Raw genomic sequence first — 72,089 nt, forward strand, 5'->3', positions numbered from 1 at the left:
CACACACAATAGCGTATTGTGATAAGTGCAGCAAAAGATAAGTGATGAGAGTGATGTGTGAAGAATAAGGAACTGAACTGATAAAGAGGTAGAAGTAAAGTGTTTGAGATGCGACACAGCATCTGGAAAGGAAATTTATCATGGAAAAATGGAAGGCAGGCAGTTTCATGTAGCTAGTATAGATGAAAACAAAGCAAAAGCTGAGTGAGGCGAGTGATGGTCTGGTCCTGCGGGTCGGTTGAACAGTCTGAATTCTGTTCTCAGCATAAAGTAGAATTACTAAATGGTTTAAGGGAGAGCTAACATAATTAAAAAAAAATTATTGAAGTGTATGTTCTATTCAAGTGAAGACATGCAGTGTTAAGTTAGTTTCAGGTATGGAAACTAGTGACTGGACAACTCTGTTGCTCTTTGCTTGCGACGTGGATAGCTAGCATCTGAGAGGTGACACTTTTTCTTTAAGGAGGTAGAGACTAGTATGAGGAAGGTCAGAAGGATTCCTTAGAGATCAGTAAGGTACCAAGTCAACAATGCTGTTGTGAGGTAATCCTGGTTGGTTAGAGAATTGGAAAGCTTTCAAGTATATCTTGATGTTTAAGAATATTGGTGATAAATGAGGTGTAGGGGATATGGATAAATCGCTCAGCTTGGCTCCTTTGGTGTAGCTGTCTATCCTATCCTTTGCCTATAGGCAAAGCCATAGAATAATTCATCACACTCTCCTCCACACCAGTCAAGTGGCAGGTGGCAGGTAGTGACTGGAGGAGGCAGCTCTGTAGTATAGAAAGGAAGATACCTTGTGGGCTAAAGTTAAAAAATGCTGCCAAATTCTTACATGCTCCCCAAAGCCCTAAGGCTGTTATGGCTGGAGGGAATAAAGTGTCGGTGAGTAGCAGAAGATGAGGTCAGAGAGATAACAGGGAACCAGATTGTGTCAGACTTCATAAGTCAAAATAAAGACTTAGAATTTCAGTAGGAGTAAGGTGGGATGAAAAGTTTATATATGGAAAACAGGTATGATCTCATGATGTTTTAATATAATTAGTCTGTGTTGAAGCGAAATTGCAAAAGAGCAGCATCAGACTGAGGGAGACAGATGAGGAGGAAAATGCAATAATTCATGGAAGCAGAGGATCGTAGCTTGTACCAAGATGTTGGTCCTGGAGGTGGAAAGCGGTGGAGAAATTCTAGAAAATCTTCGTAAGCTCTTTGCTTCAAAAATAAAGGCAAATAAAGTAGGTTATACTATTATTGTTTTCAAGGATACACATGATTTGCTATATACATTTTACTATAAAATTTACTGTATATATAATTTTAGTGTATAATTGGAAGGAAATTTTATACCAACTCTATTTGATATAGAAGTGTTCTAGATACAGTCATAACTTTCATATTCATCTCCAGTTCCCCTTTCTATTTCACTTTTATTATAAACTCAGTCTATGACCAAGCATATTACTATCAACCACCTCACATAGAATAAAAGGCACATTTAAGAAATGATACCAAGTCTACCTAGCATATGGTATGTGTGTATCATCATTATATATGAGTTTAGGAGGGTGGCAAAGTAATACAATGTCTTTATAAAATTAAAGAAATAATAATAATTTAGAAAGAGAACAAACTCTAATTCCAAACCTAGTGATAACCATTATTAAAATTGTGGATGAATTTTTCTGGCTTTCTTTTTTCCTATGAATACATGTTTATATGGAAATATAGTTACATATTTTTGAACAAGGGTGACATTTTTATTTATTGAGATGAAATTCATATGTAAAATTAACCATTGAAGATGAGCAATGTCAGCAATGTCATTTAATACACTCACAGTGTTGTACAAAATCCACTTCTATCTAGTTCTAAAACCTTGGCATTTCCATCATTCCAAAATAAAGCCCTATATGCACATTCTCTCTCTCTCTCCCCACCCCCACCTCCTAGCTATCAGTAATATGCTTTCTATCTCAATGAGTTTGTGTATTTAGGTAATTTATATCAAAAGAATAACATAATACCTAACTTGTGTGTCTGTTTTCTTTCACTTAGCATGTTTTCAAAGTTCCTTCACTATATAGCGTATATTGGTATTTCATTCCCTTTTACAAGGCTGAATAATATTCTATTTCATGTTCATCCATTAGTTGATTGATGGACATTTTGTCTGTTGCTCCTTTTTTGGCTATTGTGAATAGTGCTATTATGAATATATGTACATACATGTCTTTGTTTAGCACCTGCTTTCAGTTCTTTTTGGGTATATAAATTGGAGTAGAATATTCGGAGCATATGGTACTTCTGTGTTTAATTTTCTGTTAAGTAAAACTGAGTTATTTCAAACACATAGTTGTGTAGTATGCTTTATCAACTTAATAAATGCTAAATGTCTTTAATAACACTCTGTGCTTACTTCAAAATAAAATTCCTCAGTTTTGGCCACAAGTGCTATGTAGTTTTTATTATGATTATAGTAAGGGAAAATATTGTTCTTTTTATAAGCCTGTGTTTCAGAGTATACCATATGGAACTTAATTGAAATCTGTCATAGAAAAAGAATCTTTAGAACAAGCCTTCAAAGAAATACAACTGTTACCTATTTGTTTAGATAAAAGAACTATTGAATTCCATTTAATGAATTTTTCAATTTTCATGTACTGAATTAATGAATATCAAGTATTTTTTGATAACTACATCGTTTTCATTTAATTCTTCAAAAAATGGGTCAAAGGTTATAACATTATATAAAAATCTTAACCATTTACAGCAATGTAGATAGAACTGGAGGGGATTATGTTGAGTGAAATAAGTCAGTCAGAAAAAGACAATTATCATATGGTTTCACTCATAAGTAGAATATAAGAAACAGCACAGAAGATCATAGGGGAAGGGAGGGAAAACTGAATGGGAAGAAATCAGAGAGGGAGACAAACCATAAGAAGCTATTAACTATAGGAAACAAACTGAGGGTCCCTGGAAGGGAGGTGGGGGGGTGGAGTAACTGGGTGATGACATGAAGGAAGGCACCTGATGTGATGAGTACTGGGTGTTATATGCAATTGATGAATTACTGAACTCTGCATCAGAAACTAATAATATGCTATATGTTGGCTAATTCAATTTAAATTAAAAAAAATACATTAGTCAGTCAGATGAAAAGTCAGTTGAAAAAACTCAAGCTTGTGCCCACAATTAATGTATTCAGGCAGCACTATAAATCACCTCAAAGAGCGAGAGCACCATGTATATTTGTGTAAGTGAAAGTACCTGTAAAATTCTTACTTATTTAAACCATCCAAACATTATTTATTGTCAGCTCTGTGCCACGTATTTCTTTAGGCAGTTGCGGTTCATCAGTGTTCAAGAGGCAAACATGGTCTCCCTCGGAGACTCTTTAACATGTTTACATTTTCCATTCTTTATATAAATATAATTATAAATATTGATATATGCTAAGGATATGGAGTTGGACTTTTCTTAGAAAACAATTCCCTTGACTAAAGTAAAAATTTTACCTAACTACAAATGCGTTACCTAAGAATCATTCAACATTTTGCTTCATTTGAGCCATCAGTAGTAAATCTGAATAATTTATAGAAATGACCGTTGTTATCATGAGTCCTATTTTGTCCATTATTTCTCGAAACCTTTAGTCTTTCTCTCCCTATTTCAAAGAATGGTTGTCTGTTCAAGTCAGTTTCACTCTTTTTTCAATATTCCTGGACTGTGTTTTTCTGCCTCCCTTGCAGTTAGGTTTGGCCAAGTGAATGAGGAAGTGGAATGTTGGCAAATGTGCTATGTACCAATTCAAGCCATGGCACTTGTAAATCTCCAATGAGAGATCTTCCTTGCTGTCTCCTGTCATGCTGGCTTGATGCAAATGAGCCCAGTAACCTTGGAAGCCATGTTGAATATGGTGAAATCAAAATCTGGAAGGAGCATGAGGGCTGATTTTCCACTTGGAGGAGAGCCACTTGCTTAATAGGGATATCCATGTTAGACTTTTTAAGACATTCTTTGCATTACACAAGCTAGAGGTACCTTCACTATTATACTTCTCTCCATAAATAACAAAGGAAAGCAAAAATGTCAATGCATTAGGAAGAGTTGTTTCATAGTTTAGAACTGAATATAAAAATGGGGTTGGTTTCTCTAATAGTCTCTTCTTTTTTTAAAAATACATATATAAGTAGGGAGCAATCTTGCTTAACTCATTCCCTCAGAATGAAAGTTTAAAGAGAAAAAGAGGCAGAGGAATTTATGAATTTACTTTTTAAATTTTACTTTTTTTTCCCCAAATCTTAGAATTTAATTGAAGTCAATCTCAAGGAAGAGAATGAGGACACAATGAGCAGAAAGTGAGACAAGTAAATTTTCTACTATATTTTCCCTAACTGTGCAAAACTCAGTCAAAAATACCTAGAGAAATACAATATGTGTAATCAGTATGAGCAAGAATTAGACTATGATTTGAACTCAGTGGCAAGCAGATATAAGCAAGTTTTAACATAGTAATTAAAAAAAAAGAATGAAATGATGAGTTTTTAATTTTTTTTTTTAATTTTAGTGTCAGAGATGGTGTGAGTCAGCAGAAGTTTAAAAATTAAGTAGCAAAATAAATGAGTAATAGATCATATTGAGGGAGAAAAGCCCTAAAATTTAATTTTGGAGTTTTGGATTTTGTTAAGTAGTAATTGATAAAAATAGGTAACAGTGTGATTTATAAACAACAACAAAAATATACAGGACTTTCTTTATTATTGTTCTGATTCTTGGATAGATGGGCATTGTATCTATTACTGGAAATGTCGGAAAATGCACCGTAAGAGTAAAGGTAGACAAGTACAAAGATTTTCCAGATGGGATTAAATTAGATTTCAGAAGCTGGGAACTAGAGAGTTTGAGGTTGATTTATGCTAACACTTCAGAATGAATTATTAAGCAAATGGCTTGAGTGTTCTTAGAAAAGAAAATACTAACCATTAGCTAACATCTTCAGTAAGTTCAAGTCTTGCCAAATTAACCTGCTATTCTTTTTTAAAGGGTAATTAGGCTGACAGTTGAGGAAATTGACGGAGTCTTTATACATCTTAATGTAAGCCAGGCATCTCACAAAGATTGCTTATACACAGAAAAGAATCAAATGCTGTATAATATCACCCTTAAGTGAAATTCTGGCCAATTTATAAGTGGATGTGGAAGCAACTATTGCAAAGCTAACTAAAGTTGTGTGTGTGTGTGTGTATGTATGTTTTTCTTAAGCTTACTTAGGAAAAAATTCCACATTCAGTGGAAAAATACCCTTTATTTTTAAGAGAACATGACTATATATATCCATGATTTAATATTATAAAACAATATTTTATAAAATTAGTGATTACTCAGTAATTTGTTTTAATAGTATATTGCAGTTTATTTAAATGCCACAAGCATGGGGTGCCTGGGTGGTTCAGTAGGTTAAAGCCTCTGCCTTCGGCTCCAGTCATGATCCCAGGGTCCTGGGATTGAGCCCCACATCCGGCTCTCTGCTCAGCGGGGCACCTGCTTCCTCCTCTCTCTCTGCCTGCCTCTCTGCCTACTTGTGATCTCTATCTGTCAAATAATAAATAAAATCTTTAAAAAAAATTAAAAAAAATAAATGTCACAAGCAGCATACTACAAATTAAGTGCTGTCCTGGAAGCTAATTTGGTAGAAATGCATACATATGTGTGTGTATACATACACACATACACACACACATACATACCCACATACCAGCTTCAGCAGTAAGAAAATAGATGACTCAAAAGTAAGCCATGATGCCTACGTATCTTATCTAACTGGAAAATCATGGACTAAAATACGTAAAAGATTGTACCACATATTGTAGAGATAGCAAACAATCCCACCCAATAATCTAATAACAATGATGTAAAATTAACTCTGCTTTAAAATGAGAAAGGAAGAATGATAGCAAGTGAAAATCCAGATGATACCTTGGGACAAGAGAGATAATGCATAGTCACCAGTGTTCATTTTGAGCATTTCAGAATTTCCAAATATCTACATGTGAATTGATCTGATAATCTACTGCTGTGTGACAAATCACCTCAAACTTAATGGCATGAAACAGCAGTCATTTTATTATGCTCATGGAGTCTGTGTCAGGAATTTGGACAGGGTCTATATTTGTTTCGTAAGGCTGCTATAACAAGTTATCACAAACATGGCCACTTAAAAGAGCTGAAAGTTATTCTCTTGTAGTCTGGAGGTCAGAGGTCTAACACAGAGGATTGTGTGGAGTGATGGTCTCTCAGAAGACTCCAGAAGGGAATGAATCTGTCCTTTAATTTCCAAATGGAAAGTCTAGAGATGAAAAGCTGAGTAATTGAACTGAAAATTTCACTAGATGAAATCAACAGCAAATGTGAGTTGGCAGACGAAAGAATCTATAACCTTGAAGATAGATCAATAGAAATGATCTAAACTGAAGAACAGAGAGAAAAAGACAAAAGGAAAATGAACAGAGCCTTAGATGTTCAGAAGGCATGTGGTTAAACCTAATCTTCATCTTATGTTAATGAGAGTTCCTGAAAAAGAGGAGAAAGTGAAAGGAAGAGAAACGAAGAAATAATGGCCCCAGAGTTCCCAAGTTTAATGAAAGTCATTAAATTAAAGGATGTTAAATTAACCCCAGGTAGAATAAATGCTAACATAAAATTGTAATAGCTTCTGGACATCAACTCATTCCTTCCTCTATAAAGGCTAGAGAGGTGCTATGGAACATGACCTCATGAGTTTGATCTGTGTGTACCCAGTCTCGATGTACCACAATTTCTTTTTTTAAGATTTTTATTTATTTATTTGACAGAGATCACAAGCAGGCAGAGAGGCAGGCAGAGAGAGAGAGAGGAAGGGAAGCAGGCTCCCTGGTGAGCAGAGAGCCCGATACGGGACTCGATCCCAGGACCCTGGGATCATGACCTGAGCTGAAGGCAGAGGCTTTAACCCACTGAGCCACCCAGGCGCCCCTCAATGTACCACAGTTTTTAAAATTCTTTTATTTAAACCTCAGACCATGATGATAGTTTGTGTTTTCACTTGCAGTAAAATTATTACTTGCCCAAAATGAGTAAAGGGGAGCAGGAGGTACAGGCCTTCAGTTATGGAATGAATAAGCTACAAGGATGAAAGGTACAGCATAGGGAATTTGTTCAATAACATTGTCATAGTCTTACATGTTATCAGATGGTGGCTACGCCTACAGCATAGGGCACAGTGCTGAATCACTGTGTTATAACTGAAATTAACATAACAGTGTGTGTCAACTATACTTTGCTGAAAAAAAGTGAATGTGCAAGAGAGCAATAGTACTTACTCATTAATTCTATTTCTTTTCTTATTTATCTAGTGGCAAACTCTTTCTGTAAGGGGCCGGAGAGTAAATATTTTCAGCTTTGTAGGCTATATGGTCAGTCTCTGTTGTAACTACTTGATCATTTGCATGTGTAAACCACCGCCGCCACCAACATGTAACCGCATGGAGATGGCTTGTTTCAATTCAGCATTGATAAAAATAGAAAGTGGGCTAGATTTGGCATGCAGGCAGGCTGTAGTTTGCTGAACCCTCTCTGTGATAATAAAAGCTGTGCTCATTGGGTGGGAAGAAAAGTAGGAAATTTGAGCCCTGAAATGACATGCCCTTATCAGAAAAAAAGATTGGGAGGCACATAATTTTGAAAATGCTTATGTTACGTTTTTATATCTTTAGGAAAAGCATACTTTCCTCTTCAAAAGAAACATGATCAAATGTGAGAAACACCTAAAGGAAGATCTCTACTGGTGAATTACAAAAATAACTTTTTTTTTCAGCAATTTGTCCTTGTAATTTGGAGAAAGTTAGGAAAACCATCTTTCAAAATGGCAGAAGACACAAAAATAGTAAAGATACCTAATATTCTCGAGAGAACAATAATTCACAACAGTGAAGCTTTTAGAATGATCTCTTAAAAACAATTTAACATGATGAGGTATTTGTATAATATAACATTAAGTGAAAACAATAGGATAAAAAAAGTACAGTAGAATCTCAATTGTGTACAAAATGTATGGGAAAAAACACCAAATTATGAACACTCTAATATTATATCTGGTAATAACATTTAATCTTTGAGAATTTACTATTTGTCTTCCCTTTATTAAGCAATTTATAAAGTTCTCTCATTTAATGCTCATGACTAACATACAGAGGTTTATATCTTTTCTCAAAATGAGAAAGCTTAGACAAATAAATGACTTGCTTAGTGTCCATATGTAGTAATTTATGAATCTGGATTCAAATTCATTTTTTGTTCTGACTATAAAGGCAGTGCTTTAATTTGCTGGGCTTAAAAAGTGGAACTTTGGGGGCGCCTAGGTGGCTCAGTGGGTTAAAGCCTCTGCCTTCGGCTCAGGTCATGATCCCAGGGTCCTGGGATCAAGCCCCGCACTGGGCTCTCTGCTCGCTGCGGAGCTTGCTTCCTCCTCTCTTTCTGTCTGCCTCTTTGCCTACTTGTGATCTCTCTCTGTCAATAAATAAATAAATAAGTAGAACTTTGGCAGGCTTTACTTTTATTCTGTGTATATTTTTGTATCTTTTATGTTACCTGCTTTCAAAGTGTATGATTTTAATAATAAAAATGTATAAGAAAATAAAGATAGGAATTGTTAATAATAGCAAATTGACATTACAGTCACTAATGTATTAAGATTACTGAATGTATATTCTCAAAAGAAATTCAGTAATACAGATCTGGATGGAATAATGTAGCTTAATAGGTAGTAATGTGAATTTGGTTGACAGAGTTCAGGGAAAGCATTTATTTACTTTCAACAGCCACACAGGCATGGGCTATGTCAGCTTAAGTACAGCATCTATTACCTGGAACAGTGCTTTAAGCCCACAATAGTTCCTTACTAGTTTATGGTGAGATAAGGAAAGAAATTGAGAGAAAGCAATTGAGTAATTTTATATGAGATCAATATATTAATAAAAAACTGAGCTTATAGTCTGCATCTTTTTTCACTCCTCTCCCCAAACTTTTTAAAGGAAATTTTGGTCCTTGATAAAGAGAGGGATAAAAGCCTAGTGCTTTTCACTAGAGCCAGTATGAGAATTACTGACCTGGGAGGTACTGTGTGGTACTAGATCTGCATGTCTTTGGTCCTTACTCATAACTGGGGTTCTGGTACTTTCAGAGAGGAGAAATTAGGGTAATGGAGGACCTGGAAAGGACATGGCTTGGTAAGTGGTAGAATATGGAGAAGTAGCAACAGGTGGTCAACAAGTAGCAACAGGTGGTCTGATTTTTTTTGCAATTTGAAGAATTACCATAGGAAAAAAAAGAACGAGTGCTTATGATGTGTAGAGAGAACTAGAACCAAAAAGTAGACGTTAGTAGAAGAAAGATTTTAGCTCAAATCAGGAAGACTAATTTTTAGAATAGTGGAAAAACAAGTGTATCCTCCTATAAGATAAAAATATTCTGCAACATTAGAGCTATTCAAATAATTTCAGGGGATAATTTGAAAAATCTTTTGATTAGTAGTGATTCTTAAAAGTTCTTGGCCGCTTCCAAGAGTCCATGTCTCTCAAAATAGGATAAATAATCTGGTTTGGTAGTTTTTTACTTGCTTATGCTGACCGTGACTCTCACTGGGATCTGAAACCAATAATGCTGCTGTTGTGTAACTCCACGACCGTACTAATTAATTGGGTCATTCTTTCTTTTGTGACATGTTTAGGTCCCTTTAGATGTAGCATTTGGGCTGCCCTCTTTAAAAAAAATCCCTTATTCTGAAATGTTATTGTATAATCTCCATACATTTTATTCCTAAATCTTGACTTTTGTTCAACAATATGCTTTTGGCCTTGAGCTAACCAGATATTTTCCTCCACATTGTATTTCTTACTTTTGCATGTGTATTCTAAAAGAACAAGCCAGTCTTGAAATAGACTCAGGAACGAACCGTGAATTTGACAGCCCTAGGTATAACTAAGATAAAATGAAATATTATTTTGTATCCTGAAATAGCCTCCTCTCTTCTAAACTCTCGTAGGAACTTCTTTTCCTCACTGCATTCTATTCATCATTCTTCTGCCTTAAATACATGCCACAGCTTAGTCTTCTCTCTTCTCGGTCTCTCCTGAAATCAAAAGGCTTGTAACAATTTTCTTTTCACGTAAGAGGTGGAAAGCTCCCCTTGAATGGTAAATGCTGCTTCTCCTGCAATTTTTATTATTTTGGTACTCGTTGTGACCCTAAATAAGCAGGGAGTGTTTACTGAGCCATCACTACCTCGAGGCTTTGTGCTAAGCATAGTAATTGTATTTCACTATTTACCCTTAGTCATGATTTGGCTTTGCCTCTAACATGGATAAACCAGGTGATTAATTAGAATTTACTAAAATGAAATTTATTTTTGGTTTCTGTGTGCCAAAATAGGGAGTTTGATTATTTTGACTTGCCCTTGGAGAACCATGCATATATATCTTACAGCTGTAATGTCCTATAAGGTGGGGATTGTGTTATATTGTTGTATTTTCTTAAAAGAATAAAAATCCCATACACAAGGATGACTCAGTAAACATGTATTTTATGACTTACTAATTTTAGCCTGACATACAGATGGGTTATATAAGATTATCCAAGCCTACTGGAGAGTTGCACTTGATGGAGAAACCACACCTGCATGGGTAACTTATAAAATGGAGCAAGAACTACAGAGCCTCAGTGACCTTTTTTTTTTTTTTTAAAGGTTATTTATTTATTTATTTATTTAAGAGAGAGAGAGAGAGAGATCACAAGTAGGCAGAGAGGCAGGAAGAGGCGGAGGGGGAAGCAGGCTCCCTGATGAGCAGAAAGCCTGATGCTGGACTCGATCCCCGGACCCTGAGATCATGACTTGAGCCGAAGGCAGAAGCTTAACCCACTGAACCACCCAGGCACCCCTCTCAGTGACCATTTCTAAGAGTGGACCATTCATAAACAAACTGTTTGTAAGACTAGGGATGTTTGTAAAGCAATCCTGAAGCTGAGGTGGAAATTGGACTCTGTAATCGGTCTTCTCTTGTCTTACTGCCAGTGCCAAATTTAGAGCACAAGATTGAGACTCACCTGCCTGGGTTTCTGTTCTTTTTATCCTGCTTAATTTAAGGTACTGCAGGCAAGTCATGTAATTCACCTGTTTCTCAGTTGCCTCACTGATAAAATGGAAGCAGTAATACCTCCTTTCAGAATTGTGGTGAGGATTAAATGAGGTAATCTGGGAGAAGCAGAAACATAGTATCTAGCACCTAGCAGGCATTCAGTAAATAACCCCCCCCCCATTTTTTCCTTCTTTCATAGCTGATTCTGGAATATTTATTTGACTCTGGCTCATTGTTCACCTATGATGATATTCCTGCTTATATAAGTCCTAACATTTATGTTTTATTTTTGACCATATTCTAACTTCTGGAATTCATCTCCCCATCTCCACTTCTTGTCTTAGCTCTCTGTGGTGGTGGTGGTGGTGGTGGTGATGGCATTTGGTTTTGGGCATTCAGCTTCATAACTGTCCATTTCTCACCACTTCATCTCACACAGTCCTCTCAAGAATGGAGAAAAAATACACACTAACACAAACATAATAACATAAAAGAGATCTGACTTTTCTTTAGAGAAAGATATTTTATTCAGTTGAGTATCTGATAAAGGCTGTTTTCTCTGTGTATAAATAATATTTTAACAAACCTTATGCTATCTTCATAAAAGTTTCGTTACTTTTTCTTTTTTGCAAGACTGTTTTAGCTGATCCAAAAATGATACTAAATGAATATGTTGTAATATCTTTCTATTTATGCTGTTTTATCTCAATATTTTTCTGTTGCAGAAGAATGATAATGACTCAGTCAGGTAAAATTGCCTGTATGGGAACCTTGGATTTAATATAAATAAATGTTCTAGTTTATGTAGCCTTGTAATCATTGTAACCTGAAGTTATGGTTTTGTAGACTTGAACTCTGCTTTAGATAAATACTGTCTTTTATAAATGAGTAATTGTGTAACATATTCAGTAACATATCAAATTAAGGAACCTGTATGCTAAATAGGTTTTCTTTAAGAAAAAGAGGATTTACAAAGTGCTATAAAAATTGATTAGATAAGCCTAAAAATCATTCTAGGTTTTCATAGATTTCATGCATATCCAAAGGTTATCTGGATTGAGAAATTGCAATTTCTGTTAGTTATTAGTTTGTTTATTCTTATCACAAGGAGAGCCTTAAATGTCAAGAATATTAAGCCTTTAAATGTAGTATGCGTTTAAAACCTGAGAATAAAAAAGTATGGTGAGTAAATTATCAGTGATATACTTCTATACCTCAAACACTCATATAAGAGACCATGGTAAATGAAATATATATCTGTATTTCTAAAGTAAGAAAGTAAGAAATATTTATCAAAGAGCATCATGATAGAAAAATTTTATTTTTAAGAATTTACCCTATTTATAAGTTCAACCTTATTGAAGAACTTATAGGATAAAATTAATATTTTGTAAGGACTTGGACCTTACTAAATGAGTTTAGCCCTTCATCACTTTGCTTAAGTATTCACAATTCACACAATACTGTTAAATTTTATATTTAGGCAAGTGATTTATCAGTAATATAATCAATCTGTCTCTGAAAGAATCCTGTGATTATTCAAAAATAACAATTATCGGGAGATAAAAATACCAGACTAAATTACTCAGGTCTCAGGTTGTAATTTGAGCTGGACTTAGCTGAACACTTGTGCTATTAGCTAGGCTCCATTACACGTCTACAACTGTCTGGGATATGTTGGTCTAAGAGAGCCTTAATTCCATGGCCGACTCCTTTAGGCTAATCCAGACTTTTTTACATGGAGACACATTTGCAGAGCAGCAGTATACTAACATTTTTCAAATCTCTGTCTGTATCATGTTGTATTCCATTATATATTATTCCATCCCGTTGGCCAGAGCAAATCATATGACCAAGCACTTTAGTCAGTATGATAAGTTATCAACCAAAAGTGAGCACACTTGGAGGGGTATGAATGAGTTTGGGACTGTAACTGTAATAAGGCACTGTAATGAGGTCTAATGAGGCCATGTACTGTAAATAATCTCTTCATAATAGAATAAAACACAAAATATAAACATACTTTTTTCAACTTGAATTTCATTTCAACTTGAATTTGCTTGATGCCACAAATATTTGGTTGTTTGGTAATCTACCCCTGTAGTGATAAGCATTTCCTAATGACACATACATCTCCACATTGTTTGTATGTAGGAAACTCAAATCTCCTTCTTTTCTTCCTTCTGTCCCTCTTCACTGAGCCCTCAAAAAATTAAGTCATGTCTAATGTGTTTTTTTTCTGACATAAAATGAACTTCACACAGCAACACACCAAACTAAACAAAAAATTAAAACCTTCAAATTGTTACAAAAATTTGGGTAAGGTATTTCCAGGAAAAGTTACAATATAACATGCATTTTTGCATACCCACATTTCAAAAAAAATTTTTTTTATTAGTTTTAGTGGGGGAGTTTAGTGATCAATCAGTTGCATATAACACCCAGTGCTCATTAATTCAAGTGCCCTCCTTATTGCCCATCACCCAGTTACCCCATTCCCCTACCCAAGAGTCTTTTATGGTTTGTCTCCCTCTCTGATTTTATCTAATTTTTCCCCTCCCTTCTCATATGTTCATCTATTTTGTTTCTTAAATTCCACGTACTAGTGAAATCATATGATATTTGTCTGTCTTTGCCTAATTTTGCTTATCATGAATGGAACTCTAGTTCCATTCACATCACCGCAAATGACAAGATTTCATTCTTTTTGATGGTTGAGTAGTATTTCATTATGTATATGAACCACATCTTCTTTATCCATTCATCTGTCGATGCACATCTGAGCTCTTTCCACAGAGCTCATTGTGGCCATTGTGGACATCGCTGCTATAAATATTGGGGGAGCATGTGCCCCTTCAAATCACTGTATTCGCATCCTTTTATAAATACCTAATATGAACCAGCAATTCACTACCAGGTATGGAGGTTCTCAAAATTAAGATTTCTAACATGAAATTAAGATGTGACAACTATCATATGATCTCCCTGATATGAGGAAGTGGTGATGCAACATGGGGGTTTAAGTGGGTAGGAAAAGAATAAATGAAACAAGATGGGATTGGGAGGGAGACAAACCATAAGTGACTCTTAATCTCACAAAACAAACTGAGGGTTGCTGGGGGGAGGGGGTTTGGGAGAAGGGGGTGGGATTATGGACATTGGGGAGGGTATGTGCTTTGGTGAGTGCTGTGAAGTGTGTAAACCTGGTGATTCACAGACCTGTACCCCTGGGGATAAAAATATATGTTTATAAAAAATAAAAAATTTTAAAAAAAAGATGTGTACCAAACAAATTCCAGAATTTGGTGATTTTAGGTAAATGCTCATGTATGGTAACTGTTGAGTGACAACTCCTTATTGATGTTGGGGGTTTGGTGAGGAAGTAGAGTTCATTAAGTACCTTTCTAGCCTTTATATTAATAGAACATTTTACTACCTTCTACCAGCACATTCCGTCTCTCATACTTGCAAAGCAGCTTCTCAGTATCTTTTTCACTTTCAGATCTTTACAAATAATTTTTATTTTTCCTGACTTGAAGATTTGGGAAAGTCTGTGAGTGAGGAGAGAACAAGAATTATAATTCAAGGGGATAATGTGGTCTCTCAAGAAGATTTTTAGATTAAACTGAGTGTGTTTGTAGGCAAAAGAAATGAATCAGGAGACAAGTGAGGCTTTGTAAGAAAAAAGGGTGTAAATATGGGATGTGTTCCCAGGGAGCATAGAAATTATTCTTAAAAATAGGACAGGCTTCTTCCTCTATTGGAGAAAAAGAAGGTAATACAAGTGTAGACTGAAGAACAAGGCTTTACAAGAGAGCCAAGCGTGATGTAAAAGATGTGTTACATTGGAAGGAAAGACATTTTCCTTCCTCATGCATCTTAGTAAGATCAGAGGTAGGATCACTTACTTAGATTGAAAGTCCAGTTTATTTCAGATTACCTCACATTACTTGAGCTTCTCCTAGGTGACAAGAATCCTAATAGGGACCTGTGATCCAAAGAGAACAATGCACAATCCTTGTTGTGAAGGACATTACAATCTAAGTGGAAAATGGTCACATAAACCCAGTCTAATGTTCATAGGGGCTCTTAGAGAAGATAACATCTAAACTTGTTGGGTTTTTAAAAATATTTATTTATTTGAGAGGGAGGATCAGGGTTAGAAGGAGAGAGAGGAAGAAGGAATACTCGAGCAGGGGATGGGCAGAGGGAGAGGGACAGAGAGAATCTCCAGCAGACTCCCACTGAGCGAGTACCCTGAGGTCAGCCTTGATCCCGTAACCCTGACATCATTACCTGAGTCTAAATCAAGAATCAGAGGCTTAACCCACTGAGCCACTCAAGTGCCCTAAGCTTGGTTTTAAAGGATGTCTAGAGGTTGACTATGAGAAAGTAGAGAAAAAATTCCAAGTGAAGAAGAGTAGTTGCCAAATCAGCCAAAATGGACAGATAAATGTTCATCATTGATAGAAATGTTTCTGTTGTTTTTCACCTATTATCCCATTGATGAACATGAAAAATGTTCACATCCCACTTCCGGAGATACTGAATGGCCTCACACCAATGAAGAGTCAATTTTCCAGCATAAATCCTGGTGTTTCTTATTGGTTAGACTCTGCCTGAGCAGATTGAACTGACAATAGGAATAATGTGATGTCTTTTCATCAGCAGTTCTGCAGGAGGTGAATGCTGAGGGGACTAGAGTACTGGAATATAAGTAGAGACGGGGTAAAACTAAGGCTAGGAAGACCTCCTACTTTTGACTCAGAGGAGTGATAGATGACTAGAAATGGCTCTGAGGCAGTAAACCAAGGTGCTTAAAATTTTCTACCAATTGAATTCTAATATACCTCTAATAAAATACCCATTGATGAGAATAAATGAACACACAGGAACTGCATTATTTGTTACACATGTTTCAGAAAACTGTTTATACCAATATTCTTTTTATCTGCGCATAAGGAAAGCCCAACCAACACAGTTCACTTGTACTGAATTGATTTTTGGCTGTCAGACAAACAAAACCTCAGATTTCCAAGTTCCTGTTAATTAAATGATTTTAGAAGCTATTTGGGTAATCAATTTAGGCTTCTCTAAAAGCTCTCCTTTTCATGACAATCTCAGTAGGGGAATAATGTCCTTAAGCCAGTTTCAGTTAAACACATCTATGCATAATACCATAAAGTCATTCAAAAAGTTATTCAAATATTCCATAGTTTTATATTTTTACATTTAAAACCCATTCTTTATGCCTCTGGGTATATTTTACAGGAGTGAACATCTGGACTAAATGGTTCATGGAGCTTACCTGTCACACCTATTTGAGACCCCAAAGGTTATACAACATTGAAACTGGCAACCTGGTTAGGTTGATAAATTTTCTTTTGGTGGTTTTAATATTAATTTCTTTCACTCTTCTGCTTGTAAAACTATTTTTTAGGATCTATATTGAGTGGAATCATCAAGTCATATTTGAATTTTGATAATCTGTCTTTTCACCTACCCAATATTGCTTTCCTGTCTGGAAGTAATAGAAAATGTAGTTAGGTACTTGAACTTGGAAATCAGACAAATCTGGATTTCAGTTGTGTGAATTTAGGCAAATTTTAAATAATACTTTAAGCCTGGTTTGTTTTCTGCCCTTCCTCTCTCCCTCCCTTCCTTCTTTCCTTTGTTTTTTCCTTTTGTCTTTTTATATATGTCTATCCATCCATTTACCTATCTATCCTTATTTATAAAATTGATATACTAGTACCTACTTGGAGGCTTGCCATCATGATTTATGAGATCAGGCACAAAAAGTGGTTTTGTTTTTTTGGTTTTGTTTGTTTGTTTTGTCTTGGGAAGAATAGACTTTCCATGAATGCTAGCTATGACCATTATGCTATTAATGCTAGCTAATGACCATTAATAAAATAATGCTGAACTTTCTTCCTCTCTTAGTCTTGAAGGTATCATGCTCTCTTGATCCCCACTTCCTTGTGCATGGTTGCTCCTTATTTCTATTTATATTAGAATCCCTTACTTCAGACCAAGCCCAAACCCCACCTGTTCCATGAGGCTTTGTCCCACCAATGCAGAGCACACAAGTTTCTGAACATAGATGTCAATTTTGTATATACTCTTTGGTCTTAACTGGACTCATGGTTCTCTATTGTTTGTTGATTTGCCCTCATAGATACTCTTTTACTGAAGAAATTTTAAATCCTTAGACCATAAATTACATTAACAAAAGACAACACACAAAAATCCTAGATACCAAAATCGCCCTCCCCCACAAGATACTTCCAGAATGTATTTCAAGCTTTCAGACATTGACTGACTAAATATGTGAATGGCTGTCTTAGAATATTAGAAATGACTCTCAAGTCAAAACAGTACTGAATATGCCTGAAATGCAACATATATATTTTTTCCTTTGAGGTTTTGTCAGTTAAACCTTTTATTGGTGTAGAAAGATCGGCTTTCCATCACAGGGTAAAAGCAACTTTAACTTCCCCAAGTTGGGTGCCTCATTTTTGGGGAAAGATTTTATTTATTTGAGAGAGGGAGAGAGAGAGAATGAGAGCACATGCAGGGAGGAAGGGGAGAAGCTCGCAGGGAGCCCGATGTGGGGCTCGATCCCAGGATCCCAGGATGATGATCTGAGCTGAGCACAGACACTTAACTGACTGAGTCACCCAGGCGCTTGTGGGTGCCGCATTTTAATGTGGGGCCTCCTACTAACTTAACTGTGGCAATATGGCTGATAATAAAGAGGGGCAGCGGCTGGTTTTCTTTTGCTGGCTGGCTTCAGACCTCCTTTTATTACCTTCCGTTGCCTGGTAACAGCTAAGGTTGTGCTAAGGCCAGATGATGCCATCAAGGCTCTTCCCTGTGCTATAATTTTGAGTGTTGATTCATTAACCATATTTCTTTGATGTTCACATTAAAGACCCATATTAGTGGAAAATGGGAAAAGAGTGATTTGGCTAATGGAACAGCCACACATTATTTGAATAATACAGAGTAAGTTTGTTTAAAAAATGTGCTGAGTAAACTTCTTTGATAATTTGAAGAAAAATAATTTGGTGGTGACTTCCTATAATTTAAAAAGAAGTGGAAGTGATTTCTCTATAGGTGGCTTCTTTCAAATTGCAGGTTTAAAGGTGTCTGATCACAGTAAGGAACTAATTGCCTGGTCTTAACTAGGCTCACTGCTGTAAAAGATCTTGGAAACATTTCTTCTCCTGGTGTTTGTATCACCTTGAGCTTCATTTTAATGATGTCTTGCTCTTTTTGTATTGAACCTCATTTCAACAGGAAATGTGAGCTATTTTCACTTTTATTTTAAAGGAAAGTTGTATATAAAAAGTTCGAATTGGCAGAAAAGAGTTTCTCATTTGTTCTAAAAATTCTGCTCAGAGAGGTAGATTTGTTTTGTTAATTTTTTAACACTTAATAATACTTTGTGACAGCCACTATTTGTAATAGCTCTGTGATATTTTCCTTTTTTATCTCAGAAATATAATTACCGATGCCATTGGGAGTATTATTATATAACTGTATTGATGGAGAACCATGAGAATCTCAAATTTATGTAATTTAAATTCTAAAATTAAGTTTGAGGCGTTCGTTTTAGAACTAATTCTTCCACCCACCCAAAATTTAAATTTAGAATGAAAAAAAGCAGCTGGCTTCTAATTCAATCCAACACCCCCTACTGTATGTTTGTTATGTTCATATGACTAAGCAAGGTATTTTAGTTCTTGCAAATATGACAAAAACATAGTCTTTGTTTTCAGGCGACTGATGATTTATGGAGGAGATGATAGTCTTACAAGTGAATATAAAGCCATGTAGAATGTAGTTACAAACAGAAACACGTGCAGATGTAGACCTATGTACCAGGTGTCTCTCCAGGAAGCAAAGAGGTTTAAACTTGTCTAGAACAGTGATTCTCAGACTTCTGCACTGGACCAACCAGCAGCACTGGCATTATTTGAGAACTTTTTAGAAATGCAAATTCTTGGGACTCATTCCAGACTACAAACTAAAAAAGTCAGGAGTGGAGTCTGACTGACTGTTTCCACAAGCCTTCTGGGTGAGTCTAATGCATGATAAAATTTGAGAACCAGTGTTGTGCAGTATGGTGGCCACTAGCCACATGTTGCTACATAGTTTAAATTTAAATTAAATAAAATGTGGATTTCAATTCCTCTAGTTGTAATTAGGCTCATTTTAAGTGCTCTGTAAGCATACGGAGCCAGCAGCCAACATATTGGACAGAACAGATACAGAATATTTCTATCATTGTGGAAAATTTTATTGAACAGCATTGCTCTAGAACATGGAGACCTCATGGGAGATTATTGAGAAATGGAATAAAGTAAATTTAGCTCAGACTGTGGAGATTTTTAAATGTACCTACCAGTGAGGAATTTGAGCCATATCCTGTTATCAAGAGAGAATAATGAATTCTTATTTTTTTGAAAAAAGGATGTAAGAAGCTAGGGGTGCCTGGGTGGCTCAGTTGGTTAAGTGTCTGCCTTCAGCTCCGGACATGATCCCCAGGTCCTGGGATCAAGCCCCGCATTGGGAGGGGGGGGGTGGAGGGGCGTTTCCCTCTACCTCTTTCTCTGCCACTCTCCCTGCTTGTACTCTCTTGTTCACTTGCTCTCTGTCAAATAATTAAATAAAATCCAAAAAAAAAAAAAGAAAAGAAAGAAAGAAAAGAGTACTTTGGTTACAGAGCATCACTCCTGCAGTCAGGTTCCTGATGCTTCCTCCTGAGGGAAAATGGAGGAAAGCAAACACCAGCTAGACTTGTACTGAGACTGTAATAGTGGGAAGGGAAAGGAGAAACTGTGTTGATAAAACATTGAGAAGATGGACTCAGTAGGAACTGATTATCTTTGAGTAGGAGTTTGTCAAAAAAATAGAGAACTTGAACAAGATTGGATTTTGAGTGAATAATTGGGATAAGATGAATGATGAATGCCGTTACCAATGACCAGGAAATAGGAACAGCATTAGTTTATCAGATTATGTAAAAAAAAGATCATGGGTTTGCCATGAAATTGTTTTAATCCCACAGTTTTTATATTCATCCAGAAATGCTCTTCATTACTCTTTTTTTTTTTTTAAAGATTTTATTTATTTATTTGAGAGAGAGACAGTGAGAGAGAGCATGAATGAGGAGAAGGTCAGAGAGAGAAGCAGACTCCCCAAGGAGCCAGGAGCCCGATGCGGGACTCGATCCCAGGACTCCGGGATCATGACCTGAGCTGAAGGCAGTTGTCCAACCGAGCCACGCAGGCGTCCTACTTCATTACTCTTTTTTAAGAGGTTTATTTATTTTACAGAGAGCCCGAGCGCAGAAGAAGGGGTGGAGAGAGGGGCAGATGGAGGGGGAAGGGAGAGTCTTGAGCAGACTCCACACTCAATGCACAGCTGGATGAGCTGCATATGGGCTCCATGTCCTGTCGCTGAGGTCAGGATGTGACCTGAAACCAAGAGTCCAACACTTAACCAACTGCCCCACCCAGGTTCTCCCTTTTCATTACTCTTATAACAGTTTCATCCTTTACTTTTCTTTATCTCCTGATTTTTTTGGATAAGCACTTTTAATGACGAAAATAAACATTTTGCCATAGATTATTCTGAATGTCTTTCAAAAATGAAGGGGATGGAAAAAATTTTATATATTGATGCATTTGCTATATTATGTGAGAACAATTTCCCTTCCTTTTTTTTTGGCGGGGAGGGGGCTAGAAAATACTTCTCCTGAGGGAAAGGAAAAAAAAAAAGGAAAAAAACAACAACAACAAAACAAAACAGGTTATAATGTATTCTAGGAAAATTCTAGGTTCCTAAACATTATGGTTGGATTCTGTAGCAAATTGAAGTGATTTTTAATTTTGTGTGAAATGAAATATTTATTTTCAGAACTAAAGTGCTTAGAGTGTCAAGCATTGTTCTAATTCTTTATTATCTTACAAATTTCATAGTAGTATACACCTTTATGCACACTTAACTCCCTGTGGATTAATTTTATTTTTATTTTGAAGATTTAAAAAAATGATGTTAGCTCCCTTCATGTCAGAACATTTTGTTCATTTTAGACCAGTTCTTTACAGAGCTAAATTAATTGGTATGATTTAAGGCATCCTAGTAGGGTAGAAAAGAATAATTCTGTTAAGTGTCTAGCATCATGTGTTCTTACATCTAGAATTTTAGGATGGTAAGTACAAAGTAAAATCTCATGGGCTAAAATTTCCTCATTTATGAAATGAAGGGCTTGAGCTGGATTGTCTTGCTTTTTAGGGCTTTAAATGGGGGCAAAGCATAAAAACATGATTTCTGACAAATTGTTTATTAGCTGTTATTTATCAAAGAGCATGCCTCTTGGGTGACAACAAGGTACAGGGCAGGCAAACTGCTGAGAAGTCAAGGAAAATAATATTTGTGACAAATAATAAAGTTGATTGTGTCAGACTGGACAGTAGCAGCTAAAGACTTAACTCCAAGGACTCTGAGACCTGGGGTAATATTTTAAATAGGGGGTTCTCTTATGTAAATGTGATTCTAGTTGGTAATGGGTGGTATGATGGAAAATAAAGAGAAAAGTTACTTGGATATTGTTGGCAGGAAGTGGAATGAAAGAGTCTTTTGTAAAGATGAACCCTATTCATCAGACTTGCGCTGGGTCTGCCTCTAGCTTCTGTTTATCCTGTTAAATGCATATAACTCTGAATCCGTATGATGTAGAAGTGATTGGGCAGATAGATTCATTTGTGTATGTATCTGATGGGGTGGAAGAGCATTTGGTAGGACATTAGGAGGTCTTGCTCGGGTGCTCGCTCTTCTAAGTAATGCCATTAGTGGCTTGTAGGAGTGCTTATTTTGACACCTAGTTCTATGCAACTACCTTCTCCATAGACTTGACACTTAAGGCATACCCACACATCAGGGAGAGCAATGTAAGCAGCAGGTGGCTAAATTGCTCTAATTTCCAGCCAGCCTACCTAGTTTACAAGTTCATGGAAATTGGCAGCTCCCCAGATCAAAACTTTTTCTGGTAACAAGTAGCCCTAGATGGACCACATGGATTTGTGAGCATTCAAAATGTTGACATTGACTGTTTCCAAACTAGAAGAAACAGTAAGTTATGTGGAGTAGGAAGCAGTGATTGACCATTCAGATCAGCTTAATGCCTTTTATATAACTTAACTGGATTTTTTTTTATCTCATAATCTAGTCCTTCATCTGCAGCACCAACAAGTTATTAAATTTCTCTCCAGGCCTTGCTAATGGGGCTTGCTAATTGCAGTTTCTAAGCCTCTTAATTAGCATTAACTGCATTTATGTAGAGTAATTTTGTGTTGACCCTAAGAAGGACGTCTGTTATCAGGGAACCAGAGGAAGAGACAGGAGCAGTTAAATCTATACTGGAACCTGGTCACACACCACCTGTGTTTTTGCTTTTCCCACTCCTATGGCTCTAGATTGTACAGTGACAATGCATTTGGTCTTGCCCTCTGTATTTCATTGACCAGAAATTTCTCAGTGATTAGCAGTTGTGCATTTTATTATTTCAAGAAAGAACTAGAAGTAGTTTTTAAAAATAATTTACAAGATTTTCCATAAAAAGGAGTTTGATAATTCTTAAAAAATAATAACTATACTGATGTATTTTCCTTAATCTTTATTCTAGTTTTAATCTAACACAAATCCTAATCCTCACTTCTTCCAGGAGCTTAATCTCTAGGCTGTATTTTTTTCCCCCTGCAGACAGAGTAGTTTGGATTTGGTGATCTCGGAGTCCCTACAAACTCCGAGTATAAGTCTGAAACTTAAGGATGATAATAGGATTTTTCCAAGTTTCTCGAGATTGAAGTCATGAAAAGTGTCTACTGCACTGCTCTCTAAAATGTCCCTTAGATTCACTGAAGTGCATAGACCATTGCAATAGTCTGACACTGAATGCTGTTTATCTTCTGATATTCATCAAATCGTTGCCTCTCACTCTTCCATGAAATGATTTTGCAGGCATGCAGTCCTTGAAGCAAGTGGCATTTTTCTAATTTTAACTCAGGTCAGTCATTTGGGCAAGTATTGATGAACAAGCATTTGTAGAAACCATGTCTCAAGTAATGTCAATCGGGATTGAACATGTGCCATGCCTAAGAGGTTTCTTCATTAACCTGCTGACACTGCCAATGAGAGTTCAATGTTGTTTCAAGAAAGAGTCCCAGGGGCACGTGCCCTTTGCTATTTTTACCATCTACTCTGGCAGTCCATGAATATCATATCTTTGATTTTTCTTAGGAAAGCTAAATAATTTATGAAGACCATTTCAATACATGATATTTCAATTCTTTACAATGCTGATGACTCTGTAACATTGAATTGCTGAACTATAGATGTATTGAGATAAAGGAATATGGAGGTCACCATATAGGACTCAATGAGCTGTTTCTATGATTTTAGTTGGTTACTTATTTATTCATTTACTGACTTTAGAAAGGTCTATTTTGAAGCCACTTATCTAAAAAGTATTGCCTGAAAATCCTATCCTGAGACCCTCTCCTAGGGACTAGATAATGTTCATCGTATCCTTTGTTTTTTATTGGCATATAATTGACATGCACTATCCTATTTCCAGTGAACATTGTAGTGATTTGATATTTTTCTGCATTACAGAATGAGCTCCATGATGTCTAGTTACCAAGTGTTGCTCTACAAAGTTATCCAGTATTCTCTACCATATTGCCTATGCTGCACATGACATTTCCACCACTTATTTTCTAACTGGAAGTTTGTGCCTCCTCATCCCCTTCATCTATTTCACCTGCCTTCCAACCCCTCCTCCCTCTGGTAACCAATAGTTTGTTTCTTGTGTTGGTTTCATTTTTGTTTTGTTTGTTCATTTGTTTCATTATTTTGATTCCTTATATAAGCCACATCATGTGGCATTTGTTTTTATCTGTCTGACTTATTTCACTTAGCATAACATCTTCTAGGTCCGTCCATGTTCTCACAAATGGTGGGATTATGTTCTTTTTTATGGCTGAGTACTATTCCACTAAATTTATCTTTACTACATCTTCTTTATCCATTCTTTTATCCCTGGATACTTGGCTTGCTTCCCTAACTAGGGTATTGTAAATAATGCTGCAATGAACATGGGGTGCTTGTATCTCTTCAAGTTGGTGTTTTCATTCTCTTCAGATAAATACCCAAAGGGGAATTGCTAGATCAGACAATAAATTTATTTTTAATTTTTTGAGGCTCCCCCATACTGCTTTCCATAGTGGATGCACCCATTTGCAATCTTACAACATTGTGCAGTGATTCCTTTTTTCCCCCACATCCTTGCAAACATTTATTCCTTTTTGTCTTTCTGATATTAGCCAATCTGACAGGTGTGAGGTAATATCTCATTGTGGTTTTGATATGTATTTTCCTGATGGTTAGTAATGCTGAGCATCTTTTCATGTTCATCTTATCATGACCATCTGTTGGTCATTTGTAAGTCATCGTCTTGCCATTTTTGAAAACACTCCAACTGCTGCTGTGGCTTTCGCTCCAGAAAACCTAGTATGTGCCCATTTCGTTTTCTGTCAAATTTGCTTGAGTTAATCTAAAAAGAAACTTTAATAAAAAATCATATATTCCTCTAAAAAATAAAACAGTGTTTCTCAGATTAATTCAATAGTATCTTTAAAAAGTGAATAATTAAAATACAAAAAAATCCACGAAGTACACTGATCCTAAAGGCACAGCTTGATGATTACTGTATATATACTACAGATCAAGAGTGAGAATATTTTCAAACTCTGTAGGTTTTCCTGGTATCCTTTCCCAGTGTGATCTTCTTTCCTCCCCTATTGAGGTAACAACTGTTGTGATTTTTATCATTGTGACTGATTTTGCAAGAATTTTTTATTCAGATGCAGAGACATAAGATAGAAGCTATTTCTGGCTCACAGTAGGATATGGGGGCAGATAAGAGCCAGGAAGAAATTATGAGTACAAAAGTAATCCCAGAGTGCCATGCATTTGTAAGGATAGTCATGCCATCTCAGATTTTAAAGTATTTGCTTTTTATAAATATGTATATCCTTATAACAGACCCTCACAAACCTTCTGTACTATGAATACCATAATCTCCATTTTACAAATGAGACAACCTGTGGTCATAGAGGTTAACTAACATGCCTGTATTCGTTTTCTGTTGCAGTATAACAAACTAACACAAACTGAGCAGCTTAAAGTGACACAAATGTATTATCTTGCAATTTCTGTAGGTCAGGATCTCAGGCTAGGAGGTGTACAACAGTGGGCAGGAGTCTTTGGGGTGCTGTGTCTACCGCAATGTCAGGAGTGGCACACAGGTGATGAGAAAGAAACTAAACCTGGCTTCAGGTCCTACCTACCTTTACACCATACCTCTCTGTGAATTCAGAGTGAAGTGATATTTAAGGAAAAGAAAAAAAAAAAAAGGCTCTTCTGGCCAGCTAAATCTATCATTTATTGAATTCTTATGTTCCATGACCAGGTTTAAAGATATTGGCAATCTTATGAGATAAAATTTCTGTCTCACTTTAAAGATATGGAAGCAGATGCTTGGAGAATTTAATTAACTTGCTTAAAGTCACAGAGCTTGTCCATGAAGAAGGCAGGATTCTAACCTAGTTCTTTCTCACTCCATATGCTCTGCTCTCACTGACTATATGACATGCCTGGCAGTAATATTTGAGCTAGCCTTTAAGGATATGTAGGTTTTCAGCAGAGATATAATTGGAAATTATCAGCAAGAATCAGAAAGAACAGTAAAAATAGGTAAAGAGTTGGGAAGTGTCAGATACGTTGTTTGGGATGTGATATTTCTGATAAGAGACCTGGACCCTACCAATCAAATTTTCACTTCCCTTACAAGAGCATTTGATTGGCTCATGCTCTATTTTGATACCAATGACATTTATGAATACTGTCAATGTCCCTATAGAAATATGTGGTATTGCATTTAAGGAAAATGTTCATTTCCTATGCAGGATGTTTTTCTTCAGGACTTTTAGGAGAGATTTCTTTCTAGTTTTCAGATGAAGAAAGTTGAGCTCACTGAACTGAGATACAGTTGGTTTTCCTTAGAAACAGTTGACTTGCTTAGAAATCTTGGTGTGGTATTGATGGCCCCTCCTAATGTTTACTCTTTTAATGTATTTCATCTCTGTAAGCTCCCTTAAATTCTTCTTGAAATGAGTCAAGGTATAGATAAACAAGTGTTTGAATACAAGCGGTGTATAGGCACCACTTCTGAATTTGCAGGTAGGCAGAATTCCTGATGCTCAGCTATCAGTCCTCCTAAGCGGAAGTGAACTGAGTGCCCTGGAAAGCTAAGTCATTAGCTAGGCCTTTATGCTATCATCAATAGATCCCAATGGCAGGCCCAGACGTTGCATTACAAAGATTATGATTCGGACCTCCTGATAAAGATTCCACTCTGGTGTCTCTTTCCTTTAACTTAGACAGTAATTGGATTCACAGGATGTAAAATGGGAGTTGTAAGAAATTAAAGTCCTTCTACAATTACCTCAAAAGCTATGTCAGCTCAATTTTGATAAAAGTATGCTGGCATAGCCTCACAGAAAGTGGTACATCAGCAAAGTGGCGATTGTTACAAATAAAAGCTCACACCTCTCTCACATTTTCAGAAATGTAAACTGTATTAGAAAAATGTTGTGGTACAACTCTGTTGCAAATAGGCGGTAGGAACTTGGTGTCATGCTAAGTTATTTGAAAGAGTGCAGAGCAAAAGCTAAACACAAAAAACAACCCTCGTGAGTAATCATCAGCAAACAAGGTGAGCTGAAAAGTGTAGCCCCCCCCCCCCAAAAATATTGAAGGAAACTAGAAGAAGGTAGGTTACAAAGTGGTTAAAGGATCAAATAATATGAAAGCATGGAAAAGATGGGAATTACACAGTACGAGAGTTGAGAAGATGTTAATGTCCTAGAGAGCTTTGAGGACAGAAGCACAATGAGAGGTGAATGGGAGTGACACACAAATCATACGGGTAAGGGAAAAGCAAACAAAATAGTCCAGAAGACACTAGGAGAGAGGTAGCATTCATACATTCCTTTGACAGAAATCATAGAACGAACACTGATGCAGCAGGAAATGGGGTTGGAACAATAGCAATGTCACCTGTTGTTAATGTTCTTTCTTGTGAAATCAAGGGGAAAATAAGAGGCTCTTCTATAAGGAATTCATAGAAATTCTAATGCACTAGATTTCATTGAACTCTTGGGACCTTAGATAGCAAGACACTCGGGGACACCCATGTTCATGTAATCACCATCATGAGGCTAATGAGTCCAGATGTAATAGACATTCAGTTCAGGCTTGAGTGACTTCACTGTGCCTGTGGTTAGAAATTGCCATAAGTGCCATGGCTAAAAGAGCAGAAATTTATTTTCTCAACAGTTCTGGAGGCCAAAACTCCAATTTTCCTGAGCCAAAATCAAGGTGTTGGCTAGGCCACAGTCTGTCTTAAGGCTCTAGGGGAAAATCTGTTTCTTGTGTCTTCCAGCTTCTGGTGGCTGCCAGCATTCCTTGGCTCATAGCTGGAAAAAAAAAACTTCAAATTTCCAAGCCAACACCTTCTAATCCCTGTTTGCTTCTTCGTCACTTTGCCTTTCCTTTGTGTGCATACAATCTCTCTCGTCTCTTTGTCTGTCTTTCTCTCTCTCTCGAGCATACATGTGATGAGAATTTAGGGCCCACCTGTATGGTCCATGATAAATCTCCCCATATCAAGATCCTTGACTTAATCACATTTACAAAGTCCTTTTATCCAAATAAGGTACATTCACATGTTCAAAAAGAGTAGGACATGGTATCACTGGAAACCATTATTTAGCCTATGACAGTGCCGACTTCAAACATAAGGTGGTATCTTGGCATAAAATTAGGACTTTGATGGAAATTTGCTTTTTCTGAGCTTCTCTAGGCCTTGGTTTTATTCATCCATCACCTGAATATGGTGTGACTTGCATTACTATCATTGTGAAAAGCAAATGAGGTCATGTTTGTGGATGTGTTGCCTAAGTGATAAGGCACTATTAAAATATAAAGCAGTGTAAATATTTTACTCTCAGTCTATTATAGTCTAATAAAATATTAGTAATATTTTACTGGATTAATAACTGTGATAACATAAGATAGGATTTGAGGGAATCTCAGAAGACTTATAGAATCAAAAACAATCTCTTCTTTTGTCCTCTGTTGTCTTCCCTTTTAAATGGGAATGATAATGGCACCCACATCCTGGGATTGTTTTCAGGATTTAATGAAATTAGCTGATGTGTATAAAATACTCAGAAAGTTAGGCATATAGTACAATTGATAATAATGATAATTTAAAAGCCCCCCCACCAAAGCCTCTAGGTAGTTGGTCTGGAATTTGGGAAAAAGGATGACCATGGAGATGCAACGGAGACTCTGGAAGACATGAGATTGTAAAAAAAAATATTCTGATATGATATACCCCTCATGTGGCAAATACTGTTTTGGGCTAATCCCTGTCTTTAAAACTTTTTTTTTTTTTGTATTATTTACAATGAGCACATCCTGTTTTTAACATTCAATATTTGTGTTAGTTACTTGCATAAAGAAAGAGAGAAGTGCCTTAAGTAGAACCCAGCGAATACCACTTGGGTTCTGTGCTGTCTATAAAATAGGCCATTGAGGAATTAGGAGGAATTAGGATGAAGAAAGTGTGAGGATTTTTGACCCTCATATATCATGCATGAGCCTATGAATTCCTACATATACTAGAAAAATGTCACATGAAACAAATACATGTAAAAAAAATCGTTAGAGGACTATCAAATGAATGCTATAAAAAAGCATTATGGGAGTCCAAATTTTGGTAGATGGGGCCAGGAAAGTTTTCATAAAATAGATGATATGGAACTGCATCCAGAAAGGAGAGCAGGAGCATACTTCTAAGGCAAAAGCAAAAGAACATGCTTCAGGCTTACTAGGCAAAATGTGGGGGCATGAAAGAACATGGTAGGTTCAGGGCACTATGACTAACTGCGAAAACGAAAGTTCCATGGGGCACCTGGGTGGCTCAGTGGGTTAATAAGCCTCTGCCTTCTGCTCGGGTCATGGTCTCAGGGTCCTGGGATCAAGCCACGCATCAGGCTCTCTGCTCTGCAGGGAGCCTGCTTCCTCCTCTCTTTCTCTCTGCTTGCCTCTCTGCCCACTTGTGATCTCTCTCTGTCAAATAAATAAAATCTTTAAACAAACAAACAAACAAACGAAAGTTCCATGAGTATCTGTAGTATTCTAGAAAATGACTTCGAAAAGAGTGAGCTGTCAAGGAGCTTGCAATTCTAATGAGTTTGCCCCTTTTCATGAGCAGCATGGAGTAAGTTTATATAAAAAAAAATTAGGAAATTCCAGTTTAGAAAGTATAGCCTGGCATTTGAATACACAGCTCAAGATGGTCTATGGAAGACATGATATTTTGTATTATATTTTCTACTAAATGTGTTAGTGAATGTACCAAGAGTTCAGGCATTCTTTAATAGCTAGAAAATAGATGCCCATTCATATACATGGTATTACCAAGCTTATTGTCAGTAAATGATATGGTTGATAATTAAGGTTTTCCCCATCCCACCTTCTTTAGAACCCCAGTAACATCTTTTAATTTAAAGTGAACTGTGAGCAAAAAGACGGATTTTGAAGCAGTGGCAGGGAGTTGGGGAGATGGATTCCAGGCTTCTGACTAAGTGCTAGAAGCTTCAAGAATCCCAAGGATGTCATACACTTTGATTGGCATCTGACTCACACCAGTAAATTTCTCTGAAATTGTAGTTGTCTTTGCTTAAAACTCTATTCCATTTCCTATGGCATTCACATTGGATCTTCAACTTTCAAAAAATACATATAAGCTTAATTTAAAAAATTTTAATGTATTTTTTATTTCTTTTATAGTTTGTTTTTATTTTACCTGGGCCTAATAAAACTGAAATGTGACTACGGTTGCTGACAGAGTTAATGGTTATCAGTATTAAATAAGTTAGAATGAGTTATAGTCCACCCCGGAGTTCAACATTGTGGAAACATCTGAGCACTCAAAAAACTTTGAATAAGAAGGTTTTGAATTAAATATTACACTACATATTTCATTAAATTGTGAAAGGGCCATTTAGCATAAAACAATACTAGAATGTTCCAAATAGAAAATTAAAGGTTTTGGAAATTAAAAGAAGGATAATTAGAAAGATGCATTCCATGTAAAATCTAGCATGTAGTGGTGGTAGATTAACTATTGATGATAGATGAATTTCATGATTAGAAGATGAGCTTGAGTGGGGCACATGGGTGACTCAGCTGGTTAAGCATTGGACTCTTGATTTCATTCAGCTCAGGTCATGATCTCAGGGTTGTGAGATCGAGCCCCATATGGGGCTCCATGCTTAAGATTCTCTTTCCCTCTACCCCTTGCCCCACCCTGCTCCTGCTCTCTCTCTCTCAGAAAAAGAGATGAGCTTGAGAGAGGTTCATAAAATATAGAATAATTGAGTATGAAATTATAAGGGAGCACTAGGACAATAGCTTTAAAAAAAACTTGGATATTATTTATTTATTTCTAGAACTTCTTTTTCATATATACTCTGGAAACAGGGTGTGTCTAACAGTCTATGCTATATGATCATTCCTGCTGCCTGATTTGTTTTATGTTATAAAATCTGTGAAATTAAGTTAAATCTTACTGTGTATGGCATAGATTTGCTGAAAATGGGAAATAGCAGTTGCAGAAATGTTAAAAGCAGTTTCAAAGTGGAGGAATGAGGAGGAGCAACAATAAAAACTGATGAGAAAATGTGAGAGTTAAAATTCGGGGCACCTGGGTGGCTCAGTGGGTTAAGCCTCTGCCTTTAGTTCAGGTCATGATCTCAGGGTCTTGGGATCCAGCCCCGAGTTGGGCTCTTTGCTTGGCGGGGAGCCTGCTTCCCCCTCTCTCTCTGTCTGCTTTTCTGCCTACTTGTGATCTGTCTCTCTCTCTCTTTCTCTCTCTCTGTCAAAAAAATAAATAAAATCATTAAAAAAAAATTCAAGGGACTCTGAAAAGTAGGAAGGATAAAAGAAAATAGACCCACAATTGGATGTATTTTGGTAAACTCTGTTAATTTCCATGATGAAGAGAAAATCATGTAAGCATAAAAGGAGAAAACAAAATACACCTCTACACAAAACAAAAGCAAGAGTCACATTTTCATCAGACATCTCATCCCTCCTCTTCCCATCTGCCAGTGCTGGCAGCCATTAAAAAACACAACTCTCTACTTGTATCTTGCCAAAATCTTCCTATAGGCTCTCTTTTTCTGTTTATCTTAAACTGCATCCTCTCTTTCCTTCATGTGATGTCTCATCAAATGATTGGAAAGAATACTGGACTGAAAATTAGAAGATTTGGATTCTGGTTTTTGCTATGTTCTAACCAAACTTCCCCATTTTATTTATATTTTGTCATTTGGGACTTCAGTATCCTTGCACTGTCAGTGAGTTTGAACTAGTTAATTTGTAACAACTGTGCTACCTGTAACATTTTTCTTTCTTTTTGATAGTGAGGCAGCCCAAATATGTTTTACAATTGCTATAGAGTTTGAGGAGTAACTTTGTAATTTGGAACCAGGAACCAGAATGCCATGGAAATACAAGGTTTTTTTTTTTTTTTTTTTTTTCTTTCCTCCAGTGACATTGTTGTTTTGTTCAAAAGTGTATTCTAGTAACCTTTTTTAAAGATTTTTTTAATTTATTTTCAGCATAACAGTATTCATTGTTTTTGTACCACACCCAGTGCTCCAAGCAATCTGTGCACTCTCTAATACCCACCACCTGGTTCCCCCAACTTCCCACCACCCCCACCACTTCAAACCCCTCACATTGTTTTTCAGAGTCCATAGTCTCTCATGGTTCACCTCCCCTTCCAATTTCCCCCCACTCCCTTCTCCTAACTCTCCATGTCATCCATGCTATTTGTTATGCTCCACAAATAAGTGAAACCATATGATAATTGACTCTCTCTGCTTGACTTATTTCACTAAGCATAATCTCTTCCAGTCCTGTCCATGTTGCAGAGCGGCAGGCAGAGCATCAGGCAAAAGGAGAGGGAGAAGCAGGCTCTATGATGAGCAGTGAGCCCAGCCCCGGGATTGATCCCAGGATGCTGGGATCACGACCCAAGCCAAAGGCAGACACTCAACTGACTGACTCATCCAGGCGCCCCTCCCGGTAACCTTCTAATACTTTCTAGACCGGCCATAAGATACAGAAGCACTTATCATGCTTACCCAGAGTTTTGGCATTATTGCCATAATTTTAACTTGAATAGGAATTTCCTGAAAATAATTGCCATCAGCAGTTTTAAGACCCATGACTGCTAGATCAATTAATGAGCAATTTTCTGATTAGTAATATTCTAAGTCAACAGAAAAAATGTTGAATAATTTAAAAGAAAAACTGAGAAATGAAAAATATCTTAAGCAAAGTAATTTTTATATATTACGGGAAAATATTTGTGGTCTGCCTAATCAAAATGTTTTAGTACAGTGTTCACTATTCCTCAGTGAAATCAGGAATTTGATAACAACCAATGTGTTCATGAAGAAGTTCCTTTCTTTTTTTTTTTAAGATTTTTTTCTATTTATATATTTTTTATTTTTTTAATTTATTTTTTATTTATTTTCAGCATAACAGTATTCATTATTTTTGCACCACACCCAATGCTCTGTGCAATCCGTGCCCTCTATAATACCCACCACTTGCTACCCCAACCTTCCACCCCCCTGCCACTTCAAACCCCTCAGATTGTTTTTCAGAGTCCATAGTCTCTCATGGTTCACCTCCCCTTCCAATTTCCCCCAATTCCCTTCTCCTCTCTAACTCCCCATGTCCTCCATGCTATTTGTTATGCTCCACAAATAAGTGAAACCATATGATAATTGACTCTCTGCTTGACTTATTTCACTCAGCATAATCTCTTCCAGTCCTGTCCATGTTGCTACAAAAGTTGGGTATTCATTCTTTCTGATGGAGGCACAATACTCCATAGTGTATATGGACCACATTTTCCTTATCCATTCGTCCATTGAAGGGCATCTTGGTTCTTTCCACAGTTTGGCAACTGTGGCCCTTGCTGCTATAAACATTGGGGTACAGATGGCCCTTCTTTTCACTACATCTGTATCTTTGGGGTAAATACCCAGTAGTGCAATGGTAGGGTCTTAGGGAAGTTCTATTTTTAATTTCTTGAGGAATCTCCACACTGTTCTCCAAAGAGGCTGCACCAACTTGCATTCCCACCAACAGTGTAAGAGGGTTCCCCTTTCTCCATATCCCCTCCAACACATGTTGTTTCCTGTCTTGCTAATTTTGGCCATTCTAACTGGTGTAAGGTGATATCTCAATGTGGTTTTAATTTGAATCTCCCTGAGGGCTAGTGATGATGAACATTTTTTCATGTGTCTGATAGCCATTTGTATGTCTTTATTGGAGAAGTGTCTGTTCATATCTTCTGCCCATTTTTTGATATGATTGTCTGTTTTGTGTGTGTTGACTTTGAGGAGTTCTTTATAGATCCTGGATATCAACCTTTTGTCTGTAGTGTCATTTGCAAATATCTTCTCCCATTCCGTGGGTTGCCTCCTTGTTTTCTTGACTGTTTCCTTTGCTGTGCACAAGCTTTTGATTTTGATGAAGTCCCAAAAGTTTATTTTGGCTTTTGTTTCCTTTGCCTTTGGAGACATACCTTGAAAGAAGTTGCTGTAGCTGATATTGAAGAGATTACTGCCTATGTTCTCCTCTAGGATTCTGATGGATTCCTGTCTCACGTTGAGGTCTTTTATCCATTTTGAGTTTCTCTTTCTGTATGGTATAAGAGAATGGTCGAGTTTCATTCTTCTACATATAGCTGTCCAGTTTTCCCAGCACCATTTATTGAAGAGACTGTCTTTTTTTCCAATGTATATTTTTTCCTGCTTTGTCGAAGATTATTTGCCCACAGAGTTGAGGGTCCATATCTGGGCTCTATACTCTGTTCCACTGGTCTATGGGTCTGTTTTTATGCCAGTACCATGCTGTCTTGGTGATCACAGCTTTATAGTAAAGCTTGAAATCATGTAGCGTGATGCCCCCAGTTTTATTTTTGTTTTTCAACATTTCATTAGTGATTCGGGGTCTCTTCTGATTCCATACAAATTTTTGGAGCTCTTTGAAGAATACCGGTGGAATTTTGATCGGAATGGCATTAAAAGTATAGATTGCTCTAGGCAGTATAGACATTTTAACAATGTTTATTCTTCCGATCCAAGAGCATGGAATGGTCTTCCATCTTTTTGAGTCTTCTTCAATTTCTTTCATGAGTTTTTTTTTTTTTAAGATTTTATTTATTTATTTGATAGAGATCACAAGTAGGCAGAGAGAGAGAGGAAGGGAGGCATGTTCCCTGCTGAGCATAGAGCCCGATGGAGGGCTTGATCCCAGGACCCTCGGATCATGACCTGAGCCAAAGGCAGAGGCTTTAACCCACTGAGCCACCCAGGAGCCCCAAGAAGTTCCTTTCTTAACTTGGTCTCTTTTCAATGAATAATAGACTTAGCTGCTTTACAGAGCTTCGATGCTCCCTTCAAGATGAGTATTTTTAACAATGGACCAGTGTCAACATTGTGGATATAGTGATCTAGTTTGGCATAGAACAATCTTTCTTTCATCAGTGACTAAATGCTGGAATAAAGGCTTTGATCATTAATATTTATAGCTTATTTCAGAGTAGGCTAGGGGAATAGGGCCTGATTCCAAAGTTATCTTTATAAATGGGAGAGATCATCAGAACCAGGATTGAAGTTCATTAAAGTTACATGCACCCCAGACATATACAATTGCTGAGCTTGTGGGTAAGTGTGATGTTTTAGCCTGTGCAATGTACATTTCACATATACCATCTAGACTAGTAGACACGACTGTAAAGGGCAATTTAGTCATCATAGTGTGCCTCATTCTGATGCTATGGGAGGCAGTGTGGGGAAAGGACTTTGTTGTAGAATCATTGATTTTGAGGACTTTAAATGAACTCAGAATTCACTTTGACCAATACCTCATGTACTTTTTACTGTTAGCCCAAAGGAAAATAAAAAGTGAGAATTTGTCATCTATAAAAATCAATCTGGAATTTTAATCCTCCCCAAATGGTTCTGGATGCACAAAGTACAAAGCAAGAATATAGAGCAGATAGCCAAATTGTATCCATACCCACATGCTGTAACTCAATAAATTCTTTATCTTTCAGATTGATAGAAACAAAATCACTGCTTTCATTCAGAGTGCTATTTATTAATGTTTAGCCATTTTAATTGTAGAAGAAAGTAAAAAGCATGACATTATATATGTGTTACATATCATAGTGTCCTATTAAATTGTAGAAGATTATTCATTTATACCCCTATATCCTCAAAACAGTTTTCTTATTAAATATTTTTAATAATGTTTGTGTATTTGAAATGCAGTTTTGATGATAAATCCATAAAAAATTAAAAGAGATTCTTATATGACTTGTTTACTGATTTTCAGAGCTCTGCAAAAGTTAATAATATAATACTCTGAATTTGTGAAATAAAGCATGTAATAAGAATGTCACTGAGCCGCACTTACACATTTTAAGCAGTCATTAAAGTGACTTAATATGATGGTGATATACAGTAGGGAAAAAGAAAAATACAATTCTTAAAATCAGGCCATCTACCAAGAGTAATAGCTTTCATAAGAGGAATTTGAACATAGACAGACAAAATATAGATGCATATTAAAAACAAAAATGCTGTAGAGCTCAGGAAGAGACCTGCTAAACTAATAAAATATGATAATAGAACTCAGTTGGATTAGTAATGATGTTATAAGATGAGAGTTGCTGGTATCTTAATGTGATAGACCATATTGCATTGAGACCAGTATAAACCTTAAGTGCAATTATGCATTACTCCAAATGATAATGGAATAGCAGGGGCTATTGGCTTATTTGGGGGGACAGTGCCCCTCTTCTCAGTTTCCTGAAGCCATTGTTAAAGTTGCATTTCTATAGATAATTTTCAAACATCCTATAACTATAGAAATAATAAAACAAACCATCTCTTCTGCTTTTGAGCTCCATACTCCAAGTTTTCATAGCAAATAAGTGTAGGTGATTGCCAAGTTACACCTCTGTTTCCATTCCCAGCTTTGGGATTTGTGTATGGCACATAATGAAGCTCTATTACTATTAAAGGAATGAATGATCTAGGTCAGCAAACATTGATCGGTGCTACATAAAGTAACAGCATTGTTTTGGGATTTAACTGCTCAGTTTTAGGATTTCACTACTTAATAATATTGTCATTCAGGCCTCAGGGATTTCACAGCCTACTGGGAAAGTCAGGCTTAGAAAGAGATTATAACAATATGGTGTGATAATTAAAGTTTGTAGGGAGTACTCAGCCAGTTTGGAATGTGCAACTCTTGCATTGGCAGGTTGAAAAAGACTTTCCAGGGAGGTTCTTCTCGAATGTCTGTGTCTTAAATGAAAAGAAGTTTGATGAGTTTCTGGGAGATTTAGTTTTATTGGGTATTAGAGTTAAATCATTGCCTACCTCTTAACTATTTATTCAAACTTAGATCCATTCATTTGTCCCCCAAATATTTTGTTACTATTTATGTATAGGTGCTTGAGATAGATAAATGAAACAACTCCCCCAGAAACTAGATATTAAAAAATACTAACCATGTTTCCTATGAAATATCTAAAGCAGAGGCAGGGGCACAAGTTAATGCTATAAGACGTTATACGCTTATGCACAAGTTCCCATTGGGGAGTTAACTCAGTCTAGTTGTGGGGAAAGTGGTACAGAGTGGTTAAAGAGGATCGGCAGATGAGATAACAGCTAAAATGGAACTGAAAGGATGAATAGGAGTCAGCTAACAAGAAGGACCATGGAGAAAAAGCAAGGGATGTTTTATATGAAGGGGCTCCTTAAAAAACATATAAAGGTAGGAGAGGTTTCTGTGTTCACTCAGCTGCAGCATGTTAATAATATATTTGGATAGCAAGTTGGGTTTTCTTTCTTTCTTTCTTTCTTTCTTTCTTTCTTTCTTTCTTTCTTTCTTTCTTTCTTTCTAAGATTTTATTTATTTATTTGACACAGAGGGAGAGATCACAAGTAGGCAGAGAGGCAGGCATAGGGAAGCAGGCTCCCTACCGAGCAGAGAGCCCTGATGCAGGGCTCGATCTAGGACCCTGGGATCATGACCTGAGTGGAAGGCAGAGGCTTAACCCACTAAGCCACCTTGGTGCCTGCAAGTTGGGTTTCTATGTTCTTGGGCTACATTTATTCTGAAACTAGCTAGCCAGGGAGGATTTTAAGTAGATCAGATTTTCAGGTTAAAGACACACTGAAAGAAGAGTGCAGAATCTACTGGAGAATAAGTAGGAAGTTAGAAGACATGGTATTTTAAGAAATTCAGGGTGTCTCAACCAAGATAGTAGCAGGGGGGATGCAGACATCATTCCATATATTAGGGCTACTAAGGAGAAAAAAAAAACTAGTATTTTTCTTGTTTCTATCCTTATTTCATGAAAGATTTAAGGGAGCTTATAGGGATATATAAAACACAACAGAAAAGCATATTAGCTCATAAGATTATACTACCATAAAGGGAATTAATGATTGATCAATTAGCAGTTGGGCTGAGGAAGAGGGATGAAGAAAGGATGACAGTGCCTTGTTTTTTTGCTTGGAAAGTAGACTAATGCCATTCTTCTTTACTGAAATAAGTAGTAACATGGGAAAATTAGCCTACCTTGGGAAAATACAAGTTCATTTTTGTATATGTTGAATTTGAGGTACAGTTGAATCATCCAGAGGAGAATGTTATAATGATAGTTGCATATTTTTGCTGAAAACTTAGGAGGATGGTTTGAGTGACATTAACAGAGACATGGTATAGTACCAAATACGTGATTCAAAACCTCCAAATAAAAACTATCCCAAAGCTTAGTAGTCTAGAACAGATACTTATTTTTTCTCCTGGGCCTGTAGATTAGATGTTGCTCTCCTGGAGTAAGCTAACACTCATCTTTGGGCTATACCATCTCAGTACTACTTCATATGTTTCCCTATCCTGGGACTACACATTCCGCGAGGGATGTTTCTTTCATGATGGATGGCAAAGATGCAAAAAGAGCTAGCAAAAGTCCATGATGTGTCTTGAGGCCTCAGTGTGCTATACACCTAGCAAATTACCTTGGGCCCACACTCCATGGAGCGAAACAAATCTCATGGCCCAGCCAGTCATCAGAAGGGCCAGAAAGTATATTCTCCCCAGAAGACACTATGAAAAAGATAAGGAGCATTCTGAACAAAAATGCAGTCTCCCAAATATAGTGTCTGGATTTATAGCGTTGGATGACTTCACTCAGTGAGAGGGGTAAGGGTAGAGGAGATGATGATAGCACACTCAGAAACACCAGTGTTTAAGGAATAAACCCAAGAATGAAAATAAAGGATGGAATAAAATTAGGGAAATAGTCTCTGAAGTCAAAGAAGGGAAACTTCAGTGAATAGGATGAAGAAGACATTGTCTCATCCTATGCAGCGTTCAGATCAGGACTAAAAGTGATTTGTGTTTAGTCATTTGGAGTTAATTAAGAAGATCAGTTTCTGGATAACAGAGGCAAATACAAATTGTAATAAATCAAGAAGTGGAAGGGAAATGAAGAGGGGTTCACTATAAACTACCCCTTCAAAAAATTTTTCAGCAAAAGAAAAGGGGGGGGCCTGAAATGGATAGACTACCTATGTTGAGAAAGTGATACTCCTCTAAAACCGCTTACAACATTAGACCAGCATTGTAAGCAGTTGGAAACGTTGGAAAATAATTTATTTGAAAATGGTAATAAATCAAAAACTCTACCCTTTGATGGCAATATCTTGAAATCCACTTAAGGTAGTTAACTATATATAAATGAGTGGATTTATTGTGATTATTAAAAAATTTAGTCTCAGAAGTTTTATACCTGTGTACTAGGTATTACATTATTAAGATGCAGGTGTAAAAATATAAATAAAACCTGATTCTGATGTCAAGGAAATTCATAGATGAAATATCCATGTGTCTGGAGTTACGGTTACAAAACCTGTGTGTGTGGCCATCAATTCACCTGAGAAATTCAGCTATTTATATATAAGGCTTAAAAATCATGTGATTTACTCCAAATACTCATTTTCCAGATTTATTCCAAGGAATGAAAATTTGATTAAATGGACCAATTTTGAACATTTCTATTGCTATAAATTTATTACTTCACATCTAATGTTTGTGGCTTTAAAATGTAGAAATGTCAACAAAGATTGCTGCTGTCTTTGGTTGAAACCATCAAGAAATCAGGGAAATGTGTGGAAAAAGTGAAAGAAAAAGAAAACTTTGTATTTTAAATCAGGTCTGAAAGGATGAGTTCAAAGTTAATTATGCATATATATGCATATGCATAAAAGCCAAGGCATTTGAAACCATTGCTTAGCTAGAAAGACTAACAGGTGATGGCATTTATAAAAACTACTGTTTTTAAATCGCTCAAACTCCCATTTATTGCTCCTCAGAAGCATCTAAATGGCTCTAGATCTTTGATACCAGTGCTGCCTACAATCACCCAATCATCAGATTCTTAGAGTGATAGGTAGTTGTAGCTTATGTTGCTCACTTTCTAACAATCTCTCTTTTTTACTAATGAGCTTCAGACCATCAGCAGAGCTTGTCCTGATTTTTTTTTTTTTTTTAGTGTAGTTGACATACAATGTTACTTTGGTTTCAGATGTCCAAAATAGCAATTCAGCATCTCTATACTTTATGCTATGCTCTCCACAAATGTAGCTGTCATCTCTACTCTACAAGCCTATTATAATATCATTAACTACATGCCCCATCATGTGCCTTTTATTCCCATGATTTATTCATTCCATAACGGGAAGCCTGTATCTCTCACTGCCCTTCACCCATTTTGCCCACCTCCCCAATCTCCTCCCCTCTGTCAGTCATCAAGTTTGTTTTCTTTATTTATCAGTCTTCTGGTTGGTTTTATTTTTTTTAGATTCCAAATATAAATGAAATCATATGGTATTGGTCTTTTTCTGTCTGATTTATTTCACTTGGCATAATACTCTCTAGGTCCATCTATGTTGTTGCAAATGGCAAAATCTCATTCCTTTTTATGGCTGAGTAATAATGCTCTGTATGTGTGTGTGTACTTTATTCATCCATCTTTGATGGACATTTTAGGTTGGGTCCATATGTTGGCTATTGTATTTAATGCAGCAGTAAACATAGGGGTGCATACAGCTTTTTGAATTAGTGGTTTTGTTTTCTTTAGGTAAATACCCAGTAGTGGAATTACTGAATTGTATGGTATTTCTTTTTTTTAAATATTATGAGGACCTCCATATTGTTTTCTGCAGTGGCTGTACCAGTTTACAATCCAGTGAAGGAGGATTCCTTTTTCCCCATGTCTTTGCCAACACTTGTCATTTCCTTTTGAGTCTACTCTTTCTGACAGGTGTAAGGAGTTACCTCATTGTGGGTTTGATTTTCATTTCCCTGATTATGAGAAGAAAAAGAAAAATGTGAATTAATCCAATTTCATCAATATTGAGAACTTAACATTTGGCCTTTCAAAAAGTGTTAAGGAAATAAAAGGACCAGTCAGACTGGGTGAAAATTCTGTGTGTGTGTGTGTGTGTGTGTGTGTGTGTGCGCGCGCGCTGACAAAAAGCTTGCATTCATACATATTATTTTTTAATATATGAAGAATTCTAACTAAAATAAAGACAACCCAATGGAAAATTTTGAGTAAAATCCTCATAAAAAATAATACTGGCATTTTTTCCTGCACTGTCAAAGATTAGTTGACCAAAATACCCAGTGGAAAAAAGGACAGTTGCTTCAATAAATGGTGCTGTTTGTTTTCCTTTAAGTGTGCTACATCCAAATCCTTAATCAGACATAATTTGCAAATATTTTTTCCCAGATAATGATTTGTCTCTCCTTAAATGTCTTTTGAAGAGCAGTTTTAAGTTTTGATGAAGTCAATTCATCAATTTCTCCTTTTATGGATCATTCTTTTGATATTTGTATTTAAAAAATCTTTGTCTAATCCAAAATCATACTTTTAACCATATTTTCTTTTAATATTTTTATAGTTTATGATCTACATTTAAATCTATGATCCATTTTGAGTAATATTTGTGTATCATGTAACCTATTCATTAAAGTTTGCTGTTTCATATAAAAAAATAATAATAATACTGGCAAATATGCATGTTAAAAGATATTCAGCATTATTATGAGGCATATGTGAGTAAGATATCAGTAAGATATCACCACACATCTACTTGAATGGCTAAAGTAAAAGATTGACATAATGCCAGGCAGGAACTATCATATATGAGCTGGCAGAGAGTAAAGTTTCTAACCATTTTTAGAATCGATTTGGTATTTTCTTGTACAACTTTGTGTGGTGACAAGTACACTTACCATGTGAGCATTTTGTACTGTATAATGAATATCAGATCATTGTATTGTTGAACCTGAAACAGATAAAGTATTGCATGCCAACTATACTTCAATTAAAAACAAAGTTTTAAAAAAGTTAAATGTAGTCATGTTTAAAAAAAAAAAAAAAAAAAACTAAAAACAAAAAAAAACAAAAAAAAAAAAAAAAAAAAGCTCCAAACTAGAAAAAACCGAAAAGAAAATATATGAATTGATAGACACCTTTGGTATATTCACACAAGGTAAAACTACTCAGAATAAAAAGGAATGCTCTATGTATTAATATAGACAAACGTTACAATATGATACTAAGCAAAAGCATCCACATAAAGAGAGTACATATTAAGCATTTATAGAGTTTTAGAACAAGGAAACCAATCTACAGTTAAAGAAATCAGTTTTGTGGTTGAGAATATAAATAGAAAATATTTTTAAAGGGAAATTAGAACACTATTTGGGCAACAGAAACCTTCCATATCGCATGGTGCAACACTTAAATTGTATCGTTCAAATGGGTACATTTTATGTAAATAATGCTTCAGTACAGCTGAAATGAACATAAACAGAGTCAAAAGGCAAACCACAGCAAGGAAAATTTGTATTGTGTGTCTCAGGCCAAAGCTTAATTGTTTATAGGATAAAGACAATTACTAAAAAATTTAAATCCTTAAAACCCATAGAAAAATAGGCAGAGAATAGACATAAGAAAGATAATATATAAAGAGAAGGTGAATACACTGTTAATGAAAATGTAAATGACAAAGAGGAAACGTTTTTACCTAATTATTTATTGGACATCAAAATGTTTTATTATACTATTGGTAAAATTTAGGGAAATATCTTTTTATATATATATTTTTTTGTTGGTTGGCATTTTGACAAATTTGATCAAAAGAGCCATAATCTTGGAGTTGAACATTGTACATGTAGGACTATTATTACTAATGTAATGTAATTATTACTACGAATTAATTATTACAAAAACTAAACTCACATATGTCTGAATTGATTTACATACAGGAATATTTGGTGTGGTGTTGTCTGTAATCTCATAGTAAGGGAAATAATGATGCCCATCGTTCATAGCAGACAAAATAAATTAGGGAAATTCAAGCTGTGGACGACTACAGAGCCATTACAAAGAACAAAACAACTCCTTATGGACTTATAAGAAGGAGCGGAGCTTCCAGGCCCTGATATAAACAGTTAAGGGGCAGAACCATACATGTACACGTGTGCACAAATGCACACTTAACTCTGTGTGCTATTGGATAGTTTGTTCAGATAGAAAAGCTAAATGGTGCTTTTATTTTGGCACTCTTTGCTCAGATCGTAATGACAAAGTTGACTTTCTGAGTGTCTCCAGATTGAGGGAAAGTCCAGTTTTCTAGGAGAATTTATGCTTGGAATCTTAACTAATTTTTAACATTCAATAATTGAATGGTTTACCTGGAATCAAACCAGTTTGCCCTTCAGATACTCATGCTTATGAGAACAGGACAGAAATACTGTATCATTAGTCATCATACACCAGCATTATACAGTTCTCATTGAGTCTTTTGGTTAATTGAGAGGCCAGTCTTTGCCATGTCAAATCCCTGCTGCTACTTGCAGTGTCTTTCAATTAATAAGGTTTTTTGGTAGTTTAATATGGTAGCCCAATCAAATGATGTCTCTTGCGCAAGCCAAACCTTGTAATTTACCTGTAAAAAGAGCTTCTGATTGTGCCAAAGGAGGAAATTTTGACTGTATAGAATATTACCCTAACTCTAGGAACTGGTTTTTCTTCAGTGATTTGCTGATAGTATGAATGTGCAAAATTTTAGTGTATCCTGTTTGAAGTGTTTGTATTAAGAATAAAGGAAGGGGAAGTCCCATCAGGGAAAAAATAAAAATAGATTTGAGAGATTTAACACAACACAGGGCTATTTTTTTTACTTAATTTATTTCTGACTCCAAATAGTAGATACAAATTTCATAAATTACACAGAAAAGTGTTAAAACTGACAAAAGTCCATGTCTTCATTCTTGCTGTAAGATTTAAGTATGCCGAAGTATATTTTGCTAAGTGTACATTAAAGTGAGAAAAATTTCTCTATTGTAGGTCACTCAATATATCATGGTAGTGTAACAAAAGGGAAAGGCAAATTAATTTAGTTAGAATTCCTGCAAAGAAACCAGAGGTGATATTTTATTTATCTGAATTTTATAACAAAAAGAAACTAAAGTGTTACTCTAAAAAGTACAATCAATATTTAATATTCTCATTGACCTTTCACAATACAGTTCCTTAAGGTGGTTATAGACATAGTAAGAAAGAAAATACAAATTTGGCATTAATGTGAGAGAGGGACTCCAATGGCAGAGACAGACTCAGACAAATTAAGAAGTCAGGGAACAAAACTGTGGAAGCACATTCCCAGAATTAAAGAGAATGAATGGAGAGAGGGTGGATAAATGAGGGGAAGGGAAGGCAGAGAGATAATTATTAGATAGACTCCAGAGGTTCCAAAGTGTTAGGTAAATTACTCTTGTCAACTGTTTCCCTGAGGCTGTGACTTCAGGGTGTCATTAATTCTTACTTCTTATCATTACTCCTGTTAAACACTCTGAGATTCCATTTGCTCTTTAGCTCAAGGAGTTCCCCTGGTGAAATGTTTTTTAATGACCTCTGGGTGTGACCACATCAATTCCAGCATAATGATGCCGGGCAGACCTCCAGACTAGAAACTCATGTACCTGCTCTCATTTTGCAGGTTTCTCTTTCACTTATTGAAATTTATGTTTGTTTGCTTACTTTCTTTCTTCCTTCCTTTCTTTCTTTTTTTTCTCTTTCTTTTGCATTATAAATGGAATACTGCATAAAAAGGACAGTATGGATTATAAAAGGGAAAAAACTAATCTTCTATTGCCCAGGATCTTTGAAACACAATGAACAAATATTTTCCTATCATAGATTCGATTATATCTTTGGCTTAAAACCACTTTCTATTGGCACGTGACTGGCGTAGTCTGTTAAGCGTATGACTCTTGGTTTACGCTCAGGTCATGCTCTCAGAGTCCTGAGATCTAGCCCTACTTTGGGCTCTGGGTGCTCCGTGTGGAAGTCTGCTTGAGATTCTCTCTCTCTTTGCATTTCCCGCTCATGCACATTCTCTCTCAAATAAATCAATCTGGGTAAAACCACTTTCTGGGGAAAGCATTTGAGCCAAAAAACCAAAGCTATGTCTATTAAAGGGTGGGTGTAACATTGCCTTATTATGTGTTAAACTTCAAAATCACTTTCTATTATTCTTTATATAAACACTGTATATTAAGGTATAGTTAAAAATGAAGGACTCTATAATTGGAGGATTGTGACATTTGGCAATGAGTGAGAATGAAATGCTTATATTTCATATATGTATTGTCTAAGTGTTTCTTAATTAAAAATTACATTTTTGGAAAATGCCTTACTTATACTAAATAGATTTCAAAATAATATTGTTGTCTAGACTCTCAATCAGACTTACACATTAACGTACTCCACCTCTGCCATTAAGCTTCCAAAAACTTAAAGGAAATTCCCTTTAAACATTTATTTGAGGGATGCCTGGGTAGCTCAGTGGCTAAATGTTTATTTGATGTGAACTTTATGAAAGCTAGAGAATTTCTTTAGGTATCTTAAGTCCAGTCTGCCACTAGTTAGTGTAGTTTAATTTTACAGCTTGTATTTAGAAGTCTTTTTTGTTAAAAAAAAATAATAAAATAGACTGAACCATTTGAAATGTAATTTCTGACTAAGAACATGTTTAGAAAATGGTAGCATCATATGGTTTAGTTGTCTATAAAGTTATATTTTCTGTTACATTCAGACATTCTCAAAGACAGTATTTATTCTTAATTAAAATTTTAATAAATGACAATATGATTTTGTAGAATAATAAATTTATTTATATTATTTACATTGCATCCAACTACCTGTGAACAACTTACCATCTGGTTTTGAATTAATTGATTTTGAAAAATTGTTTAAGGACAGAATTTAAAATTTGGAGACAGGCAAATTTTGTAACTGAGGAGAAGTGTTTGATTCTTGATTTTTTTTTTCTTTCACACTCTTTCCCTTTCTTGATATATTCTTTGGTTTATTCAGCAAGTAAAATATTCCCAAACCAAATCACTAAACCTCATAAAATGCACAGAGTCATTTCAGGCTTCTCTCTGTTGGGTATCTTCCTTTATTTATACCATTAGTATTTACATAGGCAGGCAGTCCTATTGCTTCAAGAAAACATAAATTCAAAAGAATTATGATTTACAGAAAACTATGGCTTCTTAAATTGTGCCAATGCTTGAGGGAACTTAAGATTTTCTAATATATTATTAAAACCAAAGCAAATCAAGACAACTCGTTCACCAAATGTCTTTGTTAAAATGCTGCTTAACATGTTGGCCATAGAGTTTGGATACATGAATCAAATGCTAATCAGATTGCTTCTGAAGACAGCCGTTAAGAATCATCCTGATCTCGGGACGCCTGGGTGGCTCAGTTGGTTAAGCGGCTGCCTTCGGCTCAGGTCATGATCCCAGCGTCCTGGGATCGAGTCCCACATCGGGCTCCTTGCTCCGCGGGGAGCCTGCTTCTCCCTCTGCCACTCTGTCTGCCTGTGTGCTCTCTCTCTCTCTCACAAATAAATAAAATCTTTAAAAAAAAAGAATCATCCTGATCTCTAGGATATAGTAGGTACCAATGAGTTTCAGTGAGAGGAACAAAGGGAACAAATTATTCTGGTCAGTTTCCATTAATTTTAATCCCTATCACCATTCTCTCTTTCGTTTGAAATGTTAACTGTATATGAATTATCAACAAATCTACCTTAAATAATAGCATTTAGTCCTCTTTACAATATGTGCCCATTCTTTAACAACATGTTTCCACAATTAAAAAGATGATAAAAATAAGTGAGATGGTATGTTAAGTGAAGCTTTTTAACATAATCTGAATTGACTATACCAACGGAGGTCAGATCTTGCTGGAAAGAAAACATATTCATTTCTTTTTGATTGTGACCCAAAATAGTCATGCTGCGTGATTGTGGGATACAGTTTGATGCTGTAAGCCTTGAGTTTCTTCCTCATTCAGACATCAGCCCTTTCTTCACAAAACATTCTAACCATGACTTTGGGAAGATGGTGATAGGGAAAAAGAAGAAATTCTTTTTTTTTTTTTTTAACATAGACAATGGAAGTTATTTAATTCATTAGAAGACACCATGACTGTGTGTGCATGAACATTTATGGTGTATTCAAATAAACTTTCAAAAAAAATAAGCTTTCATGAGATAAATGGCAGCATCATATCTATAACGCTGTTACCCAGTGTCATTTTGTACAGTTGCTACTTTGTTCTGAAGAATCACAAGTAGTCTTAGTGTCATCCAGTCTAAGTAGGTTCTATTTCTTCTGTCAGTGTCAGTCAGCTGCTAGTCGGTAGTGGTTGTGTTGAGCAGGATACTCAAAACCAGGCTAGCTTCTCTGTATTCCATGTGGTAATTACTTAGAAATATATGATAGATGTGTGAGAGTGGTGGAACTCTTCCCATCTTATTTGGTATTTCTGATCCAGTACAGTGTTTTATTTTATCTCTGAGGAACCATGCTGGGAAAGATGGTTGGCATTTATTGAGACACTACTCTATTCCAGATCAGGTGCTCTGCTAATGAGCATGTTGTAGCTATTCATTTATTCCTGATAGGAACATTATGGTGGCATCATCTTCAGTTGACAGAGGAGATGATGGAGTCTTACAGAGATTAAGTTGCATGCTTAGGACATAGAGGTAAAGTCAAGACTTAAGTTCAATAAGGATAATTCCAGATCTCCTATCCTGAATTATTTCAGTCTTCTTTCATTACTTATCTCAGGTCAGCAGTATCAGAATTAGAACCCTATTTCTGTATTAGAATCTACTGGGTTTTTTCCCCTACTAATTAATTTTTTTTTAGTGAACACAAATAATTGGTTGATAAAATATAGAGCAGGTCTTTGGAAAAATTAGAGCCAGGGATTTTTCCTGTTGAAAGGGACTTCAGCTGTTACCTACCCCAACCATTGTTTTTATGGTCAAGCCTTCCCTCCTCTATCATTAATAAAAACTAGCCAATGACTGAACCACTGTACTAACTCAAAACCTGTTCAAAGAAACAATATTTTATATATGTATACATTATTTATTTTGAATTAAAGTCATTTGCCTTATTCTGCCAATAATTCTTAAGGATGCATAAATATATTCAGAAATGCTATTACATATATACATAAATATATTCAGAAATGCTATTCAGTGGAAAGAGTTTTACTCGGGGTATTGGTTAAGTAATTTCTAGTCCTGATTTTAATGCCTATCAAATTGGAATTTGTAAGTAGATCACACACTTAACCTAGGATTCTAATTTCTAAAAGATATTTGATCTCTTTAACAACTATTTCAATATGTTCAATTCAGCAAATATTATTGGGGATCTTATGTATAATGGGTATCATAGAGAGATGTGATACCACCTGAATAAACCAGAATCCTTGTTGGTGTAGGACACAAACATGTAAATATAGACAACCATAAACCATGTTGATAAAGTTTTATTATATGAGAAAGATCTTTATTATTAGGGGACATGAAGTAAAAACAAAACCTTAAATATGTTTCTGAGACTCAAGTAAGAATAAATGTTTATGTGCCTCACAGATAAAACTACACAAAGACAACTAAAACATTACAGTAATTATCATTACTCTGTATATACGTCTTAGTCTCTTAGCCCCCAGAAAATAGCAGAAATTCACGTTGTCTTGAGAATGAGATTATTTTAAAAACATGGAGGTGATTGCAGTAGGAGTCAAATTAACATAATCACCTTTAAGAAATACTCTGAAATGATTGTGCCTTATAAAATGATGGTGCTTTGGAGAGTGCAGGAGTCGGCCACCACTCTAGACCGGAGAATTCACAGTTTTCAGGAAGCAGGATCTTTACTAAAATGATACAATACCATAAAGTTGTCTCTGATATGAAATAACACAAACAAAAAGCCAATTGTGAATGCAAAAATATCATACAAATTTCATTAGTCCTTGAAAACATATTTAAGTGCAAAGTAGGAACCCACTGTAATACTTTAACCTCATTGGCCGCAAGTAATCTCTAAGATCAGAAGTCATATTTACTATTAGAGCATGAGGACAGTCTCATATCAATGTACTTCATTTTGTTTTCTTGAACCCAAAATGTTGATGTTTAAATGGAACTAATGCATGCTGACCTGCTTTTCCTCAGCTGTAATTCCTCTTTCAATCAGTACCTATTTACTGATCTATTTACATATCTATCCAGTGTTTCCATAATCTGGAATTAAAATGGACAGATCAGAATACTTACTATAAAGTATTAGATTTGTATTCATCAATTTGTGTTCACTTAACTGATTGTGACAAAAAAAGGTATGGCAACGTATCTGTCTCTGATTAGGAAACATTGGCCATTAAGTTACATATATGTTCTTTAATGTACATATTACTCATTGAGTCAACCGTTCAGCAAATATTTTTTGAGCACTGGCTTGGTGAACAGTCTTTGTAAGGTGTTAGGGACACAATAGTGAGGAAGAAAACTGACATGGCCTCTGTCTTTACAGATCTTAACTCCATGGGAGAGACCAAATAAAGAAGAAAATTATAAGTTGTGATTTAGAAGAAAATAATAGGAGAGAAAATAGCAGGGATCTGCTTTAAATGGGGGGGTCATAGAAGGTTTTTATTAAAATTGGTATTCATTGTGAGATCTGTTGAATAGAAAAGAGCTCACAGGGTGTGGAAGAGAAGGTTAAAATGGAGTTAGTCAACGGAGGTTGTATAATGGGCAGAGACATTTGCAAAATTACTAAGACAAGAACAAAGAATATTGACTCTGAGTAATTGCAAGATGGTTAGCATGCTGGAAAGCAGGGAAAGGAGCCAGGGAGAATGCAGTTGTGGCCAGACCCAGTTTACATAGGGTGCTGTTAACCCTGGTCAGGAGCTGGGATTTTTGTTGCCAAAAAACATGTGAAAATCTAGAGGTCTGCACACAAATTGAATTTATTAAGTTATTTGTGTGCCCTATATTGTACTTAACATACTCACTCTTCTTTTTTTCATTTACTCATTAGGTCATTTCTTGATTCTCCCATTCTTTTTCTGAATGCCAAACTTGAAATATCAAGAATCAAAAAGTTGTAAGATAGGTCTCTCCTCCTTCCATAAGGCCATAATCAAATAGGGATGGGCAGATTTTATACTATAAAATGTTAATAAAATTGAAAATTCAATAATATTTCATTAAAGTGTTTAAACCATCAGGGATGGAATCTGGAGTCAGCAACCTTTTAGAAAAGATGTTCACCCTTGACCTCTTGAAGTCCCTAGTAGATAATATGCCAAGTCAGGCATTCTAATCAATGGGCCTAGAACTGGTGAGTTTGTTCAGGGAATGCATCTGGCATGTATCATGCAAGAGAAGGAGATGTGGCTCAAAAAACAGATTGGAAACAAATTATTTACCTGTTTTAATACCGGTATCAGTGTTTTTAGTAGTAATCTATTAGGCCGAAGATTTTTCAGGTGGAAACATGACCTAATAAGGGGGTGGATTTTAGGATGAATGCTCTTGCCTTTATCTCAGGCCACCATTTAGCTCCTAGAGTTTATCTTCTTTTCCCTTTATGTGCATATCGTGATTTTATGGCACTCAGACTTCATCATGGATATCTTCCCCATGAGATCCCTAAACAGTCACAAACCTAAATTCATTATGGACACTTGACACATGATAATTGGTTTTTGTCTTAGTTTCCTGTGACTGCAGTAACAAGTGACCATAAACTCAGCATAAAAAAACACAAATTATATTCTTAGAGTTCTAAATTTAGAAGTCTAAATTTAAAAGAGGTTGGCAGAACTGCATTCTTTCTGGAAGCTTCAGGGGAAAAAAAAAAAAAAGATTTGTTTACCAGCTTCTATCAGACATTTGCATATATTTGCTCATGGTTCCTTCTGTTTCCAGAGCTCATCATTCTAACCTCTGGTTCCATGGTCACATCTCCATTTTCTGAGTTGAACCTCTTTTTTGTTATTATGTTAGTCACCGTACAGTAAATCTTGAACCTCTTTTGATGACTTTCGCCCATCTGAATAACACAGGTTAGTCTCTCCATCTCAAGATGGTTAACTTAATAACATCTGCAGTCACTTTTAACCTGGAAAGTAGCATATTCTCAGGGTCCAGGAATAAGGCTGTCAATATCTTGGGGGGCATAATTCAGCCTTCCATAGTTCTGTAAATGTCATTGTCAAATTGTGAGTTCTGAACTCTTGGGCCCCCAATACTTGATTGAACATTTTTATCTTCTCAACAGAGGAGCAGGATGGCAGAGCTTCAGAGGTGCTGAGTAGGAGACAAAAAGCTGCATGATTTTGCTTTACTTTTCTACCTAGTTGCATTTTACTAAAGTGACATTGTCCCATTGAAGGGAATAAGGGGGCCTTTGAAATACTGCCATGTACAGGATCCTGTGATGCTGAGATCCAGAAGAGCTTTCATTCCCATCCTTCTTCCTCAGAAGGGAGTCTGTCACTCTGCTGGAAGCCTCTTTGAAGCAGCCACGGCTTTGGCATTGCTGAGTACAGGGACTTCTCAGAAAGAAACTAAAAACAAAACAAAACAAAAAACCACTGCTCTTTTTCATTTCCTGTCAACGAGAAGAGTTCAAGTTTAAAAGAATGCTCTTTCCTTGGTTTTTCATATGTCTATTAATAGGACAGTACCAGGCTGTGACCAGGAGTTGATAGTAGATTCATGAAGCTAATGAGAATGGAATTAGGGTACTAGCTATGTCTCATTTATGCAATTATGAGTAATACAACAGAAGTAATGACCCCATGCCTTTTAGTAAGATGTTATTCTTGAGGACACCAAGAAGCTTTTGAAAGCATGAAGCCTCTAATCTTTACATTTTAACTGGCAAGAATGTTAAAAAAAAAAAAAAATATATATATATATATATATATATATATAAAGACTGCATCTGTACAAGTGGCCATATCAACCAGCCTGAAGGAAGATTTTTTTCCTCTTCATATTTTTTATAAGTTTAAATAATTTAGCACCATGTCTGAAACACATGTGAAACAAAGAAGTCATTGAGCAGGTTTAAGTGCAGTTATCAAGCTGCTGTGACTGAGGTATGAGGCCTGATGTGCCTGGACAAAGCAGTTGCTTTATTTGGAATAAATGAAGACTTGTTGAGTATTGGAAGAGTTAAGGTCCAGAATCTAAGTACTTGAGTAAATAGCAAGTATTTAGGAACAGGAAAGTGCCTTAGACTTCGGGGCATAGACATGACCTTTCTAATTCTGTATTAAAGATAGGTGGTTCTGAAAAAAAAAAATTATAGGTGATTCTGGGCTTAATAGTTAATGATTGAGAAAGGGCCAGTTCTAAGTATGGTTTATTATGAGGCTAGTAAATTGATTTCCAAGTCTAGAGTCCTCTCGACCCATTGCTTTTCCTAAATTTTAAATTTCACTACCAACTTGTGAAAATTTGATCCATTGTCCACAATTCCAGGGACTATTATTATTAAAGGGGTGTCTGTTGATTTAAACCTGGTCCTGTCATAACCTGTGTCTTCCAGATCAAGTCAGGAGTTTCAGATTTTCAATTTCTGTGGCAAACAAATGTATGTCCCTCATTCTCAGAATTGAATCACATTTTTCCTCAAGTTAGGAAGTCTAATACTCTATTAGTATAAGTGTTTTCTTTTTTAAAAACTTTTAACTTAGGGCAGTATGTTTGGAAATCAGAATTTTTTTTTCCAGGAAAATAGTAAGTACTGATTAAGGTGATTGATAAGCTTTTTGAACTCACACCACGTGGCTTAGCTTGTAAGTCTTCTAAGTCCCTTTGAGGTTTTTAACGAGAGAAGAGATGAGGTATGAAGAGGTTCTAGTTTCTGGTGGAAGTGAAAATGGAGAAGGCACTGGAATGTGGAGGGTTTACAAGTCAACAGGGACCTAGAAATAATCTTCCATTCAGTATGACTTGTATTTCTCTAGGTAATAATCTCTGAGAGTCCAACATAGGCTGTGATAATGGGTTTGCTCACCTTTGCTAGATGTTTTGTAGTCTAAGGGGATGCTGTTGAACAACCTTAGTTCATTTTTCTCTTTTCCTTATGAACTGCTTATATTAAGGTAATGGGACTTAGGCATTCTACACTTTCCTAGAAGTATGTTTTATCACATTCTTTATACTCTTCTGGAGGACATTTTGGAAAAATACATCAAAAGGCTTAAAAAAGCACAAATTTTTAAAGTAGCAGTTCCTCCTCTAAGAATTTTCTCAAAAACAACAACAACAAAAAATCACAGACAAATGCAAAGATTTAGGATCAAAGATGTTCTGGGATACCTGGGTGGCTGAGTCAGTTAAGCATCTGCGATCTGCTCATGTCATGATCCCAGAGTCCTGGGATCAAGTCCTACACTGGGCTTCTTGCTCAGGAGGGAGCCTGCTTCTCCTTCTGCCTTCAGCTCCTCCCACCCCAACAAATAGATAAATACAATTAAAAAAAAAAAAGACATTCTTTGTTGTTCTCATAAAAATAATGGAAAAATTAGAAGCAACATATATGTTACCCTATGAATTAAATACAGTGTACTTTTCTGGATCTAATCAGATAAAACACACAGCAGGTTAAATGGGGTAATTTGATATAAGGAAATATAAGGAGTAATTAAACTCTGATAAAGAGTAAATATTATATGTATATTATATATATGTAAATATAACAACTATATAATTACATATAAATATATACAACCGTATACCTAAATCACACACACATATGTATACAGAGAGACAGAGACCAAGAAAAAGAGGGACACAAAGAAGAGGAGATGAAGAGATTGATTCAGATCTCATGGGAGAAGTGATAGTCCAGCTCACTGGATAGCAGACACAGGCTGGAAGTGATCTGTGATCACTGGACAAGCAAGAGGCAACCTGCTAAAATGCAGGCATGGAGTAGGAATTCAGTAACTAATGGTGGACGTGTACAGAGGGGTAGGAACACTTTGAGCTACAGGAGAGCTATTCAATAGTAGTGGAGGCTCAGTGAGAATCTTGTGGGTCATAGGCAAGCTGTGTAAGGGACCGCAAAGGAAAAACAACTCCCTGGGATTCCTCCAGGGAGGGAGGAACTTCTCAGGGAACTACAGAGGGAATCAGGGTACTCATGAGGGTGAAAGGACTTGAGGGCAACAGTTTTCTGGGTCAAGTGAGGTGTAGAAAGTATCTCCAGGCTAAGGCTGTAAGATTGCCAAAAGCTCTCATTTTGGGAGCCAGTTGCTAATAGCAGAACTCTGTGTAATATCCTTTCAGCCACTTTTCTGACACGCCCACCCTGTGTTGCAGCTAGAAAATTCTGGAGAGCTCCTTCCTCTGCAGTTTCTCTCCAGCATTCTCTGAGAGAGGTTAATATTGTGCTCACATTAAAGGAGATATATTTAAAGAAATTGCATCTGTTATCCAGAACATATATTGAAGGGTGAATTTAGAGGTCAGAATAACTATAACATACACATGATGGTGAAGCATAAGATGGTATTATGAAAACTACAACATTGCCATACATATAGTATATATATTATGTTGGAAAAAAGAGGTTTGCTTAAAATCCAGGATAAAAATTTGATTTGCTTAAGCTGGGGATTCTTGTGGAATAGAAATCACTCTGTGTTCAGGTTTACCAGACCCTCCTTGAGTCACCCTAAGAAAAATGGAGTTTTCTCATGGTACTGCCGTGAATACTAATGTACTTTGTCTTTCATCCAGGAGTCTCTTGTCTTCTGTGAGCAACTGTAAAGGTGTGACTTAAAGATGTTAAGTTGAAAGTAACTTCTAGTTCTTGACTCACATTAACTAGCTAACTAACTAAATGTACAAGAATATTTTCTAGAACCTGTCGGTGCTATTAAAAGACAAAATAGAATAATAGCATGGAATAACTAGGGGTACTGCCAGAGTGAAGTGGGTAAACAAAGGTGCTTTGAGGAGCTAACTCAGAGTTGAAACATGCATAGTGAGAAAGAAAATGCCACAGTAAAATTTCAGTAAGAAGAATTATGTGACAGGAAGAGCAAATGCAAAGCCCCTGAGTGGGCATCAGTGTTGGTCTGTTTGAAGGACAATTAGAAAGCTGATGTGCATGAGGGAATGACAGGCATGGAGGTCAAAACCCTGAATATCTTGGAAAGTTTAGGCATTGGTAGAATGATCTGATTAAGGTTTTAAAAGGTGACTCTGACTGCTATAAACAAGTAGGAACAGAAGGATTAAGGGGTGTTCAGGAAGCTGTTAGGAGAAAACCAACATATGAAGAGTTTGGTGATTATGGCTTGGATCAGGATTATCTAATGACAAAGAAAATAAAAGTCCAGTACAAAAAAAATTATCAGCAGCATTTAAACATAACAGGTGGTGACTTCATGACATAAGGTCTGAAAAGTAATGGCCAAGGAGAAACAAAGATGTTGTCATGACTCTGCAATGTTGGAAGGTGCTTAACTCCATACGCAGAGATCAGAAATACTTTGGTGAACGTGGTGAACGATGATGAATCAGCAAATCCTGTGAAGTCTTAGTTTGTTCATCCAGCATAGCAAATAGGTATGAAATGTCCTGGAGAGCCTACGTATTTGTAGAAAATCTCAACAGGGATTGTTATATTTAGGATAAGACAAAGAAGGTATGTTACAACTGATAGCACAGAAATACAAAAAATCATAAGAGACTGTTATGAACAGTATGTGCCAAAGCACAGGATAGCCTAGAAGAAGTGGATAATACCCTGGAAACCTACACCCTTTGCAAAGACTGTACCAGGAACAAACAGAAAATCTGATCAGACCAATAAGGGGATTGAATCAAATAAAAAATCTCCAAAGAGAAGCCTAAAACCAGGTGGCTTTCCTGGTAAACTTTACGAAACATTTAAGGAAAAATTAACACCAGCCCTTCTGAAACTCTTCCAAAACATCAAAGAAATGGGAACATCCCCAAACTCATTTTCTTGGGCAGGCAGTACTCTGATACCAAAGCCAAATAAGGACACCAGAAAATAATGCTACAATGCAATATCCTTGATGAGTATAGATATGAAATCCTCAATAAAATATAAGCAGATTGAATTCAGTATCATGGTAAAAGTCATACATCATGATCAAGAATTCATTCTTGCAATGCAAGGATGGTTTAACATAGCCAACCAATAAATGTGATACATTCAATTAATAGAATGAAAGATAAAAATCATATGATCTTTTTTCATGATTTTAATGGTTTTTTATGATCATCCTAATAGAGAAAGAAATAGCATTTGACCAAATTCAATATTCATTCATGATAAAAACTCTCCAGAAATTACATATAATAGGGATATACTTCAGCTTAATAAAGTTCATAAGAGACAAGTCCAAAGTTACCATCAGACTTAATAGTGAATTACTATTTTTAAAGATTTTATTTATTTGACACAGAGAGAGAAAGAGAGAGACATTGAGAGAGGGAATACAAGAAGGGGGAATGGGAGAGAGAGAAACAGTCTTCTCACTGAGCAGGGAGCCTGATGCAGGGCTCCTTTCCAGGACTCCTGGATCATGACCTGAGCTGAAGGCAGATGCTCAACAACTGAGCCACCCAGATGCCCCAATAGTGAATTATTAAAAGCCTTTCTTTTAAGATCAGGAACAAGGTAAGAATGGCCACACTTCTATTCAGTACAGTAGTACAAGTCCTAGCCAGAGCATTCAGGCAAGAAAACGAAACAAAAAGGCATCACGTTTTCAGAGGAAGAAGTAAAATGGTCTCTGTTTATGGATGACATGATTGTATATACATAGAGAATCCAGAATAAAATAGGACAAAATTTAGCCAACGATGTTAAAGAGCTGTACACTGAGACCTATAAAACATTGGTGAATGAAATTAATGATACAGATTAATGTAAAGATACCCTGTATTTTTGTATTGGAAAAATCAATATTGTCAAAATGTCCATACTATCCAAAGCCCTCTACAGATGTATTGCAAATCTTATTAAGAATCTAATATTTTTTAAAAGATTTTATTTATTTATTTGACAGAGAGATCACAAGCAGGCAGAGAGACAGACAGAGAGAGGGGAAACAGGCTCCCTGCTGAGCAGAGAGCCCAGTGTGGGGTTCAATCCCAGGACCCTGGCATCATAACCTGAGCCAAGGGCAGAGGCTTAACCCACTGAGCCACCCAGGCACCCTAAGATTCTAATAATATTCTTCATAGAAATTTTAAAAATCCTAAAATTCATATGGAACCACAAAAGTCTCTGAGTAGACACAGCAGTCTTGAGCAAGAAGACTGAAACTGGGACTATCACACCTCCTGATTTAAAGCTATAGTAATTTAAACAGAATGGTACTGGCATAAAAATAGACATGCAAACCAATGGACCAGAATATATGCCTGGAAATAAATTACATATATTTATTATATATATTACATATATTTATTACATATAATTTTCAACAAAGTCTCCAAGAACACCTACTGGGGAAAAGAATGTCTTAATAAATGATATTGGGAAAACTGGATAGCCACATACAGAAGAATAAAATCTGACCTGTATCTTATAGTATAAACAAAAATCAACTCAAAATAGATGAAAAACTTGAATCTAAGACCTGAAACCCTAATCACATAGAATAAAACAAAAGGAAGATCTCCTTGATATTGGCGTTGGCAGGGTGGTTTTGTTTTTTTGTTTTTGTTTTTTTTGGTTAAATAATACGACACCCAAAGCAAAAGTGAAATTAAATAGGTGACTATGGACTCTGAAAAACAATCTGAGGGGTTTGAAGTGGTGGGGGGGGGGGGGAGGGTGGGGGAACAGGGTGGTGGGTATTATAGAGGGTATGGATTGCATGGAGCACTGGGTGTGGTGAAAAAATAATGAATACTGTTTTTCTGAAAATAAATTGAAAAAATTAAAAAAAAAAATAGGTGGGGCTACAGCAATCTGAATGATTTCTGCACAGCAAAGGAAACAATCAACAAAATGAAAAAGGAACCTATTCAGGAGAAAATAGTTGTAAAGCATTTATCTGCTAAGGGGTTAATTTCTAAAATATATAAGGAACTCTTCCAAATCAACAGTAAAAGCAACCCAAGTAAATAATTGGCAAATGTCCTGAATAGATACTTTTTTTTCAAAGAAGACATAGAAATGACCAACAAACACATGACAAGTGCTCAACATCACTTTCATCAGGGAAATGCAAACCGGAAACACCATAAGATATTATGTCACATTTGTTAAGATGACTGTCATCATAAAGTAAAAAGATAAAAGAAAAAGTCTTGGTGAGAATGTGGAGAAAGGAAATTCTTTTGCACCGTTGGCTGGAATTTAAATTGGGGCAGTCATTATGGAAAACAATATGAAAGCTCTTCAAAAAATTAAAAATAGAACTACTGTATGACCTAACAGTCCTACTTCTGGGTATATATCTGAAGGAAATGAAATTAATATCTCAAAGATAGATATGCACTTCCTTGTTCAGTACAGCATTTTTCACAGTAGCCAAGACATGGAAACAACCTGAGTATCCATCAACAGATGAATGGATTAAAAAAGTAGAATTATCTATCTATTCACACATACAAAAACAATGGAATATTGTTCAGCCTTAAAAAGGAATGAAATTCTGCCATTTGTGACAATATGAGTGAACCTGGAGGGCATTAAATTAAATGTAATAAGGCAGACACAAATAATAATACTGTGTAATCTGACTTTTATGGGAAATGTAGGAAAAAAGCTCAAACTCAGTGTAACATAGAAGAGAATGGTAATTATGAGAGGCTAGGAGGTAGGGGGAGAAAGGAGGTACTGATGAAAGGGCACAAATGTTCAGTTATAAAATGAATAATTTTAGAAAACCTAATGACTAGCAAGTGACTACAGCTAATAATAATATACCATATCTTGAAATTTCTTTAGAGGACCACAGGGGAAGGGAGGGAAAACTGAATGGGAAGAAATCAAAGAGGGAGACAAACCATGAGAGACTCTGGACTAGTAGAACTAAACGGAGGGAGGTGGGGGGGATCGGGTAATCAGGTGATGGGTGTTAAGGAGGGCACCTGTCGTGACGAGCACTGGGTGTTATATGCAACTAAGGAATCCTTGAACACTACATCAAAAACTGATGATATACTACATGTTGGCTAATTGAACATAAAGTACATCTCAGTTTTTTTCAGCACACACACACACACACACACACACACACAAAGGTAACTCTGTGAGGTGATAAATATATTAATAAGCTTGATTATGGTAATCATTCAACAGTGTATACATTCGTCAAAACATCTCAAATATACACAGTTTTTGTTTGTCAATCATACCTCAATAAGCCTGCGCAAGGGGGTGGGTATGGGGGAAGAGTGAGGCATTAACTGTAGAGTTGTCTTTATATAGCTTACTACTCTCCTACAATCTGCACTTTGACAGTGACTTAAACTTCAGTTGTAGATACTGAATTTCTGCTTAAAATATGGAGAATTAATTAGACATTTCTAATAGCTCTTGCCATTTTGTTGCAATTCCTAACTGGAATTTCATACATGGATGCAAGGCAAGAACTTTAGGTTGTGTAGTCCTCTGGGGGCAATGCCTTTCAGGTGTGCATTTTCTTTGCTTTGTTTGCTGTAGCTCTAGGGGCTGTAGTCAAATATTTAGGCATGTATGTAGGACAGTAAGGTGACTCTCCCATCTGAAGGATTCACCTCTGTGCTATAAAAGCATTTTAATTTATGGTTGTTCTCTGTATTTCATCGCAAATGTTTTTACTGCAGAGTTAATCACCTTGACTTATGAAGAAGGTATGGCCAAAAGAGTAAGACTTTATCATTTAAACTTTTCATAGTCATTGTAATATAGCATTGTCCTTATTTGGAAGAAAAAGGCAAAATAATAAGGTTTTTTGAATACAGTTTTGGATGGCAGAGAGGAAATAAAATTTTACACTTAATTTGACCTTTTCAACTTGTTTAACAATGATATTTTCAAAAGTTTCAAAAGATCCACCATCATGTTTTAGTTTTTATATGAATCTATCGATCTAAATATCTGGTACCCTTTGATTTATAAACTTTAGAGAAGATCATAAATCAGCAAAGGGTCATATCACAAGGGTTGTAGAAGGAGAAGAACAAATCCAGAATATATTCATGAATACCACCCCCTGAAAAAAGTTAGAAACAAGTTTGTAATTTACAGCTGCCCTGAGGCAGCAATAACTAATACACTGAAAATTTACCCATTTTTTGCATCTATTTTGCTTGTTTTACTACTTTGCTTTTCATAAAAAACACATTTATTTCAGCAACTGTCACTTCTTCTGGCATTTATGTGATCTCTGAGCTATGTGTGAAAATATACATATTTCTACATTACTATTTTTATTGGAAAATTATTTCTTTTACAGATTTATATCAATGTTTTTTGTTCCATGGTAGAATTATTTTCATTGTTCTTTTTTTCCTATCAGTCACCTCAGAAAATCAGACTTAAAGCTTATTTAGTTTAACATCTGCTTTAAATTCTTTTTCAATTGCTGCTTGAATGACATTTTATCATTAACTATAAAGAGAAACAAGAGGAAGTGTTCAGAACACAAATCATACCAAAAATTATTCAGTAAGCATAACACTGTAAATATTTAAATGGACACTAGCCTCATAAATACGCCATGCGATTCACAGCTGTAACCTAATGAGTTCTCATATTGTTCCTGGGAGTCAGTGGAGTAGTGTGAACAGTGATTACTTTCAGATATATGATGATGGTATAAACTTGAGTAGGGTAAACAGAAGCACAGAAGCAGGTGGCCTCTGTACTTCCCAAAAGAATGGCCATGAAGAAGCCAAGGCTTGGATTTCCTAATTTATTGAATAAAACTTTAGACAATAAAGAGAGAAATGGAGTGGATATTTACTACTTTCTCTGCTTAGCATTAATTCTGACGTCTTCATTTTTTTTTAAAGATTTTATTTATTTATTTGACAGAGAGAGATCACAAGTAGGCAGAGAGAGAGAGGAGGAAGCAGGCTCCCCGCTGAGCAGAGAGCTCGATGCGGGACTCGATCCCAGGACCCAAGATCATGACCTGAGCCGAAGGCAGCGGCTTAACCCACTGAGCCACCCAGGCGCCCCAGATCATGTATTTCAAATGTGCCTATCTGTATCCTACGTTTCAGAGATGGTGCCGTGATGCAGGGCTAGTCCTCTAGAAGTTTACTTCCTATTAGATACAATAACTGATCTGCTAATTTACAAGTAATCTCTCTCTTCACTGTTGTCTTCCATAGCCCTCTTGGTCTTTGTCGGTGGCATATTCCCTGAGTATGTCAATTGAAATTGAAATTCAATTTTCAGCAATTTAAAATTGCTGAAATCGGAAGGAGTCACCAAAAGGGATCTAGTTTTAGAGTAAAGGAGGGAATATAGCTACCCATCCTAGGCTGTCATGCTTTGTTTGCCCTTTCTGAGGTCCAGACTGAAGACATTAAGCTGAGTTCTTAACTGGGGAGCAGGGTAGTATGGTGACAAGTTGGCAGTAACACCAAGACCTGTTAACAAAAACAATTTCCACACTAATCTGTAGATAAAGGAATTGTGATTCCACAAAGCCTCTGGCATGGAACAAATACGAGTTGCTGTAAGTTTTCATAAACCTTGTAGGGAGTTGTACTGATAAGAAATTTGCATATAAAAAGCTGTGATTTTTTTTCATACACTATAGCAATTCCTGCAAAGCAGTCCTCCATCCTTAACCTACATCAAAGTCAAGGAATTAGTAAGTGGTAAATCTGATCTCTACAATGGGTTATTGGATGCCAGAAATCAGGTTTTTAGCAAATCTTCAGATTATGTCACTAAGGCTGGGAAGCTCTTATTCATACACAATTTGCCACATGCAAAGAAAAATGATCCAAAATCTTGAGACTGAATTTAAATACAACTGTGGTCTGATACTGTATTGTCTGTCTTTTGGAAGTAAGTGAATATATTTTTAGTTACAAGTGGAAACTTTGCAAAAGTTTGAGAAATATATGCTTGTTAGGCTCATGCATTTTTAAAATGAAGTTTTTGTTTCAGAGTAGTTCATATTTACAGAAAAGTTGTGAAGGTAATAGAGTTCTGATACACTCCATGACCAACTTCCCGTTAGTATCTTGCATTAGTGTAACACATTTATCCCAATCGGTAAAACAATATTTGTTCATTATTATACGCTAAAGTCAATACTTTATTAACATTTTCAAAGTTTTTACCTAGCTATGTTCCCCTATGATCTATCTAGGATATCACATTACGTTTAGTTGTCATGCTTCCTAAGGTTCCTTGGTTTTGACAGTTTCTCAGATTTTCCTTGTTTTGATGACCTTTATAGTTTTGATGAATATTGGCCAGATATTTTGTAGAATCTCTCTCAATTGGGATTTCTCTGATGTGTTTCTCATGAGTAGATTCGGGCTATGGGTTTTTGGGAGGAAGACCGTGGAGATTAATTATCATTCTGATCACATCAAGGATATACACTGTAAACATTATTAATAACTGTTGATGTGTTGACCTTATTACCAAGACTGAAGTAGGGTTTGTTGGGTTTCTCCTCTGTAAACTTACTCTTTTTTCCCCTTTGGGGAAATTCTTGGAAGAAATTCACTCTTTAGAAGAAATTCATTATTACTCAGCACAAACTTAAGTACAAGAGAGTTATGCTCCACCTCGTTGAGAGTAGATTATCTACATAAATTCCGTAGAACTCTTCTGCAAGAGAGATTTATCTATTCTGTTAATTTACTCAAGCATATGTCTATATCAGTATGAACACATAAGTATTACTTTTTAATTTCAGTTACAATTCAGTTTCACTTTTGTTTGTTTGTTTTCAAACTGTTCCAGCTTTGGCAATTGAGAGCTCTTTAAATTGACCCCTGTGTCCCTTGACATAGCTTCATCATTGCAGGGTTTTTTCAAGAGTACTTCTTTAATTTCTGGCATTATAAGATGCTACACACTCATAAGTTCCCTGCCCCAACCTCCAAATGAGCCATTTTTCCAAGGAGACTTAGGCCTTTGTATTAGAGAATGGTATTAGAAACAAAGGTCTGAGTACTATGTATGTTTGTTGCTACTGGGGTGCTTCAGTTGTCATACTAAAAAAAATCATAGCCAATACCCATATCAAGGTTTATTCCCATGTTTTCTTATAGAAGTTTCACGGTTTCAGGTCTTAATCCTTTAATTTTTATGTGTGAAGTAAGATAGGAGATCAGTTTCATTTTTTACATGTGAATATACAGTTATCCCAGCACCACTGACAGAAGAGACTATCTTTTCTCAATTGAATATTCTTGTCTCCCTTTTCAAATATTAGTTGACCCATATGTGCTTGGGATTTTTTCTGGGCTCTTAATTCCGTGTCATTTGTTTATTTGTCTGTTTATATGCTAGTACTATACTGTTTTGATGACTATAACTTGATAGCATATGTTTAAAATTAGCAAATGTGATGCTTCCTGCTTTGTTCATTTGCAAGGCTGCTGCTTCTATTCAGGGTCTTTTGAAATTCCGTATAAATTTTAGGAGTTTTTTCTACTTCTGTAAAAAATGCCATTGGAATCTTGGTAGGGATTTCATTTAATCTATGGATTGCTTTTGGTAGTATTGACATTTTAATACTATTTTTCCAACTCATGAACATCAATTCAGAGTCTTTTGTGGTTCTATAGAAATTTTAGGACTGTTCTAGTCCTGTGAAAAATGCTGTTGGTATTTTGATAGGGACTGCATTAAATCTATAGATTGCTTTGAATATTATGGACATTGTAACAATATTTGTTCTTCCAATCCATGAACAAGGAATATCTTTCTGTCTCTTTGGGTCATCATATGTTTCTTTAATTAGTATTTTATAGTTTTCAGAGTACAGGTCTTTCCTCATTATAGTTAGGTTTATTGCTGGGTAGCTTACTGCTTTTGGTACAGTTGTAAACAGGGTGATTTTTTTAATTGCACTTTTTGCTGCTTCGTTATTGTATAGGAATGCAACAGATTTTGGTACATTGACTTTGTATCCTGTGACTTTAGTGAATTTATTATTAGTTCTAGTAGTTCTTTAGGGGAAGTTTAATAGGGTTTTCTGTACAGAGTATCATATCATCTGTGAATAGTGACAGTTTTACTCTTTCTTTACCAATTTAGATGCCTTTTATTTCTTTGTGTTGTCTGATTGCTTCTAATACAATACAAGTGATGAGAATAGACATCCTTATGTTGTTCCTGATCATAAGGGTAAAGCTCTGTTTTTCACCTTTTGGTATGATGTTGGCTGGGGTTATTTCTTATAAGGCCTGTATTATGTTGAGGTATGGTTCCTCTACACCTACTTTGTGTTGTATTTTGTCAAATGATTTTTCTGCATCTTTTGAAATAGTCATGTTTTTATCCTTTGTTTTTATCCTTTCTCTTACTAATGTCATAAATCATGTTTCACAGATAATCAACTACTCTTGCATCTAGGGAATGAATCTCAGTTGATTGTTGTGTAGGCTTTTTTAAAATGTATTGTTGGATTTGGTTTGCTAATACTTTGTTGAGAAATTTTGCTTCCATATTCATCAGATATATTGGCCTGTATTTCCCCTTTTCTGTGGGGCTTTCTCTGGTTTTGGCATCAGGGTGATTACTGGCTACATAGCATGAATTTGGAAGCTTTCTTCTCTCTTCTAATTTTGGAATGGTTTGAGAAGAATAGTTATTAACCCTTCTTTAACGTTTGGCGAAGCCGTCTGGTACAGGACTTTTGTTGAGAGTTTTTTGATTACTGATTCATTTCATTGCTGGTAATTAGTCTTTCCATATTTTATATTTCTCCCTGTTTTAGTTTTCACAATCTCTAATAATTATTCCTATTTTTCTGGTGTTCTTTTTTCTCTTTATATTAGTAATTTTATTTGGTTTTTCTCTCCTTTTTTTTTTTGTGGGGGAGGTATCTGGCTAAAAGTTTATTAATTTTGTTGATTTTTTCAAAGAACCAGCTGTTGGTTTCAGTGATCTGTTCTATTGTTTTTCTTTAATTTCTTTCTTTTTTAAAAATTTTATTTTTTTGGTGTTCCAAGATTTGTTTATGCACCACACCCAGTGCTCCATTCTATATGTGCCCTCCTTAATACCCACCACCAGGCTCACCTAAGCCCCATTCCCCTCCCCTCCAAAACCCTGGTTTGTTTCTCAGAGTCTACAGTCTCTGAGAAGGGACTCAGAAGGGGTTTCTCTCCCCCTCCGATTTTCCCCAATTCACTTTTCCTTTCCTTCTCCTAATGTCCTCCATGTTATTCCTTATGCTCCATAAGTAAGTGAAACCATTGACTTTCTCTGCTTGACTTTCTTCACTCAGCATAATCTCCTCCAGTCCCATCCAAGTAGATACAAAAGTTGGGTATTCATCCTTTCTTTAGTTTCTGTATCATTTATATTTGCTCTAATCTTTATTATTTCTTCCTTTTGCAGAGTTTTGTTCTTTTTCTATCTCCTTTAGGTATTAGATTTTGTTTTTTTGTTTTGTTACTGAGTTTTCTCTTGCTTTTTGCTATGAACTTCCCTCTTAGAACTGCTTTGCTTCATGGGAAAGATTTTGGACCATTTGTTTCATTGTCCTTTCTCTTTATTTTTTCTTTGATTTCTTGGTTGCCCTATTCATTATTTAGTAGTATGTTATTTATTTAGTAGTTTCAAGCCCATTTTATTGTATGAAAACTGCAGAGCTTTTTTAAAAAATATTTTATTTATTTGACAGAGAGATCACAAGTAGGCAGAGAGGCAGGCAGAGACAGAGGGAGAAGTAGGCTCCCCGCTGAGCAGAGAGCCTGATGTAGGGCTCAATTCTAGGACCCTGAGGTCATGACCTGAGCCGAAGGCAGAGGCTTTAACACACTGGGCCACTCAGGTACCCTATTTTTAAATTTTTGAGGAACCTTCATGCTGTTTACCAGAGTGGCTGTACCAGCTTGCATTCCCGACAACAGTGTAGGAGGGTTCCCCTTTCTCTGCAAGTCATTTCCTGACTTGTTAATTTTAGCCGTTCTGACTGGTATAAGGTGGTATTTCACTGTAGTTTTGACTTGCATTTCCCTGATTCTGAGTGATGTGGAGCACTTTTTCCTGTGTCTATTGGCTATTTGGATGTCTTCTTTGCCAAAATCTTTGTTCATGTCTTCTGCTCGTTTCTTGATTGGATTATTTGTTCTTTGGGTGTTGAGTTTGATAAGTTCTTTATAGATTTTGGATACTTGCCCTCTATCTGATAATGTCATTGGCAAATATCTTCTCCCATTCCATCAGCTGTCTTTGTGTCTCTTGGCCATTTGGATGCTTTCTTTGCAGAAATGTCTGTTTGTATCTTCTGTCCATTTCATGGATTATTTGTTCTTTGGGTGTTGAGTTTGATAAGTTCTTTATAGATTTTGGATACTAGCCCTTTATCTGATATGTTGTCTGTGAATATCTTCTCCCATTCTGTCCGTTGTCTTTTGGTTTTGTTGACTATTTCCTTTGCTGTGCAAAAGCTTTTGAACTTGATCAAGTCCCAAGAGTTCATTTTTGCTCTTGTTCCCCTTGCCTTCGCCAATCATTCTAGGAAGAAGTTGCTGCAGCTGAGGTTGAAGACGTTGCTGTCTGTGTTCTCCTCAAGAATTTTGAGGGATTCCTGTCACACTGAGGTCTTTCATCCATTTTGAGTCTTTTTGTGTGTGGTGTAAGGAGATGGACCAGTTTCATTCTTCTGCATGTGGCTGTCCAATTTTCCCAAAACCATTTTTTGAAGAGACTGTCTTTTTTCCATTGGACATTCTTTCCTGCTTTGTCAAAGATTAGTTGACAGTACAGTTGAGGGTCTATTTATGGGCTCTCCATTCTGTTCCACTGATCTACATGTCTGTTTTTGTGCCAATACTATACCGTCTTGATGATTAGAGCTTTGTAATAGAGCTTGAAGTCTGAAATTCTGATGGCACCAACTTTGGTTTTCTTTTTCGACATTTGTCTGGATACTCAGGGTCTTTCTGGTTCCATATAAATTTTATTTGTTCCATTTCTTTGAAAAAATAGATGGTATTTTGATAGGGATTGCATTAAATGTGTAAATTGCTTTAGGTAGCATAGACATTTTCACAATATTTATTCTTCCAGCCCATGAACATGGAATGTTTTTCTATTTCTTTGTGTCCTCCGCCATTTCTTTCATGAGTACTTTATAGTTTTCTGAGTACTGATTCTTTGCTTATTTGATTAGGTTTATTCCTAGGTATCTGATGGTTTGGGGTGCAATTGTAAATGGAATCAACTCCTTAATTTCTCTTTCTTCTGTCTTGCTGTTCGTGTATAGAAATGTAATGGATTTCTGTGCATTGATTTCATAACCTGACACTTTACTAAATTCCTGTATAAGTTCTAGCAATGTGGAGTAGAGTCTTTTGGGTTTTCCACATAAAGTATCATGTCCTCTGCAAACAGTGAGTTTGACTTTGTCTTTGCCAATTCGGGTGCCTTTTATTTCTTTTTGTAGTCTGATTGCTGAGGCTAGGACTTCTAGTACTATGCTGAGTAGCAGTGGGGATAGTGGACAGCCCTTCTGTGTTCCTGACCTTAGAGGAAAATCTCGCAGTTTTTCCTCAATGAGAATGATATTCGCTGTGGGTTTTTCATAGATAGCTTTGATGATACTGAGGTATGTACCCTTTATGCCTACACTGTAAAGAGTACTGATCAAGAAAAGATGCTGTAGGGGTGCCTCAGTGTCTCAGTAGTTTAAGCCTCTGCCTTTGGCTCAGGTCATGATCTCAGGGTCCTGGGATCAAGCCCCGCATCAGGCTCTCTGGTCAGTGGAGAGCTTGCTTCCCCTCTCTGTCTGCCTGCCTCTCTGCCTACTTGTAATCTCTGTCAAATCAATAAATAAAATCTTAAAAAAAAAAGAAGGGGTGCTTTACTTTATCCAGTGCTTTTTCAGCATCTATTGAGAGTATCATATGGTTCTTGTTCTTTTATTAATGCATCACATTGATTTGCGGATGTTGAACCAACCTTGGAGTCCTGGGATAAATCCCACTTAGATGTGGTGAATAATCCTTTTAATGTGCTATTCGGTCCTCCTGGCTAGTATTTTGGGGAGAATTTTTGCATCTGTGTTCATCAAGAATATTGGTCTGTAATTCTCCTTTTTGATGGGGCCTTTGTCTGGTTTTGGGATCCAGGTAATGGTGGCCTCATAAAATGAGTTTGGAAGTTTTCCTTCCATTTCTATTTTTTGGAACAGTTTCAGGAGAATAAGTATTAATTCTTCTTTAAATGTTTGGTAGAATTCCCTTGGGAAGGCATCTGGCCCTGGGCTCTTGTTTCTTGGGAGATTTTTGATGACTGCTTCAATCTCCTTACTGGTTGTGGGTCTGTTCAGGTTTTCTCTTCCTGGTTCAGTTTTGGTAATTTATATGTCTCTAGGAATGCATCCATTTCTTCCAGATTGTCAAATTTGCTGGTGTATAGTTACTCATAACATGTTCTTATTGTATTTCTTTGGTATTGGCTGTGATCTCTCCTCTTTCATTCATGATTTTATTTATTTGGGTCCTTTCTCTTTTCTTTTTGATAAGTCTGGCCAGGGGTTTATCAATCTTATTAGTTCTTTCAAGGAACCAGCTCTTAGTTTTGTTGATTTGTTTTACTGTTGATTTGGTTTCTATTTCATTGATTTCTGCTCTGATCTTTATTATTTCTCTTTTCCTGCTGGGTTTAGGCTTTCTTTGCTGTTCTTTCTCCAGGTCTGTTAGATGTAGGGTTAGGTTGTGTACTTGAGAAAGGCTCACATGGCTCTATATACTTTCCTCTCAGAACCACCTTTGCTATGTCCCAAAGATTTTGAACAGTTGTGTTTTCATTTTCATTTGTTTCCATGAATTTTTAAAAATTCTTCTTTGGGCGCCTGGGTGGCTCAGTGGGTTAAGCCGCTGCCTTCGGCTCAGGTCATGATCTCAGGATCCTGGGATCGAGTCCCGCATCGGGATCTCTGCTCAGCAGGGAGCCTGCTTCCCTCTCTCTCTCTCTGCCTGCCTGTCTACTGTGAACTCTCTCTGTCAAATAAATAAATAAATAAAATTAAAAAAAAATTCTTTTAATTTCCTGGTTGACCCATTCATTCTTTAGTAGGATGCTCTTTAGCTTTCGTGTATTTGAGTTCTTTCCAACTTTCCTCTTGTGATTGAGTTCTAGTTTTAGAGCATTGTGGTCTGAAAATATGCAGGGAATGATCCCAATCTTTTGGTACCAGTTGAGACCTGATTTGTGACCCAGGATGTGATCTATTCTAGAGCATTTTCCATGTGCCCTAGAGAAGAATGTGTATTCTGTTGTTTTGGGATGAAACGTTCTATATATATCTGTGATGTCCATCTGGTCCAGCTTGTCATTTAAAGATTTTATTTCCTTGATCTTTTGCTTAGATGATATGTCCATTTCAGTAAAGGAGTGTTAAAGTCCCCTACTATTATTATATTATTGTCAATGTGTTTCATTGATTTTGTTATTAATTGGTTTATATAATTTTCTACTCCCGTGATAGGGGTATAGAGATTTAAAATTGTTAGATCTCTTATTGGGCAGACCCTTTAAGTATGATATAGTGTCCTTCCTCATCTCATTAAGTCTTTAACTTAAAATCTAATTGATCTGATATAAGAATTGCCACTCTAGCTTTCTTTTGATGTCTATTAGCATGGTACATTGTTTTCCACCCCGTCACTTTAAATCGGGAGGTGTCTTTGGGTCTAAAATGAGTTTCTTTTAGAGAGCATATTGAATGATCTTTTTTTTTAATGCATTCTGATACCCTATGTCTTTTGATTCGGGCATTTAGCCCATTTACATTCAGGGTAACTATTGAAAGGTATGAATTTAGTGCCATTGTATCACCTGTAAGGTGACTGTTACTGTATATTATCTCTGTTCCTTTCAGGTCTGTTACTTTTAGGCTCCTTCTTTGCTTAGAGGACCCCTTTCAATATTTCCTGTAGGTCTGGTTTGGTGTTTGCAAATTCTTTTAATTTTACTTTGTTCTGGAAGCTTTTTATCTTTTCTTCTATTTTCTGTGACAGCCTAGCTGGATATAGTATTCTTGGCTGAATATTTTTCTTGTTTAGTGCTGTGAATAGGACATGACATTCCTTTCTGGCCTGCCAGGTGTCTGTGGATAGGTCTGTTGCCAATCTAACATTTCTACCATTATATATTATAGACCTCTTGTTCTGAACTGCTTTCAGGAGTTTCTCTTTGTCATTGAGACTTGTAAGTTTTAGTATTAGATGATGGGGTATGGACCTATATTTATTGATTTGGGGATGGTTTTCTGTGCCTCCTGGATTTTGATGCTTGTTCCCTTTTTCAAATTAGGAAAATGGTCTGCTGTTTGCTCCAATATACCTTCTGCCCTCTCTTTTTCTTCTTCTGGGATCCCAATTATTCTAATACTGTTTCATGTTATGATATCACTTATCTCTAGAATTCTCCCCTCGTGGTCCAGTAGTTGTCTCTCTTTTGCTCAGCTTCTTTATTCTCTATTTTTTGGTGTTCTATATCACTAATTTTTCTTGTGCCTCATTTATCCTAGCAGCAAGAGCCTCCATTTTTTATTCCACATCATTAATAGCTTTTTAAATTTCAACTTGGTTAGATTTTAGTTCTTTTATTTCTTTAGAAGGGGATTCTCTGATATATTCCATGCTTTTTCTAGCCCAGCTAGCACCTTGATAATTGTCATTCAGAACTCTAGTTCTGATATATTACCAATGTCCATATTGATTAGATCCCTAGACATCAGTACTGCTTCTTGTTCTTTTTTCTGTGGTGAGTTTTTCTGCCTTGTCACTTTATCCAGGTAAGAATAGGTGAATGAGATAACAAAATACTCAAAGGGTAGCAACAACCCCAGAAAAATATACACTAGCCAAATCAGAAGAGACCTGAAACCTGGGGGAGAAGGGGGGAAAAAAAGAAGAAAGAAAGAAAGAAAGAAACAAATTATATGTATATATTAAACTGGTGAGTAGAACAGAACCACACATTTGATTTGGGGTGTATTTTGGTCCATTAGAAGAAACTATATTTCAAAGTTTTAAAGAACAAAAACATATATATGCAAAAATAAGGGTAAACATGATGAAGGGATGGAATATGACTGTAAAGATGAAAATTTAAAAAGATTCTGAAAAGAATTGATAAGTTGTTTGATAAAAAAAATAAAAAGAAAGAATGTGATCAGGCTGGAGACTAGAACAAAACTATGTGCTAGATTTAGGGTATATTTTGATCTATTAGAGGAAATTGTATCTCAAAATTTTAAGGGAAAAAAAAAACCCTGTATGTATACAAGAATTAGTTTAAATACAATGAAAGGATAAAATGTGACTATAACAATGAAAATTTAAACAGATTTTTATTTTATTTTTATTATTTCTTAAAGATTCCAGTTATTTATTTGACAGAGATCACAAGTAGTCAGGCAGGCAGAGAGAGGGGGAAGCAGATTTCCTGCTGATCATAGAGTCTGATGCGGGGCTCCATCCCAGGATGCTGAGATTATGACCTGAGCTGAAGGTAGAGGCTTAACCCACTGAGCCACCCAGGCGGTTGCTGGTTTGTAGGGCGATTGCTAGGTTGTAGGTCAGTTCTATTTTTCGCTCTTTGAGGAACCTGGCATGTTTTTCAGAGTGGCCGCACCAGTTTGCATTCCCACCAACAGTGCAAGAGGGTTCCCATTTCTCTGCATTCTCATCAATGTCTGTTGTTTCCTGACTTGTTAATTTTAGCCATTCTGACTGGCGTGAGGTGGTATCTCATCATAGTTTTGTGTTTCCCTGATGATAAGTAATGTTGAGCATATTTTCATGTGTCTGGTAGCTATCTGAATGTCTTCTTAGGAAAAGTGTCTATTCATATCTTCTGCCCGTTTATGAACAGGATTGTTTTTTGGGTGTTGAGTTAGATAAGTTCTTGATAGATTTGGGGTACTAACCTTTATCTCATGTGTCATTTGGAAATATCTTCTCCCAT

This window comes from Mustela nigripes, chromosome 4 (assembly GCF_022355385.1).
Source record: "Mustela nigripes isolate SB6536 chromosome 4, MUSNIG.SB6536, whole genome shotgun sequence".
In the NCBI taxonomy this organism is placed as follows: domain Eukaryota; kingdom Metazoa; phylum Chordata; class Mammalia; order Carnivora; family Mustelidae; genus Mustela; species Mustela nigripes.